Source organism: Arvicanthis niloticus, chromosome 4 (genome assembly GCF_011762505.2).
Source record: "Arvicanthis niloticus isolate mArvNil1 chromosome 4, mArvNil1.pat.X, whole genome shotgun sequence".
Classification (NCBI taxonomy): domain Eukaryota; kingdom Metazoa; phylum Chordata; class Mammalia; order Rodentia; family Muridae; genus Arvicanthis; species Arvicanthis niloticus.
Genome location: NC_047661.1, coordinates 71,829,940 through 71,901,735, shown reverse-complemented (window position 1 = coordinate 71,901,735; position 71,796 = coordinate 71,829,940). Strand labels below are relative to the sequence as shown.

The 71,796-nt window shown below is 42.6% G+C and overlaps 2 protein-coding genes and 1 pseudogene across 2 annotated transcripts; 1 reads left to right on the top strand and 2 right to left on the bottom strand.

Annotated features, from left to right (window-relative positions):
* Positions 1-28,604: 28,604 nt before the first annotated feature.
* S100a10 (S100 calcium binding protein A10) lies at positions 28,605-37,899 on the bottom strand. The gene is made up of 3 exons (XM_034500545.2): positions 37,747-37,899; positions 32,239-32,390; positions 28,605-29,006 (listed from the first exon to the last, which is right to left on the bottom strand). The coding sequence occupies exons 2-3, from the start codon at positions 32,368-32,370 to the stop codon at positions 28,845-28,847; spliced, it is 294 nt and encodes a 97-aa protein (XP_034356436.1). The 5' UTR covers positions 32,371-32,390; positions 37,747-37,899; the 3' UTR covers positions 28,605-28,844.
* An 18,726-nt stretch (positions 37,900-56,625) lies between these two features.
* LOC117707816 (cyclin-dependent kinases regulatory subunit 1 pseudogene) lies at positions 56,626-56,811 on the top strand (annotated as a pseudogene).
* A 4,678-nt stretch (positions 56,812-61,489) lies between these two features.
* Positions 61,490-66,775, bottom strand: S100a11 (S100 calcium binding protein A11). Its single transcript, XM_034500641.2, has 3 exons — positions 66,613-66,775; positions 62,981-63,126; positions 61,490-61,783 (listed from the first exon to the last, which is right to left on the bottom strand). The coding sequence occupies exons 2-3, from the start codon at positions 63,119-63,121 to the stop codon at positions 61,628-61,630; spliced, it is 297 nt and encodes a 98-aa protein (XP_034356532.1). The 5' UTR covers positions 63,122-63,126; positions 66,613-66,775; the 3' UTR covers positions 61,490-61,627.
* Between the last annotated feature and the right edge of the window lie 5,021 nt (positions 66,776-71,796).

Below are 71,796 nucleotides of genomic sequence, written 5' to 3'. Positions count from 1 at the left end.
AGGCAACACACAACTTCCCCTGTTGGAGAAGTAAAAGGTCTAAGCCTTGTACCCATGAATTTTGAATAGAAGAAATTATAACAATGAAATCCTTGAATTTGCATCAGCTTAGTAACAATTATACAAATTAAGACAGCCTAATATTAATCACCTCAGTCCCCAAGTCTAGGGAATTGGGGCGCTGACTCTTCATTAACTTCTTCAAGCTGAACATGGGCATTGAGATATTAGAAGAGGGATGAGGGGAAGGGTAAATTGATAAGCTCTGAAGTCTGTCTTAACTGCATCCAGCTGGAAGTCCAGGGCATTGGTGAACATGTAGGTGATAAGAAGATTCATTCACGAAAGCTGTGTATTCTATAATATACAAATATCAAAACAAATTTTGGTATCAAGATAATTATTTTGTTTCTCTGGAATCTAGTATTCTGGAGGTCTACTTCTGTCATGTCTGAGCTATATAATTCTGGAAGACATAACTACTACCTTAATGATCTCATCAGAAAACTCATAGAAAACCTTTTTTTCCCAAATCAGCCTTTCCTTAAGCCAGTAACCAGAAAAACCTTTACATTGACCTTTTATCCAGAGGAAAAATATAACTATATAACTCAGAACCACAGCCATTTCAAAAGTTACATCAATTAACATTATCATTCTGCTCAGCTCTCTGTCTAGAGCAACCTTCTATTTATTTATTTATCTATTTATCTGTTTGGCTCTCTTGACTCAGAGCAGCCTGCAATTTATTCCTTTTGTCTTTAAAGCCTTTTTCATCTGTTTTTACTCACTTATTTCTTGCCCCATTTTCGTTACTATGACCTTAATTTGCTCCTTGTATCTTTAAAACCTTTTTCATCTATTTCTGCTTACTTATTTCTTGCCCCATTTTTGTTACTATGACTTACTGGTCTCCCTACAATTACCTTTCTTTCACCTCTGAATTCAGCCAGCTCCGTCAGTTGACTGGTTCTCCAGTGCAGGAGCGAGGATGGCCGCTTCCAATTCCCGGTGTCCTTCACTGTATCCCGCTTACTGGAGTTCCATGTCAGGCGCCAAACTGTAACGGTCCACTCTGTTTCGCAGGTCCGGGTCTAGCGAGAGAGAGTGTGGGGCAGGCGACTCGAAGAATGGAGACAAGACAGAGGTTCTGATCAAGTCTCAAGTCTCATTTATTGTGTCTCTCTCATTGTCTCCTCCTCATTGTCTCCCATATTCTCTTATATTGAAGGGAAATCTGGGGTATTTATAGGCTTTTGCCACGTGCCTTGTAGGCTCGTGGATACCATGTGCCTTGCAGGTGTTGATATGACGTAAGCCTTATAGGAGTGTATATCGTGGATAGCACATGCACTGTGTGCCTTGCAGGCTTGGATACCATGTGCACCTTGTAGCTGGGGGCACTAAACAGCAAGACAAAATATGTGGGATATCAGAATGTGCTTCAGCTGTTGTAGGCTGTTGAAAAACAAGTCTCACGTTGGGGTATATGGCTGCAAAGCTGATAGCCGCTTTCTGCTAAAAGTTGGCTCCCAGCAACTCATTAATATGGAAATCTCTCGAGGCTGAAGCCTGTAGTCATGCCCTCTAGCTGTGGAGGGGCTGGTAGGAGCGTTGCCCTATGTGACTGAATGGCGCAGATCAAATGGAGGTCTTAGACTGTGTGTCAGGACCCTGGGTTCTGGGGGGCGTGGCCAAACACCTGCCGTTGCCCCATTGGGGTCCGTGTTTCAGGCCTATGCCACACCAAAGACCAAAACACCCTGCACGGCCCCACAGACAAGCAAATATATAAACACTGACAGCCCTTGCCTTCTGATTGTTTATGATCTAGGAGAAAGAGAAGATCAAAGGTTGTGGCAGTCAAAGAAGGTGGGACATGACAAGATCCTTATAGGATGAGGAGAAAAGAAAGAAGGGGCATCCTAGAAAAGACAAGACTGGGATGACAGTGCCATTCTAGCTCCAGAATCTGGTCCCATAATGACAGGGCAAAAGTCAGAAGCAGGGGAAGTCATGGTGTGGGGATGCTATTGGAAAATAGGACTCATTAGCAAGAGTGCAGTGCTCATAGAGCCAACTGGGAAGACTGCAGAATCTAAGCAGGAGCACCTGGGAGACCTGGGCACAGTGGCTCTTGTAGGGGAATAGAGTTTGAGGATAGATTGTGCTACACTGTGAATTCCAGGCTAATAAAAGTCTAGGAAAGATACAGGATCTTTCCTGTACCCAACGAAAGCTTGATGTATGACCCTGTCAAGCTAGGAAAAGATCAAAAGACTGTAGAATTCAGCCCTACTAGATCATTATTATAAAGTATAAAAGTCCCAGCATAATTCTGTAAATAATGAAAGATCTAATAAATTATAACATTATTAAAATGATTTGAGAGCCAAGTAGAAGAAAAAAATTTAAAAGGCAAAAAAAAAAATACACTGATGTTACAAAGCCATGTAAAAATTATAACAGAATAATTTATTTATGATGATACCTCTCAATAATCAAGAATAGTTGGTGGCTAATGACTAGAATGCAAACATTTATGCTTTAAATAACAAAGAAATTAATAATGGGATTTTAAGTCTTAATCCTCTCTCTCTCTTCCTCCCCCCACCCCACTTGAAACAGGGTTTCTATATGTGGCTCTGTTTGTACTAGAACTCAATTTGTAGATCAGGTTGGCCTTGAACTTGTAGCAATCCTCTTACCTCTGCCTCCTGAGTTTTGGAATTATAGTTGTGTGCTACCAGGCTGGAAAAATTGATCTTTTAAAAATTTGTGTACTGTGTATATCTGTATGCATGCATGTGAAGGAGCCAAGCAAACTGGCCAGTCCCAGCTTGGGCACTTCCCCAGCAGCCTAGCAGGCTGGTGCTCCCTGCAGCACTTCCCCCTTCCCCCTCAGCCCCCGCACACATAGAAGCCCCCCTTCCCCTCTACCTGACCCTCCCAAAAAGACACAGCTGGCTCCAAAGGCCACAAATCCTTACTCTAATAGCACCCACATCCTGGGAACGATGATATCAGTTTGAGAACAGATAAACAAATACAGCACAGCAGTCTCCATGCCACCTGAAGCTGGCACCCTCTCTGATGGATGGCCAAACTCTCCCCAACATAGGTGGCTTATGGCCTTGGGAAAAGCAAAAACCATACATCCTTAAAGAGAAATCTTGTCAATTAAGAGTTCCCAGGCAGCTGCAACTGATTTGTAAAAACATTAAAGCTTCCCTCTGCTATGTAACCTGCTTGTATATATTCCCTACACTCCTAGACACGAGGCCACAACTTTGCTTTGTGTAACTTGTGGTCCAAACCTGGGTTTGAAATAAAGGGTTCTTATGTATCTCTATAGTGGATGTGGCAATTCTTTGAGATCTCTTGGAGGTCTCGAGACCTGAGCATAACACATGTACCATGGAAGGTGGACAACGGTCAAGATAGTAACTGCACATATCCTTGCCTTCTGTGTTGTTTGATACAAGATCTCCTCTTGTTCTTCTAAGAGTGTTCTCCTGTCTCTGCCTCTTGTACAAGCTTGGGGATGACAGGCTTCTGCTCCTGCACCTGGTGTTCTGTGGATTCTGGAGATTAAGTCCTCCTGCTTGTGTGTCAAGTGCTTTGTCAATTAAGCTATATCCCAGACCACAAATTGCAACTTCTTAACGAATCAATTAAATTTGTTACAGTTTCAGAGGGACCTTAGGCTGTACTACCTAAAGCAGGTACTGTTACTGCTCTGGGCTTAAGGACAGTTGCTAGTGTCAACAGCTTTCAACTCTAGTGTTAGAAGCCTTGGCTTAGAACCTCTGTGGAACTTATCTAGCAGTTGGGACTGTAGTTAGAACTTCAGTTCTCTGTATTTCCACAGTATATCATCTCTGAAGCTTCTGCTCTCTGTCTCTTCTGACCCCAGCTTCTGTCCAGAAGTCTTCAGCTGCTTTCTTGCTTCTACCCCTGGAGCTGCTTCTGCTGTCTCCTCCTTTCTGTGTTAGCTCAGCCTGGACCTTAAGTTTGTAACACTAGGGGGCAGCATAGGAAGGTGTCTGAACCAACACTTGGCCAGCCAAACCACCTTGCTTACACTGCCAGGTGCCTAGTGAGAGCCACCAGAGGAAGTGGTTTCCCACTGGGTAAAATGACTCCTAGAGTTAACTGAAGCTTGTGATAGCAAACATCTACTCAAACTATTTAAAACAGCCATGTCTAGAAAGATGGAGCCAGAGTTGCCTTTTGGCAGCAGGTGTGGTTTACTCAAGATGCCCAGGACACTGGGCTGCCACAATGGCTGTTAGCTAGCTGCCAAAAGGCTTCTTGGTGACAGTCCTCTCTTCAAGGCAGCTGGGCACCAGAGAGAGGCTCAATAATTGTTATTTAGAGTCTAATCACACTACTGCCACCATCTTGGCTTATTTAAAGGAAGAACAAAACAAAAACTTTGAATGAGATGGTTAAGTTTGTATTTTATCAAACAATATTTAACAGTGCCTGGCTACTACTAAATACCCATGGAGAGAGAATTGCCCTGGGTTCATCTATCTCAGCAGAGCAGGTAAAGCAGATCAGAGCACAGCATGGAGGGGGCGACCAGATTCTGAATAGCGCAAAGGCAGCTCCGGCACACGGGGCATGGAACTGGGAGAACTGTTGTGAGATTTGGGGAAGGCACATCGGTCCCTTTAGACATTGAAAGGAAAGAAGAAACATTGGTCGTTTGGAATTAGGGGCGTTAGATAGCAGAAACTAAAGTTACAAAACATTCTGTCTCAGGAAGTAAGTCAATAAAAGGGAAATGATACTTAGGAAGAACCAGCGGAAAACCTACAAAATATTTCTCCTTTACTTTGTATCTAACGAAATCCATAGTTGCTTGGAATAAATTTGGTCTTAGTCTCTATGTTACATTGGGTGTTTATTATCATTAATCTGGACCTTTAAGGAGCATTCAGGGTGTGTTGAGGGTGGACCAAAATTCAGAATCACTGCATAAGGCACATTAGAACAGAAACAGGTTTTGTGTTTGTATTTTTAAAATATAGATAGGGACAAAACCCCACATCTGATTGTCTAGGCATCCCTTCAGGTGGTCCTACACCATGTCCAGAGCTGGACACCTCCAGGACAATGAAAACTAAGCCCTGAAAATAGAGGGGACATAGGTGAAGGAAGTAAAACAGTCCTGTGCTGGCAATAGTTGGCAATGGAAGTAGGGGCCACAATGTTATATTAGCAAAGGGCTGAATTCAACCAAAACTCAAAACGGACAAGGAAACATCTACCTTCTGAACCTGCAAAGCCACTGTGTCCTGTGGGCATCTGGAAGCCAAAAGACCAGACCAAGAGTACAAGCTCTGACCCGGCCTGCGCGTGATCTTGGGAAAGTCATTTGCATCTGACCATTCTTTACTATAAAACACAACTCAACTAGATGACCTCAGGGCCCCTAAGTAATGCCAGCATTCTGTGATTCAAAGGAAAGCTCTTTCTTTACTAGCTCAGACATGTCCTGTTCACAGCTCCACCCCACCGGCTCACTCATGTGTGAGTAATTTCACACAGAGAAGAAATTACTAGCAGTCGTTTTACATGGACGTCTATAGAGTGGTCAGGAAAACAATAGCAAGGCAGAACCAAGTCCCTGCCCTTCGATTGTCCTAAGTTGTTTGTAAAGTAACGTTGAGCAAAGAAGTACCTTCCACCTCAGGGATGCTTGTATCTTCATTCCTTTTCTTTTCTTTCTTTTTCTTTTTCCTTTTTTCTTGACAGGGTCTCCACCCCTTTGCTCTATTTTCAAAGCCAAGAGCTGCTGACCAGTTCTCAGCCCCCATCTTTCCTCCCCCTGGTCTTTCTAATGACGCTAGGCAGGCTCCCCTGCTTTTAGAAACTCCTGTGATTAAACTGGTGCTTCACAGACAAGGCCATGACCTCCCATCTCACTCTCCTTGGCCATTAAACACACCTACAACCTCTTGATCCATAAGATAACCTACTGGCAGATTCTGAGGACTCCGTGTCGGTATCTTTGTGAGACAGGAGTTTATTGTTCCTACCTTTCCTACTGACACCCCACTCCCTAGCCTCCAGGTAAAGATTCTTTTTTTAAAGTTAAGGAAACAAGCTGGGCGGTGGTGGCGCACACCTTTAGTCCCAGCACTTGGGAGGCAGAGGCAGGTGGATTTCTGAGTTCGAGGCCAGCCTGGTCTACAGAGTGAGTTCCAGTGCAGCCAGGGCTACACAGAGAAACCCTGTCTCGAAAAAACAAAACAAAACAAAAAGTTAAGGAAACAAATAGACTCAGTAGCACATGCTTGTTTTCCTGTTCTTGGAGACCAAGGGCAGAATATTCAGAATGTATCCTGAATATAACAATAGTGAGTTTGAGGAAAGCCTGACTGTATATGATGCTGTAAGAAGGAGGAGGAGGGGAAAAAGGAAGAGGTGGAGAAGGATGAAAAGGATGAGGAGGATGCAGAGGAAGAGAAGGAAGAAGAGGACAAGGAAGAGGAAGAGGAGGAGGAGAATCAACTGCAGCAGCAACAAAAGCAGCAGCCAGAACTGTGGGGAGGGAGCAATGGCTCTGCACTTAAGAGCATAAACTGCTCTTGCGAAGGACCAAAGTTTAGTTCCCACCACCCACACTGGGCAGTTCACAACTGCGGTAACTCCACAGCCCCGAAAAATCTAAAGTCTGGCTGCTGTGAGCACTCATGCACGTACCACATGTAGATATAATTTAAAACAATAAAGTAAACAAGAGTTACTTCTTATGGTACATGGTAGGCCATAGGTTGTCTTCTGAGTCACTAAATATTGATCTTAGGAAAATGAAAATATTATTGAGCATCAATATTTTTCATGGGCAATTAATGTTCTCCCTGGGATAAGTAAGACAGAGTCCCAGACACTGAAAAGTCTATTTTTTTTTCCTTTTTACCACAAGGGATATAAAAATAGCATGCTTAATTCTGTAGGTGTATAAATTCCTTGAAAGTGGGTCTCAGTGGCTGAATATACCCTGGAGCTTTTCCTTCCTGCCCCATAGAATTCTCTTAATTGTAGGAGTCTTTTAGAAAGAAAGTCTGGTCCTGCTTCAGAACCTAATTTGTTTCCACCTTCAGCCCTAGGACCATATGGGACTGGGATCTGTAGCACTAACAAGAGTGAATTCTTTAACACGAGACCATAAATAAAAAAATTTAAATTTGATTTTCAGGTCTTCCATTTATTGAGGCTGTAGACTCCACATTGGATGGTGTGATGTTATCATTTTCACCAGTGGGACACAAACTAGAGTCACCTGGAAAGAGGAATCTTAGTTGAGGAATTGCACTAGTCAGATTAGCCCACGGGCATGTCTGTGAGGTATGTTCTCCGTTGATGTGGGAGGGTCCAGTTCACTGTGGGCCATGCCAGTCCTGGGCAGGTGGTCCTAGGATGTTTAAGAAAGGAAGCTGAGCAAGCCCTGGTAAAGCAAGCCATTAAGCAGTGCCCCTTCATGGTCTCTACTTCAGTTCCTGCCTCCTTGTTACTGCTTCAGTTCCTGTCCTGGCTTCCCCCAGTGATGAATTATGATGTGGAATGTAAGACAAGTAAACTCTTTCCTCACTAAATTGGTTTGGGTCAAAATTTTATCATAGCAATACAAAGAAAACTAACACAGATGGCTTTTAACTCTCCTTGCCACCTCTATTTCTAAGAACTGAACCTAGGCCCTTACAGATGCTAGAGAAGTGCTCTACCACCGAGCTACATTCCCAATCCAACTTCCTATAGGAATGGTAGGAATATATGCATTTAGCATTTATTGGGTACCTGTCCAATAGAATGTAATCTTGAAGCAGCCCAGCTGGGTAAAGATGAGATAGACTTTCCCAATGGTTCTTATCTGCCAGCTCTGCACTCATGAGGACAGGTTGGTCCTCATGAACTAAAACTTGTATACTTCCCATGATTGTTCATTGATGAGACAGGAACTCAAGTTTCCTTAGGGCGATGTCCATTTTGGTTGATTAATTATTAAAAAGATTGTCCCATTTTCTAGCAGCAAGGAAAATAGACACCATCCTTTAACTTTTTTTTTAACATCTCCTTGAAACAACATTTTATCTTGCACTCTCTGGCCCAGAAAGGAAACAGATTATTTTGTGAACAGGATGGAAATGTTACATTCCAAAGCTTTCTACTCTGGCGTTTGATTCTGATAAGCAAAACTGGGGAACTGTTGTTGGGAAAAGGGTTTTCTTAGTCTTCTGTTAAAATGTACATAGCTTTTCTGAATATTAATGTGACAGATTCTTGACTTTGGCAGTTTTTCCCTCACAGAGAAAAATATTTCAATTCTGGTTGTGAGAAAACACTATGGAAAGAGGTCAGACAAAAGAAACAGAAGGCCTGGCTCAATCCTCCTACCCTAGCTGGAGTTATTTTTTTACTTAACCTCTTGAACACCTCAATTTCCACATCTAGGAAATGAGACAATAGCCACTTAAGGCAGGCAGGGTCCTTAGTTTACAACAACAGAAAACAGCTCCACAATTTATCACATACTGAGGTTGCTGGGTTGCTTTTGGACCCCGTAGAAAAAAAGATGACTAGGTCAAAGTAAGCCATGAGCTGCAAAGATACCCGAAGCATGTTACAAAGCCAGTCTGAAGGAGCTATGCAGCCTGAAACATGGAGGCTGGTTGACCCATCCTGCCTCTCTCTACTCAATAATATCAGTAGGATAGATTCTCTAGTCCCTTTGTTCTTGGTGCGCACACATCCAAGACCGCACATATCCAAGACCATAGCATGAGCAGGATACAGCTATTTGATGAACTTAGGTCATCCCTGGCAGTGAAGGAGTTTGGAAGACAAGTAGCCAGTGTTGCAGTTTCTATAGAAAAAGGTGGCTTTTTCTCTTCTTCCTGTCCACTAGAACCCTTAGAAAACTTCTAAGAACAGGAAGGAAGGAAAGAAGGAAGAAAAGAAGGAAAGAAAAGAAGACAGGAAGGATGACAGTAAGACATGAAGGAGAATAGGAAGGAAGGGAAGGAAGAAGGAAAGGAAAATAATGTTTTAAACAAAATCTCAAACATTTGCTTTCGCCAATAAAGACTCAGGAGCCAGGTGTTGAGGTGAGAGTCTGCTAGCTCAGAGAGGCATTGAAAGCACCCAGCTGACCTTCCTCCTTAGCTGTCATCCGAGAGGAACCTCTTTCTCCATGCAGTCTTAAAACCCCTCATATTCAGTGTCCATCCCTGCTATTCCCTGTGTGTCTCTCTATCTGTCCCCCTGACTTCTTACTCCATAGTTTTTTCCTATCTTCATTCCCTGTCAACTGGTTGCTGCTCTGCCTCTTGACCTATGGTTGAATTTAATTCTGTTTACAATAGACAGAAAGCTCTTGGATTAAAAAATGTGTGCTAGGGCTGAGCCACCCCACAACTTGAAACTGGCTTTTCTAGTAGAAAACACAATCTTGGGGATCACAGTGTGATCAAATATCCTGCAACAAAACAAGGCAAGAAGAAATGTAAGATAAGAAGGCATTAAAAAAGAAAGAGAGATTTTAAAAGGATGGAAAGTTGGCTCAGTGGTTAAGATCCAGGTTTGATCTCCAGCACCCACATGGCAACTTATAACTGTCTGTAACCAAAGTGTCAGGAGGATCCAAGGCCTTCTTCTTACATCTGAGGGCACCATGTGTACATAGTTCATACACACGCACACACATGTGAATGCATATGTGCAAAACACCCATACACACAAAAAAATAAAAAAAATAACAATCAGAAAGGACAGAGAGGAAAGAACGAAGGTCAACAGAAAAAGGAAGGTGAGGGGCTGGGAGTTGGCTAAGTTAGTAAGTACCTGAGTTTGCACCCTAGTACCTGAGTGAAAGCAGGTGTGTGGCACACCTGTAACACAGTGCTGGGGGATTTAGGAAATAGTATAATTCCTATAGCTTACCGTCCAACCAACCAGTGGGCTCCAAGCAGTCTGTGTCAAAAGAAAAAAAAAAAAAAGGAAAAAAGAAAGAAAAGAAAAAAAGATGGAGAACAAGGGAGGAAGAGAGCTGATATAGAAATTTGGCTCCCACGTGCACACAAACACATGCACACACACCTACAAAGCACATATATACTACATACCACCCTAGAATAAAGGCAGAGAGAGAGGGGCAGGTGTCCACTGTAATTCTCTTTGTGTGGCAGTAATCTCTCCTTTCCCCTATGTTTATACCAACAAAGGAAAAGGCTTCCTATGCAGCTCAGTGTTGATAGTGCCCACAGCCCTCTGCCTGGGGCCATATCAAGTCTCATGACTATGTTCATCTCTAAAGTCAGAGCCTCTGTGTTGTCTCCATTCCTTCACTGGTTCTGATATGATACACCTGACATTCTCTAGTATGGGAAACAAATTATAAAGTTAACTATCATTCAAATATCCCACATAAATGAAGAGCTGAAATCCATTTCATTATGTAAATACATCACACAGCAGGGGAGAAGATGTTGATAAAACTGCAGTTTATACTTCTATATCAAATCACAGGCAAAAATAGTTTTTTATTTACCACTTTCATCCTTTATGCCTTTACCTTCAGCCTTGACTGACTAATGCTCTTCCTATAGAAACATGACCTAAAATCCCACTCTGTCCTTGAAAATCCTAAGGTTCTCCTGGATCCGGCTATCTTCCTCCTTGCCTCAATATGTGGCAGCATCAATTGTTTCTTAATATTTGCAGTCAGTCAAAACAATGCTAACCAGATACTGTAGTCCACCTTTGTACCCAGCACTCAAGAGGCTGAGGCAGGGGGATGGAGTGTTCAAGGCCAGCCTGGGCTACATCACAAGGGCAAGGCTAGTTTGAGCTACATAATGAGACTTTGTCACAACAAATACACAAACCCATTAGAACAATCAAAGAGACACCAAAGCTAGCCAAGGCCTGTTTTCTCTGTGGCATCAGGAAATGATTGCCATGGTTTCCAGTTAAATTATCCTTTGGATACCAGTGCCTGTAACACAACAAACTCTTCCCTCCAAATGGAAATGGAGGTTTCATAACACTGACGGGGCAGGTCATATCTTGCCCTCCCTTTGCTAAGAGTCAGCATAAGCAATGTGTTTTCCTGAACTCAGAGATGCTCTAGCATTTTATGAGTCTAAATGTGGGCCAGAGGCAACCTGTGATCTCAGGAGGCATCTGAATTTGGGAGGAGGTTGGCATGTGTGTCAAGCCCTCACCCTTCAGGAGGACAATGTTCAAATTCAACTGAAGTAGAAGACACTCATGCTGCCTGCTGAAGAATAGATGGCTTGTTGATGGTAGGAAGAAATCCACACAGTCCAGTGACCAAAGATCACTAAACTGCATGTTGATTGGTAAGTGAGAACGGAGAGAAATAAAAAGACCAAACAGCAGAAACCCCAACTCCTTCGGTTTGTTCCTGTCTGCCTCCATTCCAGATGTAGCTCTCTCTGTACCTGAGCTCTCTCTATATTTTTCTTAAGACAGAATTTCCCCATATAGCTCAATCTGGCCTTGAACTCATAACAATCTTCCTGCCTCAACTTCTCAAGTACTGTGAGTACAGGCTTGAGTCGTCATACCTGGCTACTATGCTCTTTCAGAGGTCTTTCATCTCTTAGCTAAGTTCATGTTACTAGCCAGTTGTTTTTCATGTTATACTTTCCCTGTTCAAATGACCAGATGTTTTCTGTCTCCTGGCTGCACTCTGATTGGTACAATCACCAAGCACTAATTATCTTTCTTAGATGCTCAAGTACCTCAGAAAGATATAATAGCACGTTTTTTAAAGTCCACTAATGCATTGTGGGTTTTTTTTTTTTTTTTTGGTGTGTATAATAATAGAACTGTGGTTCTATTTAGAAAGAAGAAAATTTGTTCCTTAGAGATACATACTGAAATATTTACAGTGAGTGCTGTCTGATATTTGTTGCAAAAATAACCTGGGTTCAGATAGAGAAAACTAGGGAGTATAGATTAGATTCAAACAAATGAGCTATGGAGGCCATTCTCATTCAAACTACCACAGGCAACTTATACATATAAAATCCCAATCTTCTTGTCATTGTGAGGGTAAATTTTTCCTGAACATCATAGGAGATAATTTCTGGCCTTTCAGCTTCATTTAACATGACTACCGTTAGGCAATTTCTAGTCACCCAAGTGAGCCAGCAATTAAAACTCCTCACTATCCCATTTGCAAAGTGAGTCAGTGTAGTCTATATGTTCATATTCATTTTACCCCAGTATCAATCTGCAGAGTCTTAACAATGTCTAAGTGTGTACACCTGCCTTCCTTGGGTTTGACTTTACAATTGGCTCATGTACCAGTTTCTGATTCTAATGTGTCTACTGATAGGTGGGTTCTAGGCATTTTGTTAATCTCTTAGCTGTAAGGAATCTTGGGCAGTGAGTACCTGGCTTTCTAACCTCTATAGAGAAGTGAAGCCTACTGCCAACAAGACTCAGACAATGAGAGGAAGCTTGTAAGGGTAGTCAAGGTTCTGGGCAAATAAAAATCTTCCTGTGGTATCTTCTGGATGAGGTTTCTAGAGAGAGTAAACAAGCTGACACACATATAGCATCTAATAATAGCTAGCATTTATTATAGTCAATACACACTATTTTCCAGGGTACTTTTCATTGAAGTACAGGGCAGGAGCCTGAAGATTATATAGTTAAACTTAGGCTTTGAAATCAGGATGTTTGATTTAAGTCAATTTCTGATTTTAAGCCAGAGGTTAAAAAAAAAAGGGGGGGGGGGAATACTAAGTCATTGTTGTCCAGTGTTTAAAAATGTTTATTTTTGGTAAAAAGCATTGATATTTTCATTGAAGAGTATGAATATAAAAACTTTTACTTTGTACAAAGTCTTTTTTAAAAAATAAAACCAGCTGGCCTAGGTTTTAAAGCTTATTTCTTGTTATAAAAATGAATCAAGGCCGGGCAGTGGTGGCGCATACCTTTAATCCCAGCACTTGGGAGGCAGAGGCAGGCAGATTTCTGAGTTCGAGGCCAGCCTGATCTACAGAGTGAGTTCCAGGACAGCCAAAGCTATACAGAGAAACCCTGTCTCAAACCCTCCCCCCCACAAAAAAAAAGAATCAAAAGATAAACTAAGCAAAGTTTAAACCCCCTTTTATTTCTAGAAAAATTTCAGACTGGTCTGAAGTTGTATTGATTTCTCTTAGGACACTAATACCTACCTGCTGTTCTGTTTGTATGTTTGTCTTGAACTTGTGAACATAAGTAAAAAGTTCAGAGGAAATAAGAAATTATTACAGTCCTAAGTAAATTTAAGTGAAATTGCACTTTGAGTTTTCCAATCACAAGGTGTACTGAAATCAGATGCCCCAAAGGCATACATTTGACTCAGAAATATTATCTTCTGGCTTCCATGAGCAACAAAAGAATGTTACCACTCAGGGTTCACTTGGCTTTATTTGTGACTCCTTCCTACACGAACTTACTCATGAATTCAGTGCTCACATGTTTGCTGAGTTCCCAGTACATCTCAAATACCATGTGAGGCCATGGGAACACAGTGATGATCCCTTATTTAAGCTGCTCACAGAACACTAGGTAAGACAGTGTAGGTGGGCAACTGTAGCATAGCATGGCAACGGTGGTAATGGGTGTATATACAAGCAAAAGGAATGTCTTGAAGAAGAAGAAAAATAGTTAGCTATCACAGGAGTAAGGGCTAGCCTGATCGGGAAGTGAAGAGGGAGGGTTCCCTAGGAAAAAGTTTCCCCTGAGGGAGGCAAGGCATACACACTGTCAGGAAGACTCAGGGCATCCCTGTGCTTTGGGGAAGGTTGGAATAAAGCCTAAAGCTGTACTCACAAGGACCTAATCCTTATCAGATTACATATGTTTCTAGAAGTGAAATCATACTTAGGCAGCAATGGAACTGCTGACCTCCAAGGCTTTCCTTACACACTATAGAGCTATTGTGAAGCAGACACCCTGCAGAAATGCATTATTTTGTATCCTGGTGGGGCTCTGTTACCCATTCTCAGCAGAGGCAAGTACATGGAAGGAACAGGACAAAACTGAGTGAGGATAATATATGTATGTAGGGTTCTCATTCTTCTCACCCTCTCTCATGACCTCCCCCACCTGTCTGACTGGCAGTCAGCACTGGAAGGAGAGCTGTCAGACCCAAACTGCACTGTTGGACTCAGTGGTTGCCTTGCATAGAATCTGTTAGTAGACTTCGGGAACGCGTTGCTCAGTTCTCAAGCCTATCTGTAGATCAGTTCAAAATTATAAGTTACTTTGACAATGTCAACTCTTCAAAGACACCATGGCTTGTGTTCTTTTTGTTGAAAGCTGTTTTACAATTTCTCTAGTTGGAGGTCTGTGTTCACAGAGTGATTCATGTGGGGACTGGAAGGAAGTGGAGCCACAGCATCCCATGTCCCTCTGAACCATGTCTTTCTGTTCAGCTGCTATGCTATTTGTAACTTGTTTGAGCATGGGGATGGGTCTTTACATTCACATAAAACACTTCTGGGGCCTGAAATGTGTCAGGCCTTGTTTACAAAGCTTTACGCTATATCTGAAAACGTTGTAGGTTTCTCTAGTGCTGTGATGACCACCAGAGATAGTTGGAACTCTGAAATTTACACAGTACTGGTAGAAGCAGACAATCAAAAGCAGAAGCATTTCAGAAAGGAACAAGATTCTCTTAGATCAGATAAATAGAGCCAGAACGGGAACCAGGGCTTCAGAATGTCTTCTTTCATCAGTACTGAGGGTAGAACCCAGAGCTGTGTACACACTCTTTGCCTTCACTTCCTGGTACTACTGTACTGCTGAGTTAGGCACCCAGTCCAGGGATGATATTTAAGCAGGAGATTGAGATTTGAATCAGTCAGATGATGGCTAGTGGGTAGTGTTCTAGGAAACTGTGTGCAACGACCTCAAAAAAGGAGAACATGAAGAAGCTGAAAGAAGTTCTGTGGACCATGGGCTAGACTGCAAATTGGCAAACACAGGGATGATGTTGAAAAAAGGCTTTGAAACCTGATGGTAAAACAACTTTTAAACTATATCCAGGAACTGCCTCAGGGTGGAGGATCCCAAAAGGAAAAACTGAGCCAAGGCTTTCAATTATTTGCTTATTAACTAATTTGCTTATTTATATGTATATTTTTATTTTAAACAAGGTCTGAATATGTTTCGTAGTCCATCCTTAAATTCCTGGATCAACCGATCCTTTTGCTTCAGCCTCAAAAGTAGCAGAAACAACAAGACTGTGTCATTGCATGGCTTTGGTGGTTTATTTGAAAAGCAATTCTTGAAAAATGCAATAATGAAGAGTCAGAGAAATGAGACAGGAAAAGAAGACCTATAAACCCTGTGTTAACAGATTGCCTCTCGAGTACCTGCAGGGCAGTCACTGGGTGGCTGTGTAGAACAGGCCTCTAAGCAGTGGAGCTGAGCTGAGGAGTGGGGGTGTTGGTTTCACACACTCCTCCCTTACTGTTTACAGTTGTTCCTGGTGCCTTCACTCCCTGCCACTGTTAGCCTTCCTTGAGCTCCTGAGAGAATGCCTTAGGCAGAGCACCACAGAAAGCCACTATGTGAGGGAACAGTGGGCAGGTGAGAGCTTGTTGCAGACAAGGGGGCAGAGCACTGGCAGCTTCTTCTGATAGACTGGCTTTGTCCTGAGGACGCGGGGGATCTGTTGCAACATGTTCAAGAATGTATTTCAGAGTCTTTAGCTTGGACCAATGAACAAGATAGATTTGGGATAGGAAGAAACAAAGTAGGCATGTGAATTAAGAGTTGTTAGGTTATAATTTCCTTTCTGCTTAAGCCTACATGAATTTTCCTGAACCCTGAGGTCAACTTTCCCACCTGTCTAGAGAGGTGGGGTGTGAAAGTGAGGAATGTCTATGATGGGTGTGAGAGGCCTATCCAAGAAGGCTGTCATTATGCTAATGTTGAGATGGGTGGCCCTGGTCCATTCAGGAACAGGTTCAAAGGAGAAAAGAGGGCCTATGTATTGTCATTGAGAAAGATAACATAGAAGGAAGAAAAGGAGGCGGTAACAAGGAGACTGGGAACAAAACCAATAGATAGGAGGGAAAGCAGAAGCTTAAGATGTCAAGGGACCCAGAAAGAGTGTTTTAAAACGGGGAACAACTAACAAGAATGAACTTTGTGGGGGCCTGGGGTAGCAGATTAGTTAAAGACAAAAACAAAATTAAAAAACACCCGCTGAGGGATGCTTTGTGGAAGTCTGAGTGTGATCGAAAGCTGAAAGCTCTTTCACTGCGCTGGAGTGGGCACAATAGCAGATCAGAAGGAAGTGAGAAAGAGGAGGTGAGGAAAACAGAGACAGAAAATGAAGTCAGTTCCTTCCAGAAGTGAGTGGGCTCTGAATTTGAAGGACTGCCTTTCCCTTTAACGAGAGAGAAGCTTACAAATAAGCGTGGGCGGAATGAGCTGAGTGACCTGGTGAAGGGATTGGTAGAGAGATCTGGAAAGAGTAGATGGGCAATGTCTCAGAAGGCCAACAGGAGGTGAGAGCCAGCACACAGAGGAAGACTACCCTTAGACAGGTTATGAGGTGCTTGGCTGTTTTATGAGGAGAAGAGCAGACAGGGAAGCCTGTGGGTTCTGTGTCATGCCATTGAATTCTTACAGAACTCTGGGGTGGATATTGTTTACCTATACTTGCATGTCATAAAGTGAGGCCCAGAAATGTTGAGTATCTTACCCAGAGTCACACAGAAGAACCTGGGCCTGACCCCAAATCAACACATACTTGCCTATAGTGTTCTCAAAGCTCAAGTTCTCTGCACCAAGTGCTGCCCTGAAATTGACGGTAAAGTTCTTGGGTCCCTGTTTTATGACTTGATAATCTGATATGAAAAGAGTTTCTACCATTTGGTGGATATCTAGCCGAAAACCTGCCCTTCTTTAATGTTTGACCAGCTCTGTACCAAAGGTCTGACTAGAACGAACAGCCTTGCTCTTCCTCCATGTGTGGCACATCTTACAGAATCACTTTGTCCTCCTGCCAATAACCCTGCCACGTGGATGCTATTGTCTGCCTTACAAATGAGAAAATGGAAGCTCAAAGGGGTCAAGAATCTTGCCAGAGGCCACAGAGAAAGTGGTGAAGCAAGAATTTGAAACTAAGTCTTTCTGACTCCAAAGCCTTTGCTTTCCCAAAACAGCATTGTTGTACCACTTAGGGACAGGAAGGGACCTGCTGGTTGGAGCAGGGATTATTATTATTATTATTATTATTATTATTATTATTATTATTATTATGCTTTGTAATAGTTCCTGGCAACTAACTTGCTTCCCAGGATTTTGTCTTTCTTCCTTCAACCTTTTGAACCTAAACTTAGAAAGAGTTTCGGGCAAACCATAGCAAATATTTATATAGTGCCAACAATTGTTCCGGGTGCTAGAGGAATAATAACATAATCCTAGATCAACCTTCTAAAGTAAGTTCTAATATCTCCATTTACAGATGAAAGACAAGAGGCACAGAGAGGACAAGTACCTTGCTCCAGGTTATGTAGCCTTGAAGTATCAAAGCTACCCAGAAACCCTGGCTCTTAAGTCTGGGATTCTAAGTGATTATCATGCTGTTATGTCTCAGGCAGGATTAGATAGATATTCTCTAATATACAGAATGAACAGACTTTCCTGGTTTGCTGTATTTCCTGACTTCCTAGTCTACCCAATAGTTATTTGGCTAAAGGCATAGGTCAGATCTGGATATAGATCATAATTCTACCACTCAAAAACTTGTGTAGTCTTGGTCAGAGTGAGTTCATAACTTGGAGCTCAGTTTCTTCTTTAGAGATGTGGTGATAATGAAAATAGTCAGATCTTCCTCTGTGGAGATTAAATGAGGAGTGTGCCCAAAGCTAAAAAGTAGATTTGGCCTGGCCTGTTTGTGTGTGTGTGTGTGCGTGTGAGAGAGAGAGAGAAACAGAGAGAGAGAGAGAGAGAGAGAGAGAGAGAGAGAGAGAGAGAGAGAGAGAGGTGTACGCGTAAGTGCTCATGTATGGAGGCCAGAGAAGACTTTGGGTGTTGTCCTCTATTGCTTTATACTTAACTAGTTTAAGCCAGTTCTCTCACTGAGCCTGGAACCCATCATTTTGGTTTTGTTTTGGCTAGGGGGACAGCCAGCCTCAGTAATCATCTCTTTCTGTATCCCACCTCACCTCTCCCTGAGCACTGACTGCAGGAGCTCACACCAACACTTGACTTTTTATGTGAGTGCTAAGGAATTGAACTCAGATTCTCTGCTTGCAAAGCAACTACTCTTACCTACTGAGCCATCTCCTCAGCTCCTGGTGTTTCCTATTTTCAAAAGCATGGCCGTTTAGTATCCATATATCCAGCTACTAGGATTCTCAGCTAGGGTCATCCTCATAGGCTACTGGGTCTCTGGTTCTTCCTGGAGATGCACCACCCACCATCACCACCAATTTCCTTTTTCTTTCTCTCAGCCCTCTCCCATCCCCACCAGATTTCATCCCCTGTTCTTCTCCTCACCCCCTCTTCCACCCAGTTTCCTCACTCCATCTATGTCTGATGTCTATTATTTCCCCTTCTGAGTGAGATTCAAGCATCCTCCATCGAGCACTCCTTTGCTTAGTTTCTTTGGGTCTGTGGATTGTAGCATGGTTATCCTGTATTTTGTGGTCAATATCTAATTATAAGTGAGTACATACTATGTTTGTCTTTCTGGATCTGGGCTACCTCACTCAGGATGATCTTGTCAAGTTCCGTTCATTTTCCTGTAAATTTCACGATGTCCTTGTCTTTAATAGATGAGTAGTAGTCCATTATGTAAATAAATCACATTTTCTTTATCCACTTTTCAGTCAAGGGACATTTATGTTGTTTCCAGTCTCTGACTATTACAAATAAAGCTGCTGTGAGCATAGTTAAGCAAGTGTCCCTGTGGTATAGTGGAGTGTCTTTGAATATACACAGGAATGGTATAGCTGGATCTTGAGGTAGAACTATTTCCAATTTTTGGAGAAACCACCAAATTGATTTCTATAGTGGTTGTACAAGTTTGCACGCCCACCAGCAATGAAGGAGTATTCCCCTTGCTCCACATCCTCACCAGCATGTACTGTTACTTGAGTTTTTATCTTAGCCATTCTAATGGGTGTACAATGGAGTCTCAGAGTCATTTTGATTTGCGCTTCCCTGATGACTAAGGGCATTAAACATTTCTTTAAGTGCTTCTTGGCTATTACAGATTTCTCTGTTAAGAATTCTCTGTTTAGCTCTGTACTCCATTTTTTGGTTAGTTGGCATTTAAATTCTTGAGTTCTTCGTATATTTTGGATATCAGTCATCTGTCACATATAGGGTTGGTAAAGATCTTTCTCCAATCTGTAGGCTGCTGTTTCATCTTATTAATAGTGTCCTTTTCCTTGCAGAAGCTTTTCAGTTTCGTAAGGTCCCATTTATTAATTATTGACGTGTCTTCCTCCTGTAGCCAGATGGAACTTCCAGTGAGGACAGAAACACCAATCCACCCACAAAACCTTTGCCCAAAATTTGTCCTGCCTGCAAGATGCACAGGGATAAAGATGGAAAAGAGATTGAGGGGATGGCCAAGCAATAACTGGCCCAACTTGAGACCTTTCCCATGGGAGAGAGTCAACTCCTGACACTATTAATGATACTCTGCTATGCTTGCAGACGGAAGACTAGCATCACTGTATCCTGAGCGGTTTCATTCAGCAGCTGATGGAAACTGATGCAGAGACCCACAACCAAACACTGCGTGGAGCTTGGGGAGTCTCTTGGAAGAGTAGAGAATAGGATTCATCAAGTTGGAGGGGGCAAGCACCCCACAAGAAGACCTACAGAGTCAACTAACCGGAACCCATGGGGGCTCACAGAAACTGAACCAACAACTAAAGAGCACTCGGGGCTCTACCTAGGCCCCCGGGAAATTTGTAGCAGATGTGCATCATGATCTTCATCTGGGCCCCATAACAGGGGGTTAGGAACAGGGGAACAGGAGTTGTCTCTAACTCTGTTGCCCGTCTTTGGATCTCTTTCCCCTAGCTGCACTGCCTTGTCAGGCCTCAGTAGGAGAGGATGCTCTTAGTTCTGCGGCAACTTGATGTGACAGAGGAGGTTGGTACCCATTGGGGCCTTCCCTTTCTCTTCAGAGAGGGTAATGGGGGAGGAGCTTTGAGGGTGGGATTGGGAGGGGAGGAGAGAGGGGCTATAATCTAAATGTAAAGTGGATAAACAAATTAATGAAGAAAAAATAATAAAAGCATGTCCCAAAGACTATCACAGACAAGAATGGCACAGGTCTGCTTGGCTTCAGAATAAGAGAGTAAATGCTGAGCCCTAAGGAGGGCAGAAGAATAGAAAGCTGAAGAATAGGGAGGGGCTGTGAAACACTGCCTTCTGGACCCAACACAGCTACTGTACTCACAAACTCACAGTAGTACGACTACCTGTAGATGACCCTGACAAGATCAGCCAGTCCAAATTCTCAGATAGATGAGGGAGATACTCTCCAGTCCTGATCCCTTACCAAGAAACTGTTGGCAAGTAAATAGCTGCATCGGGAGAGAGAACCATCCTTTGTTGATGAGTGTGGCTGCTGTTGGGTCCCACGCTCTAGTAGATGGCATTATACCCATGCACATTTGGTCTGCACTAATTGGAGTTCGGAGTTCTGGGGTGTTGTTGTTGTTTTGTTTTGTTTTTCTGTTTTTATTTTTATTTATTATTATTATTTTTTTAATTTCAGGAGTTGGTTTGGTTTGGTTTTTTTGAGACAGGGTTTCTTTATGTAGCCCTGGCTGTCCCAGAAACTCACTTTTGAACATCAGGGTGGCCTCAAACCACCCTTAGGGATCCTTAGGGTTCTGCCTGCCTCTACTTCCTGAGTGCTAGGGTTAAAGGTGTGTGCAATCATCACCTTGATGTATGTGGTTTTTTGTTTTCTTTTTGTTTGTTTGTTTTTTTATTTTTTTAAGGAGGACATGAAGTTGGAAGAGAAAAGTGTTGGGAGGGATATGAATGAGAGTTGAAGGGGGAATAGGAGGTGAAATAATCATATTTTATTGTATACATGTATTACATTTTCAAACTAATCAATTATACTTAATGTATAAATATTTAAAAGCTCTGAATTATTTATTAAATTGTAATTTTATTAATTTTTAAATACATGGATTCAAATTCTAATGGTACAATAGAACACATGAAAGCTCTCTCCTCCTGTTCCCCTCACCCTAGCTTCACTGCTTCTTTTGGGGAACATTGAATTCTCCCAGTTTCATCTATAGTCCTCTAAAGATTTTTTTTGCATGTCAAAGTAATTATTCATGTATATCCCCCATTATCATTTTCCTCAATTGGTGGTTTAATAGACAGACACAAATATACCAATTGTTCTTTCCTTCAAATTTGTTTTGAAAACCATTCTGAATCAGAACATGTATCTCTACCATGAACTTGGTCTCTCCCATGTCAGCTCAACTCTGGGTGTCCCTCCCTTGCCCACACATCTTAGATACAACTCAAGCCTGTGTCCACCACTTATCTAATAGTGCTCAGTCCTGATGGGGACCAGCACTGGCTCCTCCATTTTTTGCCCCTCCCTCACATTAGCCTGCCCAAAGTGCATCTTCCTCTTTTTTCTGTTCCACAAAAATCCTTTCTTCATCATATCCCAACCCTCAGAGCTAACACCAGCATTTACTACACCCCGTGGTGTTTCTGTGTGTCACATACTATTGAGTATTGCTACTTTGAAACACATGCCTCTTGTTTCACCAGACTGTAAACTTGTAAGACAGAGGCCACATCATCTGTGTTCTGTGCTGCTTCATACCCATTGTTGAGTGGAAATGTTAATTCTGGAAGTTTCTCAGAAGTCCAAGGCTGAATCACACTGGCATAATAGTGGCACATTACAGAGCAGAGTGTAAAAGCTGAATCATCTGTCATTTCTAGAACACTAGGCTGGAGGCTAAGTGCTCTGCTGCTCACTGGATGTGATGGGCAAGTTTAAAAGAGGCGAAAGGGCGGAGCCACAGTGTTTGTAAAGCAGCAGGCATGAAAGGACTGCTCATCCCCCTTGGAGAGATTCTACACTGATCTCTCCAAGTTTTGTGGCCAGAGATATAATGGAGATCATTTTCTACCTCACAGACAGGGTGATGCTACAGCATTTGAGAAAACCCATTGCTAATGTGACCACTCTCACTTTTATGCAGACTCTTTCAGATTTTGTTCACACTCACACATTAAAGATACTATTCGGTAGCTACAGTTCAAGTAGACAGGCTACTTTGCACGACAATCTGCAGGTCCTGATAGGAAACCAGATGAATGAATCGTTCTCACACAAACCCCATGGGTCTATCTTCTTGAGTTTTTCCTTCCTAATTTTGTCATGGGATTATCTAGATTAGTTTATCCTCCTCTTCCTCCTCCTTTCTTCTTCTTCTTCTTCTTCTTCTTCTTCTTCTTCTTCTTCTTCTTCTTCTTCTTCTTCTTCTCCTTCTCCTTCTCCTTCTCCTTCTCCTTCTCCTTCTCCTTCTCCTTCTCCTTCTCCTTCTTCTTCTTCTTCTTCTTCTTCTTCTTCTTCTGTTCCTACACCTCAGAAAAATAAATATGAATCTCCATGCTGCTTTATCATTTGTAGCTGAAATGGAATTAGAATGGGAACATGGGTGGGAGGAACTCTGAGGAACACAAAGAGAGAGTATCTATGGTCTGAAAGCCCCTTTTGAGCACAAGTCATCTCTTTCTCCCGAAGGAATGGTAATACTCAAACTTTGGATCTGTAGTATTTTCAATGGAGGGACCCAATACCACAGCACACATAGCTATTTTACTATTCATTGTTCCTTCAGCATTCTTGGCCTTCCCAGCCTAGCTCTGCTCACTTTCCATGTTGAGCACACTCCTCCTCTTCAGCCAGCCACACTTTGCCCTCTTAGGTACTGTAACCTAGGGATTCCTTTGTTCCCTCCTATTCTGTCTGGATGCCAAAGAAAAGGAAAGAACTAAAATTTTAGGCAGTCTGAAGAATTGGGCAGTCTAACTGTTCCATCACTAGTCACCTCCACCCTTGATCACCTGAAAAGCAAGTACAGCATAGCAGCTCCCGCCTGGAGAGAGTAAGCAAGTTCACAGTTGTGAAACAGACAGCATAGAATGAACAGATAGAAGAGAATGAACACAGTGACTGCTGGCTGATACCCAGATTTCTAACCTCCAAGAAATAAAGAACTTCTCTGCTGACTCTCCTCTGCTTAGTCTCATCCACTCACTGATCGGTTACTTGTTTGAAACAACTCCTATTGGTTTACTGAAATCACACTTTGAGACAGCTGCAGAATAAATGAAACAATATCTAGTTTCAAATGTTGACACTGTTAAGTGGGTAATGGGTCTTGTCTTAGTTTTTCAATCTCTGAAATTAGCGTTATGATGTCTTGGCAGGGTTATGGTGAGGATTAAGTAAGATGATACTTAAGAAGCAGTTCAGGCAGACTCTGATTCATAGTAGTTTGTTAATAAATACACATACTCTTGCAGGATGTCATGTATGAGACTTTCATAAAGGTAAGGTTGGCCTGGGTAACCTGGGTATATTTTAGGTCAGAATGACTTTGAACTCCTGATCCTCTGTCTCCCCAAGGGCTGAAATTATAGGCGTGTCCCAGTCACATAAGCTCCAGTTCTTGTTCATTCACTCATTCATTCATTCATTTTTTGGAGACAAGGCCTCACTATGTACTCAGGCTGACTTTGAACTCATGGTCATCCTCTTGTCTTAGCCTCGCAGATTGTTGAAATTATAGGAATATTAAATTATGCCTATAGTACATAATGTTCAAAATGTTTCTTGAAGAATTTGCTTCCCAGATTGTAAAAGTAGAATTATGGCAGAAAAATTAGATGACATAGCAGTACATAGAGAGAAAATTAAAATAATAACAACCATATTTATAGATACAACAATCCTCTCCCACAGCAACTTCCATCCTGGAAGCAAAACTGAGATAGAGTGCTTCCTATAATCTTTGCTGTCCATGTGTGCATATGCACCAATAAGCACACAGTTTTTAAATGAAAGGAATACTATTATATTCATATATATATATATATGAATATATATATATATATATATATATATATATATATATGCAGTCTACTTTATTTGGTATAAACATGCCTCCATTTCATTTAATATTTTCAAAGTCATGGCCTTCAGTGTTCTATGTACAACTATATAAATTGGTTTTTACCATAAATCATGCTATACCTATTTTAAGTCATGCTGGATCAAATATTTTTGTCTATGAATTTTGTGTATTTTCTTTCTTTATTAAGATAAAGTCCCCAAATTAGAAATACTGGATCAAAGAAAGCACATCAAAGGTCCACAATGTTAAAGGATCTCATTTTGCTAACTTTTGCATTTTCAAAGATTGTATAAATTATATTCCTGTCAACAGTGACCCAGGGTGCCCATCACAAGTCATCTTTGCCAGTTTCTGTTGAGTGTTATTAAACTTTCATTGCTTTATCTATTATTTTGCAACCAAGGTTGCAATCTTGATCAGCAGCTGTGGCCATCTGCCTCTCTGTCTCTGCCACAGAACTTTGCCTAGTGTCACTCACATAGTGCCAAGTGAGTGAAATTCTGTTCTGTGCTCTCTGGGGTTAAGAGCCGGATAAAGTACTTAGTCAGTTTGAGAGAGAAGGTTTTACAGTCTTGTTCCCAGCCTTCCAGGCTAGGGAGAAAAAGACCAAATCACCGATTGTTGGCTAGTGTTGGGGTCCAGTACACAAGGGAACAAATCTGAGAGAGAAAATGAGCTGACTAGATCAGCCCTGCAACGTGTTTGGAATGAACTTTCTGTTCCATACTGTCGTCTGATCTTCCTTCTGGGTGTGGAGAGGGCGGAATCCAATCTACAACTCAGTCATGCAGCAGGATGAGTGGAATTTTCCAACTGTTTCCTTTTCTTGGTGCTTGGCAGAGTTACAGCATTGCCTTCTGGGAACTATTAGGCTACAAACCCCAAAGCTTAGCTGGCTGTTTCAGCAGGTCAGATTGTGGAAACTCTGTTTTGGTTGGCACAGACAGCCACATAGGATTTCGCACCATAAATACTGCGTGAGCTTGCTTTCCTTGTGTTAGCTTCCCCGTAAACATGTTGATGGAGCTAAAGTGAAGATGATTTCACAGCCCTCCCCACCTCAACACACACACACACACACACACACACACACAAACACAAACACACACACACACACACACACACACACACACACAGAGGCACACCCATCCTGAGCGCAGATTTTCTGGCAACAGAATCCTCTCTGATTGCCAGAGTCTAGAGGAATCTGCTAAGAACACACTGCTGTGACTTTCCCCAAGGCTTCACACCCACTGTGACGAGCCGTTGTTAGGGCTCCTTTCTTCACCCTGACAGACTGCTTTCTACTTCTAGAATAATTCTTGTTCTGTTGTCAGCAAACAAAACAAAAACATAAAACAACAAACAAACAAATAAAAATCCTGTGCCTTCACTGGCAGGAGTATCCAACCATTGGCTACATGCAGCCCAGGAAGACCGTGAGTATAGCCCAACACAATCCTATAACCTCATTGTAAACATTGTGACGGTTTGTGTGTGTGTGGCTTTTTAAAAACTTGATAGTACTGCTCTTGAGAATGAACTCTGTAGATGACAACAGTGTTATGTTGCAACGTCGAAGGTTGGATACACCTGGCAGTGTGATGTTCTCATGGATTGGGGCATCTGGGCACATGCTCACCATCTTGTGTTAGTTTTATCTGTCCACTTGTGGACTGACCACTAACCACTCACAAAAGGAAATTCCCCCAAATGGTACACATTCTTGTGAGAGAGAGATTCTTTCCCCGCTATGGTGGGCCAGTCGATTTCTCTAATCTGCGGCTTTCAATGACCATACTTTTTAGGGTCTCCTCTCCTCTAAGCCATAGTCTCTCTCTCTTTTTTTTTTTTTTTCCTTTGGTTTTTCGAGACAGGGTTTCTCTGTATAGCCCTGGCTGTCCTGGAACTCACTCTGTAGACCAGGCTGTCCTTGAACTCAGAAATCTGCCTGCCTCTGCCTCCCAAGTGCTGGGATTAAAGCCATAGTCTCTTTAATCTCCACATTGGAAGCTCTCTTCATTAAGTATTGTCTGGGCTGGAGAGATGGCTCAGCGATTAAGAGTGTTTGATGTTCTTCTAGAGGACCCCCGTTTAATTCCCATCACCCACATATCAGATCACAGTTCTCTGTAACTCTAGTTCCAGGAGATCTGATACCTTCTTCTGGCCTCCAGGGGCACACACACAGTGTACAGAAATATATGCAGGCAGAAGAGTCATATACACAGAATAAAAGTTTTTTAAAAATCTGGGTTTTTTTTTTAATTCTCACTATTTTGAGGAATGAAGGCCTTCCCCACAACACATGCACACCTGGTGATGAGCACTGGAGACTTGGAGTAGCAAAGTGAAGCCATTTATTTTATGACCTTGCAAAGTCTTGTGCTTTCAACAGAGATAAAACAGGTGGGATATTCCGAAGGAGTGCAAAGAACAGCTCTTAAAGCCCCGAACACAGGCCACTCCCCCATGTTTCTCATAGTCTGAGCAACAGGAATTGCAATTTTATCATTGTCTGCTCCACGCATTTTTCTATTTCTCAACAAAGCCAGTGCTGGGTTTATCTCTATGCTTTGCATCCTATTTATTTTAAAGTTTGTTAGATACATGAACTTGTCATGTCGTACATGTTGTTAGGCAAAACTTGTTTGTTAACAATTTTTTACTCTAAATTCCTAATTTAGGCAGGGGAATCCAAATTAACAAACATTAGCCGGGGCCCAGTGCTAGACCTAAGTAGACCCAAGGCACTTTTGAAAATCAACCATTACTTTAGGTTTTATTTCTTACAAGGTGACAGATAGGATGGATCTTCACGGCAATGAAGGTGTACAGGGTCAAACTCTGACACCCTTGGTAGAACTTTGTTGATTGAACCTTGGATGTGAAACCAAGTCATATATGGAAGGAAACAGGGCAAAGGGCATCTGTTGTGTGGGCTGAGCCACGAAGTGTAAGATTCTGGAGTTGCTAGATGTTGCAACAGCTTCTTAGTTCAGCAGGCAGCTTCCTGACCCAGTGGCAACCTTGGTGGTCCAGCTCTAAAACACGGATTATAGGAGTCATTTCTGGGTCAATCTCAACTCTTGTCAGCTGTTTCTACTCCTCCCTTTCGTCAATGCTTTGGTAAGCCTGCTAATATAATCCTATGGCTGCAAAGCTCTGATTTTTTTCATACCTTGTTCATCTAGTGATGGAGACAAAATAGGATTTTCCTCTTGTCTTTACGGTAGATTTTTCTCTAATGCTAGCTTTGAACTATTCTGTTCCCTTTTATCAACTTCTCCACACACTGGTGAATAGCTTTGTACTGAACTTTCTCCTATAGTTACATTGGAAGTTTCCCTTGTTTGATATTGATATGTCCAATCTTAAAAGACACTGATTGTGGTGTTGTGTGCCTGTAATCCAGCACTTAGGAGGTAGAGACAAAAGGATCAGGAGTTCAAGGTCATTGTCAGCTACATAACTTTCCAAATACCACATTTGAGGCCAGCCTGGAAGTGTGAGACCTGTCTCAAAATTTTTAACTGTTTCCAGTGTTGTTGACCTAGTTAACTGGAACAGTTCAATGCATTAATTCATGGAACGTATATATTGCCTCTCAATTAATAAGCATATAACATACTACATACACATATATGCTGAAGCTTACAACAGGCATACAAAAGTCTGGAGAAACATTGTGTCATTTATTAGCATCAGACCTGTGCCATGAAGTTGATCTAAAAGCCATGCAATGTATATATGTCACATCTAGCATATTTCTTGACATCTGGGAGTTAACTAAATCAATGTTGTTGGAGGATTTTATCCCTAAAGTGTCCTGTTATACCTCTTCCTCCTTTGGCTCAATTTCTTTTTCTTTGTTGTTATTTGTTTTTTCAAGACAGGGTTTCTCTGTATAGCAATGGCTGTCCTGAAACTCCCTCTGTAGACCAGGCTGGCCTCAAACCCAGAGATCTGTCTGCCCCTGCTTCCTGAGATTAGAGTCATATGCCACCACCACCAGCTTTGGCTCATTTTCTGTTGGGCTTATTTTGGCTCTAGATTTTGTTGTAGTTTTTTGCAGTGAGAAAATGGGTTTATACATCATAAGCATCCAATGTGCTGGCTACCACGGCATTCATTTAACTTGGTAAGAATGTGCTGAGGAGTTACAGAATTAGCATATGTTCTTGAAGAGTTCTCTTGGAACACGTTGAGGTTTGGTCCTTTACTTAGACATAGTTGAAGAGCAAATAGAAAAGTCAGATCCAAGCCTGAGCAGAGAGTGCTTTCTCATTTCATTGGTTCTATGGTGACAACTCTGTGGACATGCTGACTCTTCTGACTCAAAGAAGTGAGGAGAAAGCATTTCAGAAGGAGCAAGAAACACACGACCTCAAATTCAGGACTTAAAAAAAGGACTTTCTTTATTGAAGGCAATGAGATGAAAACAATATAAAACTCAAAAGCTTCTCTGTCATTGGATTAACTTCTCTCTCTCTGCTTGTCGAATTGGAGTTGGCTGCCATTTGCACATTTCCTAAGGGTCCTGATCTGCTCACAGGGAGCAGTGGGGCAGATTCCGCAAGTGACCCGGTGGAGAACACGCATCAGGGTGGGGGTACCAGTGCCCCAGTTGGTCTACTTCTTCCCCTTCTGCTTCATGTGTACTACAAAATAGTCATTGCATGCAATGGTGAGCCCCGCCACTAGAGACAGGAAGCTCTGGAAGCCCACTTTGCCATCTCGGCACTGGTCCAGGTCCTTCATTATTTTGTCCACAGCCAAAGGGTCCTTTTGATTCTTAAAAAAAAAAAAAAAAAATTAATAAGAACAAAGGCAAACAATGTCAGTTAATGACATTTGACATAGGCAACTATTATCTTATTTGATCCAAACTGCTGACAGCTATGTGCATAATCATAATCTCTCAAGTCCTTTGGCCCTAGTCTTAGGTCCTAAGTGACCTTTGTTACGTCATCAGCACCTTTTTTTTTTTTAAATTTTCCCTTTAGAATGCCTTTTCAGTAACTTCATATTTAGATTGTGCCTTAGAACTATACACACCATTTTCTACTTCAAACTTAGATTTTTTTTTTTAAGGGCAAATTTTTATTTCTGACACCGTGGTCATGTCCTTAAAAGGGATCTCTTTACGAAGAGAGAGCTTCAGGTTACTCAGTGATAAATTTTGGGTCGAGTCACTGTTGTATTAGTTCTAAGCAGGTGCTAATGAGGACACTGGATTTTGGTTTTAGAGAAAACTCAGAGAACTCTCTTTTTCTCCTTTGCACAGCTGGGACGAGCAAGTGTGCTGTTGTCTCTGTCATATCAACTATGTCGCCTGAGTCCATCACACAGTTTAGTTTGTCTTCACATATCCACTATAACTATGAATACAGGAGTGAGTGTGCTCTCTAGGAGGCCTTCTACTCTTGAGCTGAAATGCTAGTCACATGGTCTGCCTCTTTGCAGTCTTTGAGTTGGTAAACCTAGGCTGTCTTATTCTCATCATTGGATGGCATACGTTGGACAACTTTCAAAACAAGCATGTGTGGCTGGAAGGGTGACTCAGTTGGTAAGGTGCCAGCATGAGAACCTGAGTTTGCATCCACAGCACCCACATAAAAGCTGGTGCATCAGTGCATTCCTAGAATTCCAGCAACAGGGAGACAGAAACAGGAAGATTCTGGAGGCTCACTAGTCAGCCACTCTAGCCAAATTGGCCAGCTCAAGTTTCAGTCAGAGACTTTATTTCGAATGTGATAGACCTGTGAGATAGCTCAGTGGGTAAGGCTGCTTACTGCTAAATCTGATGGCCTAAACTAAATCCCTGTAGCCCACATGAGGGAAGAAGATCATCTACTTCCCCAAGTTGTTTCTCTGACCTCCTCATGCACGCTATAGTATGCACACAAAATAAATAAATAAATAAATGTAAAAATAATTGTTTTTAGGCAGAGAATGATTGAGGGATGATACTTAACATCAGACTTGGGCCTTTACACACACACACACACACGCAGAGAGATGCACGTGCACACACACATACACACATGCACACACATACAAATACACTCAAATAAATATGTATGATATAATCATCAAACTCCTTAATGCATAGCATGAGTGTGTGGGACAGAAATAGACAGACAGATGCCCCAACTTGCATCTTGTTTCTATGGTGATTAGCTTGATTATGCCTTTTTCTGCTATGCTGGTTAGAAGTGCAAAATTGTGGTTACTCCTATAGGTCCAGGCTATCTCAGAGAGAGAAATAACCTCTAATGCAGTAGAGGCTGTTAAAAGGCACAAAGTAGTTACAAATTCCAATGACTCAATGATTAGTGGGAGAACTGACTGACATGCAATATTTAAGTGTGCTGGATGCTGACACATTGCACTCAGAGACCTCTTATGGTAGAGTCATATTGTCTACCGGAGACTGCAAACCCCTACCCTAAGCTTTCAACTGAAACCTGCTATAGGTAGCTAATTCTGGCCTCACCCCCAGCTTCCTGGCTGTGGTCAGAATGAGTGAAGTTTGGATGACATAAGCCATCCATTTTAGAAACAAAATGCTCTATTAATGTGAGTACATGTCTAGAGTCATGGCCCTGTCTGTGCCTGGAATAAGCTACTCTGCCATGGTTAGCACACCCTCTTGCATATGTCTTTTATACTTTTCATGTCACAGAGCCTTAAATATGGAAGGACCTGTGTCTTAGGTCACAAATGACGAGTGTTTTAATATTGAGAATGCCTCTGCAGATGTGACAGGCTGTCTTACAAAGAGCACATTTTGTTCTTGCATTTCATGTTTATCTAGAAGAGTCATAAGTTAAAAGTGGGCATGTGAAGAATTATGTCCAAACGTCTCATTTTAGAGAGGAGGGAACCAGGACTAGAGAGTGAAAGCCACTGGCCACTGTTAGTCCACAGCTAGATCTTCTGTATGTTTGTCTGGGACTTTATCACAAGGCCTATGGCAGCAGAGGAACTAGCTCACTGAGACAGCACTAGGGTGGTTACAGCTTAGTGGGAGGAGCCAGGCCACTTAACTGATGTTGATGATGTGTAAAAACAGCCTTCTGCAAAGCCCTGTGTTTATTAGAGTAAGAGCCAGGGCCTTAGATACTATGCTATTTATCAGAAAGGTGACAAGAGGTGGGATCCAGCCATCTACCCTCATTTCCCCTTACCCTGCAGGGACTAATGCACCCAGTATAAGAACCAGCCTTTCTTCCCAGGAAAAGATGGGACTGTACCACAATCTGCTACTGGGTCAATCAATATTTTGTCTTAGATGAATATTAAATTCAGCAAGTGTTTCTTGAGGGCCTATAAAGTCAAAGAACAACTATGCCTAGTGACTTAATGTCTTGACTAGCATATATGAGAAGTCCTGTTCAATCTTCTGAAAGTGAGGTATAAACTAGGCTGTGCTTCTAGGCTCCTAAGATGACACTGACTTTGTAAAAAGCTATTATTTCTGGAGTGACACTTTGTTCTTATTCAGCCAGCAATTATTAACATGATCCCTTTATGGGTTAGTGCTGGAAAAAGAAAAAAGAAGAAAATTCTTTTTGTCCAAAGGGATTTGAGAAGATTTGGGTAGCTCTCCAAGAGAGCACCTGCTTTGCCTGAACAAGGCCCTAGACTCAACCTGCACCTCACAGCCATACACAGGGCAGATTCAAGTCTTTCCAAGTGGCATATGACCAGAATGTGGAACTTCTGTCATGAGGGTTATAGACCTAGGGTGCAGCATCCCTTGGTCCATTACACACTCTCGAAAAGTCTTTCCCCCTTATAATGTGTGTGTGGATATTTTCACCTGCAGATTGAGAGTTCTTTGAGGGTGGGGTGGAATCTTTTCCACTTTGCTTCCCCTGTGATATATTAGCGCACAATAGATTCTGTCTACTAAGCAAATGGATGAAACACTTCCAAGTCGTGACCCTACAGGGAAGGGATGGAAGAAAAGGAGGGCACTTGGATTTTTATGTCTGCTTCTGAGACTTTCAGCACTTACTTCCAAAAACCCAGGGAATTCCCGTTCCATGAGCACTCTCAGGTCCTCCTTTGTCAAGTGGTCTTTGTCCCCCGCAAACCTATGAAATGTAAGCATCATGGTTTCCATGGCGTGCTCCATTTGGGATGGCATTTTGAAGAATCTGTCAAAACCTGTTAAAGGACATAAAGAGAGTTTGCACTAACTTTTAAATCAGATGTATGAAAACCTGTAGACGATAATGGGAAAGGATAAAGCAGAAGGTCTAATCACCTCTCCCATAAAATTCAATCAATCTAAGGCCCTGTTTGGGGGCTTTTGTTGGTAGCAACAGACACTTCAGGTATTGTATCTTAGAATGTGGGATTTATCCAGATGTCAGCTGCTCTACATGTTCCTAATCAAGAAAAAGAGGATCTAACTTTCTGGAAAAGCAAGACAAGAGCTGCTCTTTCCAACTAGAAAGCACCAAATAAAAGAGATGTTTCCTTATTTCTCTTGGCGCTGAAATGTAATTCTTTGAAATGGCTGATCACCAGCAAGCCACAAGTCCAACTTGGTTACTATCAAAGCTTCCGCCCTCCAGGATGACTCAAGGACCTGGACCAATCTGACTCTAGAGATTAGAAACTTACTTATATTATGGATGTGTTTGTCTGCTGGTTGTGTATACTCTACTAACGCTCTGAACTCATGCTCTAGCAGTAAAATGCAGCTGCTCTGTCTGTACATACTCCATAAAGTTCATTGTCAAGTTCAGCAGAGAAGGAAGAAGTAAGACTATAGAAAATGTATCTGGCTCCTTTGGGAGCCAGATACATTTTTGGTATGACTACGCAGAAGTGTTTTCCTCACAAGCTGGGGTGCAGTGAGAGACCAAGGTCTTTTCAGCATGAAGAGTTTAAAGAGAGGAAAGGAAATGTTAGGTCACTGTGTTTGGTAATGAACTGGGACAAATATTTTGGCCAGACCTAGAGAGAGACTTAGAGGGCTTAGAGAGAGTCTACCATGCCTGGATTGATTTGGAAGCACAGAGTCCAGAAGAGAACTGAATTTCAGTCACCAAAGAAGGACATGGGATGGCCACCCCTGTCCTTAAATCATTCAGGAAAGGAGCCATATGCCAATGAAGTGACCTCCTCTCAGAGCAAAGATTCCAGATTCCAGACAGCCCAGCTGTTAGAACCAGGTGGACACCCACTGTACCTTTCTCACAGACATCAGGAGAGTGTACTGCAGAGCTAAAGAGAGATTCCCCCAAATAGAAAAACAGGTCAATTTAGGACTCCCAGGAAAATCGAGCTATAAGCAGAGGAAATCCTGGTCTCACTTGAACATCCTCGTCACTCTTCACGAGGGTGAAGCCACACTACCTTGCCAAGAGCTAGGGTCTGAGGTTAGTTTACTCCTTGCTGCCTTACCCAGAGGGCCATAAAATGACAATGTTCTTCCTTGAAGCTCCATCTCTGCCTTAGGTCCTCCCTCCCCAGTTCCTCTATTTTATTCCACACACCAGTGAACACAGCAGCCCACTGACTCCCTGCTTGTTCAAAGCGCTGGCAATAATAATACAGAAACAGGGATGGCCAGAAAGTGAAGACAGAGTTGAAATTCACAGTATATGCCCTTGATCCCGGAGGGCACTGACCAGGGCTAAAAGCAAGGAATTATTCTGGAGAAAGTTCTACAGTAAGGGAAAGGACCCAGGTGTGGTAGGGGCAGTCCTAAGAACTACGAACTTATCACTCAGGGGAGATGGGGCTGAGACAGGAGAGATGGGGTTATCAGCCAGCCTGGGTTGTATAGACCCCGTCTCAAGAATGAAAACAACAAACAAACAAACATGTAACAGAAGTGTGAGCATGCTGTTCTCTTGGATGAAGGAAGGCATCCTGTTGTCCTTCTCTGACAGCGTGGTCCTACTCGACCCTCCATCGTTTGGATGGGGCTTGCGTTACAGGACTCACTACACGCTAGAATCCATTACTAGAATGAAAGCTTTTCAGGAACTTTAATCTGGCATCTCCACTCCACCTAACGCTCCACAAACTCACTCCAGATAGGGTGGGCCTTCCCCTTCTGATTGGGTAACACAGTTGTCATGAGGGCCTTGGGCATTGGTCTGAGAATTCATTGTCCCTGACACCCCACTCCATACCTGGTATATTCAATCAGATACACCTGTTCACCTGCCTGCCTTGGCTCCAAAGCTGTCTTGGTCAAGAACCACATGTTGTTTTGCATTAATTGAGAGATCACTAGAGGACACTTGTTAAATGAATGACTCAACGTAGACAAGATACAGATGAAATTGTCTTTTGGCAGTTGACAACACTGTAGCTCAGAGTACAGCAGCTGAAGACTTGAGTTGTGAGAAAGGCAGGGGGACGGGGGTAAGGGGGGAGGAGGGGCCTCAGCAGGGTTCACCTATGAATGGAATGGCAGAGTACAGAGTACATTCCAGACACAAAGGGATAAACTATGTGTCCTGCTAAGCAGGTCTGGTCAGATGCACAGGCTTCTCACTCCTGCAGTTTCTCTTGGTTTTATTCTTCACCAGCTAGCTCTGCAGGAAGGACCCAGGCCTGATCCACTCACCTTTTACTAAACTGTTTTATTCTCTTTTTTTTCTTTTGTTTTGTTTTGTTTTGTTTTGTTTTGTTTTGTTTTGTTTTTCGAGACAGGGTTTCTCTGTATAACCCTGGCTGTCCTGGAACTCACTCTGTAGACCAGGCTGGCCTCAAACTAAGAAATCCCCCTGCCTCTGCCTCCCAAGTGCTGGGATTAAAGGCGTGCGCCACCACCGCCCGGTGAACAGTTTTATTCTGATGTCCACTTATGCCCTTCACATTAGCCTGAGCAACCTGTCTTAACACTCTCTTTTTCTGAAGAAAACAATTCCTGTTTTTGTTTCCTTTTCATCAAACACCTACTTTGCACACATCACCTATGATGTTAAGTACCAACAATGTTCTCATTTCCTCTGTTGGTCTTTATGGGAGGGGCACAGGGCGGGAGCCCCTCTTCTTGAGCAATCCCAAATGTCTGTTGTGGACCTATGCCCAGGTCTAGGCTGTAAATCTCAGAAGCTAGAGGCCTGATTTACTTTGTTCGTCTGTATTTTGTCCATATCTTACTTTCCTTGAGGCCACCCAGGATTAACTAGGGTGTCAGTGAACATAAACATCCATTATTTAAAAATGTTCATAGAGTTTCTGTTCTTTTGTTTAGGAGAATTTCAAGAACAATCCTTTTTTTTTTTTTTTTTTTTTTTTTTTTAAATTGAATCCAGACTCTTAAAGTATATTTGGGGTAGGAATGAGATTAAGACAATGAATTTTGGCTCAGACTTCCTCACCAAATAAAACTTGCTTACTACAGACATGGTCTGCTAAAGAAAATTCCAGATGCAATTCAATAGGAAGAAAAAACCTCTAACTCAACTAAGAACACTCATTTTTCCATGAGGAGCTATTATGATTCAGAAACCCAACCAACACTAGCTACACCAGCAAGTGGGAATTATTTAGTTGAAGTGTTGAAAGTTGCCTTTAAAAGTCAATCAGCCCCTCCCCGCCTCCCTCAGGGGTGTGGTCCTGAAGAACTAGACCCTCACACATGCCAAGCATATTCCTCCCTTTGCTTTGGAGGTGTGATTCCTAAGTTGTGCTCCTGAAAGCCCATATTTTAGTCCAGCTTTTCCCAGCCCTGTGAGCACTAATTTATTTCATAATTCTGAAAGAATCTCATTGTTCCCGTAGCTAGGCTTAAATGGATGGAGTGTGTCCAAGGCATATCAAATACTTATGTATTTGCTTGGGAGGCAGGGACACATGACTCTTCTTTTTTTTTTTTTTTAACTGTCAGTGGAAAGCAGGGAGGCATCCAGCCCCGGCCCCACCCAGCCCAGGGGCTGACCACATTGAGGTGACGGCTCAGAGGCTGGCCAGAAGCCAGACATAGGAAGACAACGGCCCATCTGATGTTGTATTTAGGAAAAGCCAGGGAATAGCATCACTCAGAAATTAGGGTGAACCCAAATAACTGTTCTATGCAGACAAAAAAAAAAAAAAAAAAAAGAAAGAAAAAAGAAAACAACTACTCTTAGACTGTCAGTGACCATTAAATAGACAGACATTGCATAGGCATGAGGGCAGGGGAGACTAAGGTAAGTGAAACTTCAGTGAATTACATGAATTCCTTTCTGCTCCCACTCCTGGCATTAGTTGCAATTTGCTGAAACACACAGAAGGCTCTCTGATAGGGTCTTTCCACCTAACTTGAAGTACAACATGCAAAAATCCACTCTTGGAAGCTGAAACTCAAGCTTCAGTGGGGAAAGAGAAAGACAGACTTGGCATGATTCTGCCAATCTAATTACTGCCCTCCCAGACAGCTCAGTCAAGAAACCCCTCCTGCAGGTTGGTGGCCAGTTAGTTGTGACTCATTTCCTCTTGGAAAATGCCCTGGAAGATGGCACAGTTCCTCTTTTCCTTCAGGGAGTGATCTGTTCAAACCATCCACAGAGAATCAGCAACCAGCTAGGCCACACCCAAGGTCTCACAGCTGAGTCACAGGCCGCAGATCACTAGGAGAATCCGGGAACCCTTTGTGCTAGCCCCACCCTGCAGAATGTGTCTAGCTTTCCTGGGGTGGAGGTGGGGGGTAGGAGAATGAAGGGAGGTGGGTTCTGCGGATTTCAGAATGTGGCTCCCGGGCTCTTTACTGGTCTGTTACATTTCTGTTTTCCTTGCCACCCACTCAGCAATTTCTCTAGAGTTCTCCCAGGCAGGGCTAGGAAAGAGGTCAGTCATTCCTGTGGTCAAGCTCAGGCCGTGAAGCAGGTACCACTGCACCACATCAAATTAATCCCAGACTGAATGAAGATTCTTCACCAAGCCTGCTCTCGCTCCACCTCTCTCTGGTCCCCTTCATTTAATCCAAGTAGCAAGAGAAACACTGATAGAAAGAAATTCAACCCAGCACCTCTTCATAAAGACAACAAATAGATAGAAAATCCTGCTTTAAAGATCTATCAGAAGCAACCTGGAATTTGCACTGGGGCTAAGGCAACAAGCAGAACAGAGTCCTTTAGAAAGGGAATCCTCCAGCTGCCAAGCCGCCAGCACTCCCTGGCCAAAGCAGCTCAGACAGCCTTGATGGAAAGGAGGCTATGAACATCTGGACTGAGGTCTGCCTGTAGCCTAAAGCTGCAAGCAACTGCCAGCGGGACAGAGCGCAAGCAGGTTCTGTTATACTCCAGTTAACTCTTAAGACTAGTTGCAAAGTAGAAAAGATGAGAATGAAGAACCTCACGCCGGAAAGGAGATCAGAGGAACGCCAGGGTGGGGTAGCTACAGACAAGAGTGGCCTCCGCCCCAGCGGGTCTGGGGGCGTCGGAAGCAGTATGCAAGCTGGAGGGTGGCCCCACCCAGACCCGCGGGGCGCGGCACCTAACGAAGAGGGGCTGGAAGCCGAAGCAAGCGGGTGTGGGGTTCCCGGAGGGCAGACCTTAGGTGCGGGACTCACCTGGGCCCCGAGGCGCAGCAGTTCTTGGAAGAGCTGGGCACACCACGATGAGGCTGACGCCGAAGACCGGGCGTCTTTGTACACGGGGCGGGTATAGAAGGCGGAGGCGCCCCGGAGCGGGAGGAGCCTGGAGGGCAGGCAGCCGGCCTCCCCACCCATCCCTCCCTTCCTGCCCACCCCCCACCCCGCCCGCCCGCCGGGGCGCTCTCTCTCTCTCTCTCTCTCTCTCTCTCTCTCTCTCTCTCTCTCTCTCTCTCTCTCTCTCTCTCTCTCTGTCTTTTCTCCCCACTTTCTCTCTCCAAACACAACGCAACACACGCACACACACACACACACACACACACACACACACCACACCCTTCCCACTCACTCTGCCAACAGACTAACTTCGCTCTTCCCCAGGGACAGCCCTATTGTAAACGTCCCGGCAGAGGAATGCTCTTAGTCTCAGATATTTCAGGGCTTTCTCATCCAGGGCCGTGCCCTTCTCTCGGGTTTGGTTTTAGAAAGTGAGAAAGTTCCGGAGCACACCAGCCCAGAACTAGAGCCAAGCGCCTCTGCAGGAACCTACAGGGTTTCAGCTTACACCTAGTTTGCTGTAGGATCTGGTCCTGGGGTCTCCTGTGTTGAGTGCACAAGCTAGGCCTGGGCTCGGGCCTAGCCTTGCCAACACTGGTGAGGAGCAGGGCATGTGCTACTTGCTTGTCAGCTTCAGGGGCATCTTTGTAACAGGGTTCACCTTTCCTGGTTACAGCGTGTGGTTTTGCTTGGTCTATAGTTTCAGTTGTGGCCAATATTGCTAAAATCTGTTTCGGAGCCTCCTTCATGACTCAGCTCTAAAAAGCTCTTTGAAAGAAATTTCTGGAAGATATTTAGAACAGACTGAAGTGTCTACTAACTGACAATCACACCCTTCCGGGATACTTATTTTATTTGTGGTTTGGGGTTAAATGCATACAACTATCAGCTATTGGTAACACAGCCCAGTCCCTAGCACTGGGGTTTCCCCTGTTCCCAGGGAAAGTCCTGGAAAGGATGAGAGATTCCAAAGGGATAAACAGAATTAGGGAATTCTCCACGCGCCACCACGTGACAATCTTGGCAGAGGTCAGGAAAACCCAACTTGGACCGACTCTCTTTTCTCCAGGGTCTCTGAAACCTCAGTTCTGGCTCTTAAAATGCAGTTCTTCCAAATCTTCCTACAGGCCTCCCCCAGGTCATCGCAGCTGTGGAGGAAATCTCAGGGAAAATGCCATTGAATTTAGAGTATTCCTACTCACTGGCTTTCTTCATCTGCGGCACGAGCCTTAGAATGTTTGGTATGGGCTAGAGCCTGGGGATTCGGAGATGGGAAATCCGTTTCTTCTTTCAAAGAGCTCCAAGATTTCTGAGAATATTGAAAACAATTCCCTGTGGTTGCTGAGCAGTACAAGAATGTTGGACAGGGGCTTCTAAGGCCGGTAGTGGGGCAGCAATCTGATACACGGAGGAAACAACATTTGATAAGAACTCAACAAATAATCACTGTAATTATTTAATCTACAAAACTATTATAACCTTTAGGCAGGTATATAAGTGTTCATTGTATCTGAGTGCTTTAAAAAAAATTATTATGTGTCTGTGAACGTGCATGTGCCTCCATGTGCATGTGTGCCAGACCACATATGTGGCACTGTGAGAACAGTTTTCAGGAGTCAGTTCCTTCGGGTGGGATTTGGAGATTGAACCCTCGGAACCCCTATTGACCCAAACATCATATTCCCTTTGAATAACAGCAACTAAAACAATAAATAATTAGTTATAAATGCATGGGCCAAAGAACAAACATTTTCATGTATTTCTTTCTAATCCTATACCTATGATCATATTGATTTTTAAAATTGGCAGTATTCATTTTTGTTCCACAATATTCTTTCTCTCCCTGCCCCTCACTGTTTTGGGGTGTCAGGATTAACCAGGAATGAACTTGGGGCTTCTCACATGCTAGGTAAGCCCTCTACATCTCAGTTACATCTGTGGCCCACTTCCGCTTTCTCTCTGTCACTGTTTATCAAGAGCATCATGTTCACTCGCTCATTTTTCCCCTTTTCATTCATTTAGTAACTGTTTTCTTCAACCTGCTAGCAGAACTGTAGGATTCTGGAGCCCCAGTGGGCACAGCCCCACAAAGATGCTGAGGGCACATGATGAACAGAGCCAGCAGGATAGATACTGTAGCAAGTGCTCTCTCACCAACTCCCCACCAAGCTTCTTAGCTGCTCTGTGAACTGATGGGTCCATGAACCTTCCAGTGCTGAAGCTGTGTGTGGTGAGGCATGCTTGTAACTCTAGCACTTGGGAGGCAAAGACATTGTGCATTTGAGGCCAGCCTGGGCTATATAGTGAGGCTGTCAAAAAACAAATCAAAACCAAAACCTTCCCCTCCAGGAAAAATGACCCCAGCCAAGATCTTTCTGCAGGAAATGGCTATGCCTTGTTAATCACACCGACAAAGTGAAACCAACCCTACTTTCTTACTAACAGTTGACTAGAGCAGAGACCAGCTCTATAGGCTGTATAGGTTTCTGCATGGCACAGGGCACGGAGGGTACTACACGCAAGAAAACAGTGTAGTCCCAGGACCTATGAACACTTCACTCCATCAGTATCTAGGATAGATTGGTCCTAGATAGAGAGAGCAGGCACTGGAGGAAAAGGGTCTGGATGCAGTGTGGTCTCTGGAATAAAGAGGAAGTAACTTACATGTTGTCCACCAGGCACCTTCCAGTGTGCAGAATGCTACCAACAGGAGAGTTGCTCTACTGACAGTGCAACACTGGAGATTCTTCCTCCTTCTCCAAGAAGCAGAGCAATAAAATCCAATAAAATCCCATTACCAGTGCTTCTCGATTTCTCCTCCACAGGGTAGAACTGTTTCTGGGAAGTAGCCACTCAGCCAGGGATTATGTTTCTAGCACCTCTTGCATCTGACTGGGACTACGTGCCTAGTTATCTATGGAATGAAATTGCAAGTCAGGTGAGTCATTTCCAGACTCAGGCAGCAAAGGTGACTTCTTTATGCCTACCAGGACTCCAAGGCTCTTGGATGAAAGAGCCACAGCTGGAAAGAGCCTTGGTCCCCAAATCAATATAAGGAAGAAAATTACTTGTTGACCAAGAACCCATCACCAGGCAAGTGGAGGGGTGGGGGTAAAAAAGACTCAAGAATTAGGAGGTTTATTTGCTAGAACATAACCTGAGTGAGTAGAGTGACATTCTTTTGAGTGCTAGTATTTTGGGCAGCACAAGGTCATTGACCAATCTGTCCTAGATACTGATGGGGGAAGTGTTCATAGGTCCTGGAAGTGACACTGTTTCTTTGTGTGTAGTACCCTTCGTGCCCTGTACCATGAAGAAACCTGTACAGCCTAATCTAACGTACTGTCTACCCAGATACTAGGTAAGAACACATCATCACTGAAGAAACTTTATTGGTCAATTTCAAGTCTCTCAGGGCTCTTCAAGTTATGCTGATCTGGTCAAGACTTTTATTTTATTTATATATTTGTTTGTTTGTTTATTTATTTATTTATTTTGTTGGCACTACAAAAAGAAAAAGAAGAGAAACTGATTTAAATAAATGTGACTATACCAGTCTACCCAAAATAGTGAGAGCTGAATATTTAAGTTGTTTCAATTATACTATCATAAGTAATAAATCACATAACATATAAAAGGGCCAATTTTGAACAAACATCTTTGCTCACATGCTTGTTTTATATGGATTCCTACAAGGAAATGCATCTTTTTTGTGAATTTGCTTATGTGGATCTTAAAGGATCAGTAGCAAACAGGCACTTGGGGGGGGGGGGGGGATAGGAGGAAAAGGTGTTGGTATGGACTCAGGAGTGTCCCTGTTGGTATGGGGAAAATGCAAAGTCGGTAAAGCTCAGAGTCCTGACACTGGTGCCTTTGTTGACACCTGTTTAGGAAGTGGGAGCTTGTGTCTAACATAGTAAGAAGCTGAAGAATGTAAACAGGAAGTGAGCAGCTCTCCTTCTTAGCCTTAAGGCTCTATCTAGGCACATCCCCACAGCCAGTCAACCACTTCATTGTGGGTAAAATGGGGGTGGATTTATTCATCTTCTCCTGTGCAGGAAAACACTGAGCCGTAACGATCATGAAGTTGTCCTGCTCAGGTTCAGCAGGCCCCACATCTTCTGTGTGATCTACCTTGCATGAGAAGTAGCTTTAGAAAAACCAGGTTGGGCTGTTGGCCACTACTGACAGTGAGTGGCGGCTGCATAACTTATCTCTGTCTTAAAGTGGCAGCATCCGAAAGACTAGTGTTTTATTGTTTTTGTTTTTCCTACAGAATTTTCCCCCTTTAAAAAATATTTATTTTTAATGTGTATGTATATGTACCATTATGAGTGTATGCCATTTGTGTGCAGGTCTCTGCCAGGCCAGAAGAGGATGTTGGATCCCCTGGAACTGAAGTTACTTGAGGTACTTGCTGAGAAGTGAACTGCTGTTCTCTGTAAAAGCATCAATTTCAATTAACCCCTGAGCTCTATTGCCAGCCCTCCAGAAGTTCTCTTAGTTCAAGATTGGAAATCACCGCTTCCATCTGTAAAAAAGATGCAAATTCAAATGATTATACTCTATCAAATATTCATTGAGTGATTTATCAATTCCCACAGTGATTTGGCTACTGGAAATATGCCAATGACCGAGACAGAAAATCTCTGATGCAGAGCTGTGTTAGATAATTTTGTGTCAACTTGACATAAACCAGTGTCTTCTGAGAGGAGGGGATCTCACCTAAGACAATGTCTCCATAAAAATCAGGCTGTAGGCAAGCCTATAGGGGATTTTCTTAATTAGTGATTGCTGGGGGATGGCTAATGTGGATGGTGCCCTCCCCGGGCTGATGGTCCTTGGTGCTATAAGAAAGTAGGCTGAGCAAGCCAGAGGGAGCAGGCCAGTAAGCAGCACTCCTCCATAGCCTGCATCAGCTCCTGACTCCAGGTTCCTGCCCTAATGTCCTTCAGTGATAAGTGATGGTGTAGATGCATAAGTCAAATAAACTCTGTCCTCCCCATACTGCTTTTGGTCTCAGTGTTTTATCACAGTGTTACCAACTCCCAACTAAGACACAAGCCTTTCCTAGTGAAAAAGAAAAATGAAATGAAAATTAAGATGAAAACTTAAATTTTTGAGTTGCATTGAGTTCCATAATAGAAAAAAAAATTAGATTCTATGAGGAGAATAGATGGGACCTGTTTTAGATAGAAGGTCAGAGAAGGCTGCCCTGAGTTAGGGATATTAAAATCCAGATTTAAAGGAGAAAGAGGAACCAGGGTTGTGGGCAGGGGGGAGGGAGGGACTTGAGGTGGGGTGAATGTTAGCTTGAGAGCAGAACTGAAAACCACCACTGTGTCTGAAGCACACTGAATAAGGGGAGGTGACTTGAGAGGAGCCTAGAAAAGCAGCGCTTACAAGGAGCTGTTAAAATATTTTGCTGGCAATGGAAAAACAAAAGAAACAGAATAACCAGCTACCAACTAGGGCAGGCTCTACCGATTAAGACAAACTTAGGGAGTGAATCATATTTTCTCTGCTGTTTATTATCTATGAGATCTTGAATATATTACCCAGCCTCCCAAGACCCAGTTTTCTCATCTTGAAAGAGGCTTCATAGCAGGCACCCTCCTCATAGGGATTTTATGACTATAAATAAGAAAACATATGTATCTACTTAGCAGAGTTCCCAGCACTTAATAAATACTCTGCTCAAGTTAAATATGCGGCTTACTAACAGGTTGAGCATAGGAGATGGCCAGGCAGACTCATGTTGTACCAACCTCTGTGGCATGGTGGCATTGTGCCACGGGTGAGTCTCTGCTGCATCTTTATCTTCACCTGTGATTTGAATTTCAAATTCCTACGCTGGAGGAGTTTGGTGATGGTGTGGATTATGAAGGGGTCATGATGGGGATCAGATGATTCGTGTGCAGCCATCCTGAAGGAGGAGTCAGCGTTTTAAGTCTTTTGGGAAATCTTTTAAAATATTTTGGCTGTTTAAAAAATGTTTTCTTGAGTATTATTATTCTCTTTAAAAACTTTTTAAAAAAACTTATCTATGCAGGTGTTTGGGTGCATGTATACCTCTGCACCCCATGCCACATGCGTGTAGTACCCACAGAGGGCTTTGGATCCCCAGGATTGGCGTTAAAGAGGAGTGTGACCCACCCTGTGGCAGGTCCTCTGGAAGAATAACCAGTTATCTTAACAACTGAGCCATTTTTTCAGCCCCACTTTCCAGTTTTGTCCAAATCCCAGTGCTGGCACTCGGAGAAGAATGTTGAAACACAGCATGGCTGTCAACTGCACTGCTGGAAGAAACGGGGCGGGGCGATGGTAGACCCTACATCGGAGAGAATCTCTTTGTTAATTAGTGAAATTGTAAGTGCATACTCTCCCACTGAGGCCCGACCCAGGGAGGTCCGGCCAGGCAGTCCAGCTAGGGAAAGGGGATCTAATGGCAAGAAACAGAGTCAGAGAATTGGACCCCAGCCCAAACCTCTTGTAAAAGGTAAGCTGACTCCTCAAAAGAAGGACCCTCGATGCCTCAAAAGAAGGACCCTCGATGGTGTTTCCAGTCCCTCCTATTGGCTGGAAACTGAGTGTTGTAGGAAGATCACAGGCTCATACTGGGGAAAATGGATGTACTTGCCTTCTAGTTAATGCTGTGGGGCCCTCTGGCGGCCACAAAGTGAATAGGTCTTTGGTAGAGTGAGTAATCTTGATTGGCTCAAGCAGAGAAGTGTTTGTTTTCTGAAGACCCAATACGCAGCTGGGGAAATGGCCTACTTGACTGAACACAGACTGATACTGAAGTAGGCCTGCACCTTGCCTGAGTTATGTAAAATTTCTCAGAGCAGTGGGAGAAACGAATGGTGTATTCTCCAGGTGCTATTTTTAAAAGGTGAACATAGATTGAATTGTAATTGGTTTCAGGTATGTCAGTCTTGCCATAGAATTCAACCAGTTTTATTGATGGACTTTAAATTCCTTCTCACTCCTTTGAGCATAGACTCTCTGACAATCAAGAACCTAGCTATCAAAGGCTGTAGTGGTTGGTAGTCAGTGGGGCACTGCTGAGGGGCATCTTGGTCATGTTATACAAGAAACAAAAAGTAATTAATTCTATGTCTCTCCTGCTAAAAGTTCACAGAATGCTTTTAGGTCTTGTTTTGTTTGGTTTTTTTTTTGTTTGTTTGTTTGTTTGTTTGTTTGAGACCCTGAATGATTTTATAGTTCATAATCGAATGTTTGTTTTATAGAGTTATCTCAAGACATGTTTTAGGGACTGATTCAGCAGTAGAACTCATGCTTAGGACCCTGGATTCAATCCCAGCATAAGAAAAAAATATCTTTCAGGTTGATTAGTGTTGTAACTATAGTAAAAACCTGATGTATCTTACATGTCTTTATTTTAAATATATTTGAGAATTTTATATATGCATACAGTGTACCTGGATCATAACACCCCCAACCTTCTCTCTAACTCCTCCCAGATTCATCCCTAAACCCTCTTCTTCATGTCTTCTTTTAAAAGTTTTTTTCTTTAAAAAAAAAAAAAAACACTGAGTTCAGTTTGTTTTTATATTGAAGAAAATTTTTTCATACAATATATTCTGATCACACTTTTCCTCCCCAACACCTCCCAGATCTTCCTATCTTCTTACCCAACTTCATGCACTTTCTCTAGAAACCAAGCAAAAAACATCCCCCCAAAAACAGACACAAAGTACCCCAGCAAAACCACAAAACTTTGAACCAAAATATCTTGCAAAAGATCCATAAGACCATAAGAAAAAAAAAAATCCCAAGCAAAGCAATATGAGACAAAAAGCCTACAAAACTATCATTGAGGTTTTTTTGTGCTGGTCAGTTACTCCTGGGCATAGGGCCTACCCTGAAATTTGTTTAATATACCCAGTGAGACTCCATTGGAAAAAAATAATTTTCCCTTTGCATATGGTATCATTTATAAATAGCTTCCTGGTTTATTTCCCCCTCTCAGTCCTGGGACTCCTGCTTGAACCTGTGAAGGCCCTAGGCATACAGCCACAGTTCTCTGTGAGCTCATATATGCACCAGCCCTATTGTGTGTGGAGAGGCCTGTTTCCCTGAAGTCATCCCCTCTAGCTCTTACAATCTTTCCTTCTGCTCTCTAAAACTTGCTGAGCCCTGAGGAGAGGGGTTCGATGAAGACATTTCATTTAGGACTAAGTGCTCCAGAATGTCTCAGTCTCTGCACACTGTCTTTATGGGTCTCTGTGTTAGTCCCCATCTACTGCAGGAAGGAGCTTCTCGGATGATGGCTGAGGGAGGCACTGCTCTACCCCAAGTATAACAGTACTGTTAGGAGTCATCTTACTGCCATGTTCCTTTAGCAGAACAATAGTATCTGGGTTTCCTCAAGATCAGTAGTTCTTAATTTGTCCCCTTTGGGGGAGTCACATATCAGATACCTTGCATATCAGATATTTAATTATGATTCATAACAGCAGCAAAATTACAGTTATGAAGCAATTCTATGGTTGTGGGTCACCACAACATGAGGAACTGCATTAAAGAATCACATCATTCTGACAGTTGAGAACCCCTGGTCTAGACTCATGGCCTATCCAGTCTCAGGTTCTTGATCACTTTAGAAGTGTCAGGCCTGGGTTCTATCTCATGGAGTGGGCCTTAAGTTCAATCAGAGCGGTGTCACTTCATAAAGAACCCCTTCCTGGGGAAAACTCTGGCTCCTGGCATACATTTCCTGGCTTGAGATTGGACAGAATGACTGACAGGCTCAGCCATCTATTTATTGACATGGCTATGACAGGATCAGCCATCTATTAACATGGCTGGGAGTTGAGTACAGATCCTGAGCTAGGAGCTTGAGGGAACTCACAGACAAGGTGATGCATTCCTTGCATTAAAGGAAGGTGGTGAGTGGAGCCCAAGGCTGACATACCAACTGAGGACTGATATAGGAGTGGATAGTCGTAGGATGCTGGCCAGAGGCATTTATGTTCCCCTGAAGTACCACAGAATTCCCTAGGCTCTTCAGTTCTTGCCCCTTGTCCCCACCTGTGCACAACTTCATTCCCTCAGTGCTGAGAGTTTTCTTTTGGAGTGGTAGAAAGTGGAAATTAGGGGACTAAAGAGGTGGTGGAGGAGAGTAGTCTTGGCTCACAGTCCAATAGGTGCATCTGAGGAGAGCAAGCCTGGATTATGGATTCTTCCTTATAGACTATATTCTGTCTCAATCTGAGTGCTATCTGTCTCTGTACTGGCTGATTTTGTGTGTCAATCTGACACACGCTAGAGTTATCACAAAGAAAGGGGCCTCCCTGGAGGAAATGCCTTCATGAAATCCAGCTGTAAGGCATTTTCTCAATTAGTGATCAAGTGGGGGAGGACCCATTGTGGGTGGTACCATCCCTGCACTGGTAACCTTGGGTTCTATAAGAAAGCAAACTGAGCAAGCCAGGGAAGCAAGCCAGTAAGTAACATCCCTCCATGGCCTCTGCATCAGCTCCTGCTTCCTGACCTGCTTGAGTTTCACTCCTGACCTCCTTTGGTGATGAACAGCAATGTGGAAGTGTAAGATGAATAAACCCTTTCCTCCCCAACTTGTTTCTTGGTCATGATGTTTGTGCAGGAATAGAAATCCTGACTAAGACAGTCTCCTTTCCTCCCTCTTTCCCTTCCTCTGTCCCTCCACCTCTCTCTCTTTCCCCATTTCCCTTTCTCTCCTTAAAAATATGTGATATATTCTAGAAAGTAAGTAAGCTAACGCCTGCCACATTTTAAAAGTTGTTCACATTTCTTGGCTTCATCAGTTTCTAAAGTCAGCCATGGCTGCACTAGCCTGAGCTAGGACAAAGTGGCTTCTCATTGTGAGACATCTGTCCATCACCTTGACCCGACACACAACAAAGTATTTTATTCTCACTAGTACTCAGTGGGGCAGCTACGGTAAAATAGAAAATCAAAACTCTGGGATTTGAGTTCAGGGACTCCTAGTCATTAGCTTTATAACTTAGAAAAATCACTTAGCTTCCATTTCTGTATCTTCTAAATAGGGATAACTGTTATGAAATATAATGTGGTAAGGAGGTACCTGGTGCGTCCATGCCAAGGTATGCCCCTGAGAAATTATGCCACGAAACATATCTGCTATAAAGGGGGGTTATTTCGGGAAGGGAGAGGGGTGAGGACCTGGGAAAGGGTAGAGGCAGATGAGTGAGCCATGAGAACAGGGGGGGGGGGGGAGTTAGGGCCTTTAGAAGGGGTAAAGGCAGATGAATGGATAGCAGTTAGCCAGACAGATGCAGAGCTATGAGGGCAAAGAAGAGGAGGGGGCACAGAGAAGGAGAGGGGGCCCTGGCAGTCAATTCTTTTACTTGAAGCTCACACCTGGTGCTCCAGGCTGGCTGATAATGACATAAATCCTGGGAGGAACCTAGTGGAATTGCTTGTAAGCTAACAATAATAACCAATAAAGTTAACACTCTATATCCATGAGTTTTGCAGGTACAGATTCAACCAACTATAGATGGAAAATATGCAAGAAAAAATTAAAACCTTGTATCCGAGTTGAGCATGTATAGGTTGCTATTCTCTAAATAACATGGTGAAACTATGGTTTCCATAATCTTTATATTGTAGTATGTATTACGAGTAATTTATAGCCAATCTAAAAACTATAAAGGGACGTGCAGAGGTAATATGTAAACACTGCACTGTGCCATTTTTGAATATCCTTGGGATTTTTGTCACTAGGGGGTTTTGGAACCAATTGCCTTGTGTACATTTCAAAACAGATCTATTTGAGAACCTCAGGTTTGGGAGGTTACGTTTATTCACATGCTAACTGGGTGCCAGCTATATGTCTAGAACTATAGAAACATATGGATACAAAATAAAGATACAATGTTTGTTTTACAGAAGGCAATCTAGGAGGGAAGACAGACCAAAAAACAAACATACAAACAAATAACAGCAACAAAACCAAGATTTATAATGTGAAACATGTGGCCAAGGGACTGTGGTTACTGCTAGAGTACAAACCTGAATGCAGAGGTGAGGAATTGCCAAGAGTTATAAGTCTTCCTGGAGACCAAAAAATATGTTAGGCAGGCAAGAAGGTGGGGAAATGAAGATGGAAGGGAGAGGCAGCTAGTTAGGAGGTATGACTGTTATCTTGACTGTCAACCCCATAGGGTACTCTATGAGGGTGTTCCTAGATTTGGTTAATCGAGGTGGAGAGGCTTACCCTGACTGTGGGTGGCACCATTCCCTAGGCTGTCTATGAATGCTGTATGACCAACTGCCTTGTACTTCCTCCACCATACTTACCTCACTACAATGGACAGTAGCTTTAAACTTTGAGCCAAAACAAACCCATTGAATTACTTTTGCCTTGTATTTTGTCACAGCAACAAGAAAAGTAACTTATATAAGAAATTCAGTGATTATGTACTGGGTGTTTGGAGCTCAAAGATCATGACACAGAAACTATGAAGGGCCACACCACAGAGATTCTAAGTTGTTGAGTGGGGAGACATCACAGACATTGAAAGTTTGACTATAAGAATAAGGAAGGGCTCCTAAGACAGCCTAGTGATTAAAGTGCTTTCTGTGCCTGGATCCTCAGTACCCATCTAAAAAGCTGGGCCTGGGAGCCTGACCTTCAATACAACACCGGGAAGTAGAGACAGGATTCTGGCAGCTAGTAGTTTGCTGGCCTATCCAATTAGAGAGCCCCAGTTTCAGTGAGTGACTCTGTCTCAAAAGTAAAGTGAAAAACAATAAAGGAAGAGGCCCAACACTGAACTCTGGCATGTGCATGATGTATGGCATGTCTCTCCAATACAGAGAGAGAGAGAGAGAGAGAGAGAGAGAGAGAGAGAGAGAGAGATTGAGAGAGAGAGAAGATGGAGACAGAGAGAGAGACAGGGACAGCAAAAGATTGAGAAGAGTAACAAGCTTTTATTAAGGAAAAATTGTAAGGTACGGAAACATCAAGAGGAAAAAGGGGTCTTCAGAGATAATTATCTGTATTTTTAAAAAATACACTTGGTAAAAGTATACTTGTCTATCTACTAGTGTAATACTCAAAATTAACTTGTAAGCCCCACCGGCCCAAGAACCAGGTAACTTCCTGGAATGCTGGGAGTTGTAGTTCTTGGAAAATAACAAAACCTCATGGGAAAGTATGATGGCCTATAGGTTTGTCCTTATATACCCTAGTAATACATGGCTCAGGTCTATTCTGAGCTGGGAAATTCCTGGGAACAGTCCTGACCAAAGTCCATCTCTTGGTCAGTATTTAATATTTAATATAACTTACTTTAAATTTGGCCCAAAATGGTAGACTTGGTTTTTCTCCAGTGAATCTCAGGATTACCACTAGATCTGGCTTCTCCAAATGGAGTTCATAGACAGGCAGCAGAGCATTCACAGCTGCATCACAGCTGACAGAAATGCAGTATCTCAGGCCTCACCTAGACTTAAGAGATCTGAAAGGACCAAAACAGTGTGTCTGTGAGCTCTGACGTGTTCCTCAAGCTGTCATGCTGAAAGAATTTAGAGCAGAGGCATTGCTGTCTGATGGGTTAGGGGAAGGGCTCTTACAGGAAACAAAGAAAAAGACAAAAGATGAAATCAACGCAACACAGTAGAAAATGTGGGCTCACCGCAAACAGAGATCAAGAAAAAAGAGATTATTGGTTAAGGTCAGGGTAACCTGAATCACATTAACTTGACCCTGTACCTTATTTTACTGCGAGACCTAGGGAAAGTCCTAAATTCTGGTGCCTCTGCTTCCCCATTTGAAAGCAGGTATTAGTGGTGGAGATTTTAGGATTTTTAAGAGGAGTAGCAGAAAATGTACAGAGAGTTCTTCAGTGGCGCTATGAATGATCAGCAAGTTATTAGCTATGACCACTATCACCATTAATATCAGCAGGCAACATGCAACAGGGTCCTGTGAGCCAGATTGCACTTTCAAATTTTTGTAGAAATCTTTGATTAAAATAAAAGGGAACAGGAGATTTAAAAATAACCAGTCAGGGCACCGGGGAGATGCCCTCTTCCAGAGCACTGTGTTTAATTCTCAGAACCCACATGATGGCTTACAGATGGCTAGAACCATCTGTAATGCCAATTCTAGGGGATTGGATGGCCTCTTCCAACGTGTATAGGTGCTAGTTACATGCACACAATGTGCAGCCATACATGTATATAATATATATACATGTATGTAGGCAAAATACCAATATAAATAAAGATAAAAATAATAAAAATTTAAAAAATAAAAACTTGTCAATAAATTATGTCTATTTCGTCTCTGTTTTCCAGTTAAGGAAGGAAGAGGGGACTCAGAACTTGTCCACTTACTCTTTGTTTTTTTTTTTTTCTTAATAATCCTATGTTCACTCCTTGTCAACTGGTTGCTTGCTCTTCCTCTTGACCTGTGCTTGACTTTATTTAATCCTATTTACAACAACCAAGTGGATTAAAGGTGTGTGCTAAGGTCGAGCCACACCACAACTAAAAGCATTTTTTTCCCAGTAAATAACACAATCTTGAAGTTTACAGTGTGATCAAATCTCCTGCAAGAGCAGCATGTTAATGAGAAGGGGTGAGAGGCGGAGCTAGAACTGACCACCTTACAAACTCCTACAGTTCACACTGGGACTCTTCCTCAGCTGAGCATTAATCTGTTCATGGACTTGCAACATTCCTTTCTGTTTGTTTTTCTACATTCCTACTAGAAACCATGGTGACTTCTAGGTGATGTGTCATGACAGCACTGACGCTAAGCTGCTGGGTGATTGGCAGTGACTCTGAAACAGAGACATTGCTCATCTTTGGTTTCATTCCCAACTGAGGAGGAGGTACAGGCTTCTTTCTTCCCCAGCTGGCCATGTTCCCAGGGCACTGAGGTCATTCAGATAGCCATTCCCAGCTAGTGCAGACTTGCCTTTCCCTCCCAACATTCCTTTTTGACTGTGGCCATCTAGGAATGCCCTTAGTTGTTATAGGAAGAGGCTTATAAGATTAAGAAGAGTCAGAATCAAAGTATGCGTTATCATAGTTAGTACTCGGGTGTGGTCTGCACACCATCTCTCTCACCAAGTTACTAGACAGTAAGATAAGGTCTTTGTGAGTTGGGCAGGTATAATAAATCACACAGGTCTTCCCAGGCTCACTGGGGAGGTAAAAGTCTTTTCCTTATCACTGGTACTGAGCCATGAACTGGTGGTGAAACACTCAGGAGCCTGTATCTATTTGCCTAATGATTTAATTTATAACATCCTTATTTAGTTCCTTTTTTTATTTCATATGTTTGTGTTTTTATATTCTATACATTTGGGGTTTTGTTGCTTTACTGATTTGAGCTTATTTGAGCTTTTGATCATATATATGCTAAAGACCTTTCGGATTGGTCTCTTGTTCTGGTGATCGTATCCTATTTGGTAGTTGGCAAGGAAGTACTGAAGTTTTTAGAGTTCACTACTGTGTACAACTGCTGCCCTTTCTCCTTCAAGCACCTACCTAACATAATGGGGCATTCTTTATCTTCCCAACTTTATTCTAGATAGAAGTCCCACCATCACCATCTACATGTTAACCATGACTATATATCTTTGCTTGAACTTGGTGTGATTGTTTCTTGGATGTGACATCAAAAGAATAAAATAAAAATATTAAATCTATTAGACTCCTTCAGTAGTAAACACTTTTGTGCATCAAAAACACTATTTGGCTAGGTATGAGGCAGATGGACCACAAATTCAAGACCCACCTAATCTACACTATTTCAAAACAATAACAACAACAACAACAACAAATTCTCTTGCTGTTGTAAGAGTTGAGTACTAGGAGTCTAGGCACAGAGCAAGACTTCATAGATCCTTTTTTAAAAAAATTGCAGACAAGCATGGGGAAAATTGTCAGTTTCAATTAGGTCAAGTTGAAGAGGAAAGAGGTATAGGAGACAATTCTGCCAACCACAGATATGACTGAGCAAGCAAAGTGGAAAAAAATATCCTAAAATCCTAGACTAATCCTAGACTAGAGATTCTCCACCCCATCATCTCCAATGAACTTAAACCTTAAACTTCATTGTGAACATAGTAAAACATACCCTGTGGCCAAAAGAGAAGAGAAGAGGAGGAGGAGGAAGAGGAGGAAGAGGAAGAGGAGGAGGAGGAGAAAGAAGAGGAAGAGGAAGAGGAGGAAGAAGAGGAGAAGAAGTGAAAAGGCAACCCAATAAAATTGGGGAAAATACTTGCAAATCATGTATTTTAAAACTCTAATATCCTAGTATGCAAATTAACACATAAAACTCTTTTTTGATGCTGAAAAGGACTTTGGGTGTATATTTCTCAATTACAACAAAAACTTAATTTAAAAACGGAATAAAATAGATATTGAAGTCATAGCTCAGTGGTAAATCCCTTTCCTAGCATATGTGAGGACCTAAGTTCATCCTTTGAACCCAAAGAAAAGAAAGGACTCAAAAAGACATTTTCCAAAGAAGGCATGCAAACAAACAATAAGCATGTGAAGATGCTCACATCTTAAACACCAGGGAATCGCAGACTAAAATCACAATGAAGTAATGTTTATTATTTGAAAACAAAAAGCAGCACAGAAGTTGGTGAGGATATGGAAAATTGTAACACTGTCCATTGTTGGTTGTAGTGTCAAACAGTGTAGACACAAAGAAAGATGGTATGTATGCCAGTTGCTTTTTGTTGCTATGATAAAATACCATGAATAAAAGCAACTTATGGACAAAAGCATTGATTTTGGCTTATGGCTCCAGAAAGTAAGAGTCCATCATAGCTGGGAGGCAGGGCAGCAGGAGCAGAAAGCTGAGACATTACATCTCCCCAGTGAAAGACTTCCTCCAGCAAGATTGCATGTTCTCAGTTCTATGACCTCCCAAACATTGCCACCAACAGAGAACCAAATACAATACAGGACTATGAAGTATATTTTTCATTCAAATTACCATATACTAATCCATGATCTTAATAGGATGATGCCCTTATCATAATGAAAATTGTGTTTGGATCAAATTTCCAAGTCTCCATATTTAGTAATTATAACTAATTTTTTGGTTAAAACAATCTCTTTTGAAATTTAAGGTAACTTCTTAACTGTGACCTCCTGTAAAATCAAAAATCAAATTGTATACTTCCAACATATAATGGCACATAATATATTTTCCTAGTCAGAAAGGGAGGGAAAAAGGCATAGTGGGGGAATTTAGCAAGACTAAAACTCAGTAGAGCAAGCACCAAATTCTGTAGCTCTTTGTATAACGTCTGGGACTTTAGTTTCAAAGGGCTTAGATTGCTGCACCCTGCAGCTTTGCTGCCTGCATTCTCTCTTGACCTTATTCTACCCTCTGCATATCTCTCCTTGTTGGATGTCTTACAGCTCTGACATCTCTAACATCTTGGTATCTTCACTTCAATCAAGGCTTCACTTTTACAACCTCACCACAACGGCCTTTAATGGCCTCACGTGGGCTCCAACCCTGCCACACACTGCTGGCCTCAGTGGTTCTCTGAAACAGTGGAAGAGGGATCCATGACCTCTTCACTCTTATATCTTTCATGTCTCCAAAGCCAGCGTCAAATGGATGAGCAAGTATGGCTGCCAACTTAGCATGGACCCTCACTTCCTCTGACTACATTAAATGCACCAGCTTTTATGTTTTGAAGCAGTTGCTTTCTAGGAGCAAGCAACCCCCTTTGAAAATCTCAGCTGAGTGAAGTCTTACCCCGAGGGCACACTCTTCCCAATGTTCCAAGAAAAACTAGTGGCCTCTCCGTAATAATTACAGCCTCTCTTTCAGCACATACCTTGGCTATGTTCAACTTCTTAGCATTCCTTTTCTCTCCAAACTGTATTTTATCTTTCTTTTTGTCCCACCTGCTCTTTTTCATTATATAACTATATGAGTTATCAATAATAACTATGCCTCAAACTCAATGTTTTGCTGTCTTGAAGTTTTCTCTGCCAAACAAATTCATTTATTACTTTAAAGTTTAGCCCCAGGCTAGTTAGTTCTTAGGATCCAGACAGAAGGCAGTAAGATTCTTTGCCAAAATACTACATGAACTAATTCATAATACAGTCTCTGCTTTCTCTGAAATCTCTTGAGCTGGGTCTCTACAGTCCTCATTTCTCTCAGCAGCACTGTCTTCTAGACTTTTACTAGAATGGCATGTTCAATTCTGCTTATAGCATTTAATGGGTCTTCCGGTCTGAAGTTCAAATTTTTCCACATTCCTCAAAACAAGATAAGTCAAAACAACAAACATGGTCAGATTTCTTACAAGCAACACCCCATTTTTGTTTGTGAGCTTAACCTTTAACAGCTAAGCCATCTCTCTAGCCCACAATACCCCACTTGTGACACCAACTTTTTGCATCAGTTACTTTTCTACTGCTGTGATAAACTATCACAACCAGAAGCAACTTAAGAAAAAGGTTTCATGTTGGCATACAATTCCAGAAGATCAGAATCTATAATGGTGGAGATAGCATGCCAGCAGGCAACTGAAGCAAAAAGCTCTGTTATTGCACTGTATCAGCATACCAGGAACTAGAGAGATCAAACTGAAACTAAAGTGGCTTAATAAATTCTCAAAGCCTGACCCTGGGTTTATACTTTCCTCAGCAAGACTCCTCATCCTAAAAGTTCCTCAACCTTTCTAAACAGCACCATGAATTGAGGATCACATGTCTAAATACATAGATTTAGAATATATATACACATATATGTATATATATATAATATATGTGATATAATATATATATATATATATATATATATATATATATATATATATATATATTCTCATTTAAACCATCACAAGGGGTATCCTCCTTGTCTTTTGGCATAAAGTGGCATGCAAGACCTCAGGAATATGTTAGCAAGAAAACCATTATTGTATGTTGGCCACCAAGGCCTTGGACTGGAACTGTGATCCCAAATAAACCTGTTCTTTACGACTCACTTGGCCTGTGAGATGGGTTATTGACAACATGAAAGGATCAGTACTGGTAGAGAAGCTGTCCTGATGAGAGCAGAAAGTGAGGCTGGAGAAGTGGGTATCAAAAGCTCTTGAGTGTTCCAAACAGGACAGACTTCATTCTAAGAGGAATCAAGTCCTGGTCAACAATGGGGTTGGCATCCATAGTTTGCCTTTAAATGTCCTCTTCAGTCAAGTGTGACAAGGAGAGCCAGAGGTCGAAGGGGTAAAGGGAGCTGATAAGTTAAACACTTGTACATTTACTAGCATTTGCTGTATTAGCTTTCTGACATGTCACACTTACAATGATTTTCCATTACATTCATTTGTTTATTTAATAAGCAGACAATATGTACCCAGTACTCTTTCTCTCTATTTGGAATACAACCTAAGTGAATGATTCAGGTTTTTTGGTTTTTTATTTTAAGATAAGTTTTTTTTTTTTTTTCCTTATGGGTCCCTGACTAGCCTGGAATTTGGTAGGTAGATTAGGATGGCCTTGAACTCACAGAACTCTGCCTCTGTATTCTTAGTGCTAGAATGAATGCGGTATGCCACCACACCCAACTCCATTGTTATGTTTTCTCCAGTTGTTTCAACTACACCTTCATTAACCACAAGAATTTTCAGTGGATCTACGTCATCAGGTCTTTGAAAAGAATTCATTTTGGCTTTAACAAAGGCAACAAAGAGCATCCTGCTGGGAGGTGTCTGGAGTCCAGCTGTGCACCCTCAGGCAGAGCAGTCATGTTGCACAAACAAATACACTATGCAGACAAATACGGTGGGGAGTTTGTATCAGCATATAATGTTGCTCAGGGACAGAGCCAATCTCATCCCTAAAACTCCTTTAACATCTGAATATGAATTAAGAAATCTTGATATTCCACAGAGTCAGGAATGGGTTCATTATATGATCTGTGATCCAGAACCTCACATCTTACTGTTCTGGTAGCCATTACCTAAGAAGCCAAAGAAATGAAGCCGGTGAACCACCTTTTGGACTTTAGCTTTACACAGCTGTCTTTACTTCCTACCATCTTTCTGATAGTGTGACCATGTTGCTTTCTTATTTCTCAGTTTGATATGTAAAGGATACACTGTTTGAATGTGCTGGTACCTGCTCTTCTTCTGGAGTTGAGCCACTAATGCCACAGCCCTGTCAGATGAGTGTGGCCTTGAAGTCCTCATGGGCTCGGTATCCAGCAGGCCATTTTTGCTATTTGTCAGAAGCATGTGTGTCAGGGACCGCTCTGCCAAATGTTGGAACCCGCACTGCCAAAAGCTTGGGGGCCAAAATTGTTAGAGCCCACACTGCCCCAAGCTTTGGGGGCTAAATTGTCCCAGCTTGTACTGCTGCTCTGGTCCACAAGTCAGGGTTCAGCAAGAGAGAGAGTGAGGGTGGTCTCGAGGAATGGAGACCAGACAGAATGTGATTCAGTCCTGTTTATTCTCAAGTCTCTCTTCTTCTCTCTTTCCAAGTCCCTTGTTCCTAGTCCAAGTCCCAAGTCTCGAGTTCCTAGTCCCTAGTTCCTAGTCCCTGGTGCCTCCAAGTTCCAAGTTTCCAGTCCCCTTCTTCTGTCTGTCTCTCGCCTTTTATAAGTCTGACTTCTCAAGTCATGCCTTTAAGTCACGCCTTTAAGTCACACCTTTAAGTCTCACACACCCAAGGGAAAATCCTGGGTATATAAAACAAGATGTTATCAGAGTGTGCTCAGCTGTTGTAGGCTGTTGCAAACAAGTCTTTTGTCAGGGTATATGGCTCAAGATGGCTGCAAGGATGATAACCGCCGTCTGCTGGCTCCCCACACATGTGAAATCAGATCATGGCTGTTACAGGGATGGTGTGAATTTGTCGTGGTCATTTTTACTATTAAGTATTATATTTATGGTGACTTATCGAATTATGTTTAAATGTATTGTATTGGGAATTTTCCATTTTATTGGATAGACCTCTTCTATTACAAACCTTGATTATTGAAAGTTTTTATAATCTAAAATAGGTTAAAAATAATAAATAAATAAATAAAGCTAGTCATGGTGGAGAGGCAAAATAACTGTAAACTAAAGACCAGCCTGGCCTACACAGAAAACAAAACAAAACACCAAAAACTATTTTTTATATTTATTTTATTTGAGTATATATATGAATGCAAATGTAAGTGTCCATAGATTCCAGAAGAGTGGTACTTCCTGGGAGTTGTACTTATATGCAGTTATAAGACACCATGTGGGTTCTGAGAAATCAAACTCAGTTCCTCTCAGGATGCCTACTCTTAACCACTGACCCATCTCTCCAGCCCCTAGAAATTGTTTTTTATGGATCAGGGAATATTGAATTAAATTGCACGTAACAAGAGCAAGTACAAAGGACTTTAAAAGATTGAGATCAATAACAAATACACTTTTAAAAGAAAATTTTAACTGTGTGTACATGTACCCATTTCAACTGAATTGGTGTGGGGGTCAGAGGTCAACTTGCAGGAGTCAAATCTCTTCTACTATGTGGGTCTAAAGGTTCAGGTGACTAAGCTTGACATGTCCGCATTTTTAGACGAAGGGAGCAGAGAGATGGTTATGTGTATCAGGGAAGAATCAGACATAAAGTAATGAAGGTGTAGAGAAGAAATAAGTTTGCATGTGGGAAGAAAATGACCACTTAGGCTGGGGCATAAGGTTTAATAATGGGGTTGGATAACAGAGCTCAGACATGACAAGGAAAGGCCAGTACTTGGAGAGAACTCTTTAAGTTCAATGTATTGAAACTGAGTGGGCTGGGAGCAGGAAATAGGAGGCAAGAAAATCAAGAAGAGGTAGTAAACCAAGAGGAGTGGACAGTACACAGCACTGCATGCCCAAAGCACTGAGGAGCCTCCTAAGGCCTTCAGCTGGCCAGCACCTGGATCAAATGCTGCAGGAAGGGCAAAGGCAGTGCAGGGACCAGCTGAGAAGCTACTGTCCTTTCAGACAAGAGGTGATGATGGTCTGGGTCCGGAGTGGAATCAAGAGGTAATCTGGGAGAACTTAATGATCTTGGGGATCTGATGGGGAATCAAGGCATGAAGAAAAAGAGATTGAAGCAGATTTCAATCCCTTGGGTGGGGCCACTATGTGTCATTGGCTGAAATGAGGCCAGTGTAGAGGACGAGCTGAAGGTGGGTACAACAGTAAATTCAACCTGAAATATGATGAACTTGAGAGTGCAAGGTTCTTCAGAGCAAGAATCTTCTATTCCTTTTTCACTACTCCATGTGTGTTGGGGGTTGGTTTTGTATACTATATTCAGACACTAATTTTTAGACCCAGGCATCTGGTTACTGTATGGATGATGATCGTCAAGCATCTCCAGTCTCAATGTTATGTACAAACTGTTTTTCATCATCTCTGGTTAGCTAATAAAAAGCTGATAAGCCTACAACTGGGCAGAAGAGAACAGTAGAGGCAGGACATCAGATCCCAGTGAGGGGGTTCTTAGGCAGAGAGAGAGGGGCACAAAGAGAAGGTGTAGAGAGACCATGTAGAGACACCAGGAGAATTCACCATAAAGTCATGATGAGAGAGCAGCTATAGAATCTCTTATAAGCATTACCTGTCAATAAAAAAGCTGAAGGCCAATGAGCTGAGGCAGGAAATAGGAAGTAGAACACTGGCAGGGAGATAGAGGATTCTGGGAAATGGTAAGAGAATAAAAGAAGACATTAGAAAGAAAAGTGGGAGAAAGCCATGAGGAGACAGATGTAAACCAGCAAGTAGATGAACTTGGGGAGACGCTGTGGAGATGCAATGAAACAAGCAGGCTGGGATCAAGGGAAGGTAACTAACTAAGTGGTAGACAGAATAGTTTAAACGGGTTAAGTAAGTTATGAGCTAGCCAGGGAATGAGCCAAAGCTTATGGTTAAGGCATTTGATAATAAATAATTAGTCCCAGAGTCATCCAGCAGGACTGGAAAAGAAAAACTGATTTAAACATTATTTTAATAAGCAGCCAAGAGGGCACACATAGACCAGAGTGAGGCAAGGTAAGACTGAGATGTCAGTAATGGGGCATTTATCTGGGTATTAATAGCCTTAGAGGGTTAGAATAGCTTAGAACCTGACCAGCGTAGAGTGCTAGCAGCTTGTTAATAAAAATACCAGGTCTCTGTGTCTTTTATTGGAAGCTATATGAGCTAAGTGGGTGTAGAAAGGCCCTGTAATTATTTGGGAGCAAAAGGGGGTAAGAAACACCTTCTGAAAAATACTCCTATACATGTGAGGTACTATGAACAGTGTCCTACTGTTCGAGTTAATATTTGCTTAATTCATGAATACATAAAACAGAAGCTCCGTGTATTGTTTTGTATAAAGGGGGTCTAGGAGGCAGTTTTGAAGCACAGGTAGCAGAACCAGGTCAGGAGATGTAAGTGGTCACTGGTACCTAACCCAATGGCACACGCCGCATAGCACATTCCTGAACTCATCAGCTCCGTCAAAACAACCCCTCTCCCTGGCATCTCTCTACCACTCTCTTCGCAGATAGCAGGCACTCCAAAGAGGTTGATTGTTGGAATCTTCAAGCAGGTTGATACCAATTGGTCTTAGTTCTTATCAGAACGTGATGTCACTGGGCAAGTAAAGATCTCCCGTTTAGTTTCCTTGAGTCCCGAGGACTTAAAGGAAGTCACGGATTTCTTGTAGACTAGCCAACAGACAGCATCACCTTAATATGCTTGGTACTTTTCCATCTCTTCACTGGAGTAATGTTAGGGTTTTGTGTTAATGTAAAAAAAAAAAAAAAAAAAAAAAAACAACACCAGAGTGGATCTGACCTGCAAAAGGAAGATGGAGACCTTTACAGGTTTCAGACTCCCTCCCCCATTCACATGCTGCTAGCCAATTAAGGAGGTCCTTCAGAGGAAGCTATACGTATACACCTAAAAACATGGTACTTGTTAGCCTGAAGCACTGACTTTCATTTTGGACCTTTACCCACCAAAACAACCTCACAAACAGTCTGGTCCGATTTTTGCTTAACTTCTTGGGAAGGACAATGTTCTTCTACAACCTGCTTCTCTCTCCTCATTTTTCTCTAATGTGTTATCTTCTGGCTCCTCACCATCCAGGCCTTCTCTATACTGCTTTGTCAGGGGGCTTAGAAACTGAAGACTTCCTATCAGCTAAAGCCAGTCACAGGTGAGGACGTCCATACCAAACATGAAACACTGACATCTCTTCCCCTTCCCAGCTCCCTCTCCTGAACTGTCCTCTTCATCCGTGAAATACTTGCTCCTCTGTCTTTCATACATCAGCAGCACACTATTCAGCCACAGTGACATCTTCCTTCCTTCCTGGGACATCTGTCCTCATGGGGAAGAATCCTGTGTTCTAGTTCTCTTCCTCACTAGAAATCAAAGGCAGGACCTTGGCTTTCTGACTGTATCCTCAATTGGGCCTATGATATAGACATTTAACCAGTGAATTGTGACAAAACGGCCTCTGGGCAGTAACCTGAGAAATCTGAGCTGATTCTGGTTTCTCATTCATTGGTCATGACTTTGTGCACACCCAAGTGGCATCTTCACTGTTTACTAGGCAGCTTCTGCTACCAGCTTCCTGTTCACAGTCTCTTACACAAATCTACTGACTCTCAGTGTACACTTAAAAAAATGACATTGTTTTATTTCCTCTAGCAGACATGCGCTGCATGTTGTGGTAGGTGTGCTGGGCTCAGTGCAGGTATGGATGGGGGGTGGGTGGTGATGACTTGGTGCCTGGAAGGGAATAGAAAGGGTTAGATACGATTCTGGGGAGCCTGGAGAAAGGAATCATGGCACGCTATAGCTAAGCCACCAATAAGGTTGAGAAACTCTTGGAAATCTAGCTGCCCATCAGAGTTGAGGTCCAGCTTCTTCATCATTCGGTCAAGGACACCCGGGTCCTTCTGGTTCTGCAAAGACAATGATATCTTTATATTTCACTTTCTTGTGTGTTTCTGAATATGCTGCCACATTTTATTCTCAATGGAGCATAAAGTTCAGGAAAGGGATTATTGATAGTGACCTGGTTTAGCAGCAGACATGGACACAAACCCAGACTTTGTTCCTTGTCCTATGTTCTTTCTGTGACATTAAGGGTTATTCAACTTTGGAAAAGTGTTGCATGCAACTCCCATATGTAAACTACATGGAAGTAAGTGGTTTCAGGTAGAAAATTACAGGTCCTGCCTAAGAAGCTTCATCCTCCACTATCTCCAACACACACACACACACACACACACACACACACACACACACCTAATAATAATTTTTATTTGCCGGATGTAAATTGTTATCTTGAAGGCTTAGTGCTTCAGCTTGCTAACTTAGGCCTTTTCCTGGAAGCTTCTAGGCTTCATACAACTTATCTAGACCTAGAATGTTTTCAGCCTCTGAGACCTTCTGCTCAATAAGCTCACCCTTTCTAGCTCTTTCTGAGCTCTACCTGGCTGGTCAACTCAGCTGCCCTGGCTCAAACTTCTCTCCCAGTTGACTTATTCAACTTAGCTTTTCTCTCTGCCTCTGAATTGCTCTGCTTGGCCTCAAAATAAATCTAGAAATCTTTTATAATTTTCTGGCTCCTTCTCGTTCTCTTGTTCTGTCTTTACCTGTGTCCAGCTTGTTCTCTCTTGCAACTTGTTTCTGTACAACTATACCAGTAAAACTACCTCCTCCTCCCTCTGTGCTACTCTACTCTCCTTCTCAACTCTACTGTACTGCTCTCTACAAACTCTACTGTATTCCTGCACTGTACTCTCTTCTTGTACTGCTTGTCTCTCCCTTAAATAGCTTCCCTTTCCCCTCTCTTCTCAAGGGATTAAAGGTGTGTGCTAAGGGCCGAGCCACACCCTAACTAGAAACAGGTTCAAACATCCTATAATACACACACACAGCCACTGTCTACATTTACATTTAGATTAATTTAGAAAGTCATTAGCCATATTTCAAGTGAGTAGGATGTTGGTACAAGCATGTGACTGGTGGCATTAATAATGAGAATATAGAACTTTATCCCATGGCCTGGAGTAAGGATCTTTCATACAAGGCCATCCTGCCAGGCTCCTGTTTAGTGCAATAAGCAGTCTGGGTATGAGGGCTGGGACACGTACCTTCGAAAAGGCAGCCAGCTCCGTGTTCATGAAGGAGAGGAACTCAGTTTTGGAGAGGCTACTTCTGTTTCCATCCTTCCCACTGTACTTTTGGAAAACAGCAATCAGGGATTCGATGCATCTCTCAGTCTCTGTAGGCATTTTTGCTTTTGAAGAATAAAAAAAAAAAAAAAAAATACAGGGCTCAGGTTAAAAATATTTTGAGAATTACTTTACCTAATAAGCAGAGTTCACCCAGTTTTCTTGGGTTGAGTGTTAACAACATATGCCTTTTCGTCCTATTTTCTTGATTTAAATATACATGTATGTTTATATTTAAAATGTTTTCTAGTGTATAGAGTCATGTAGTAGTTAGTTTTGAGCCATTTACATGTAATGTAAATATTGGTCTAATCACTGTATACTATTTTTCTATATTTTTCTTTGCTCTTATTGCATTCTTTTCTTATTTTGAATTATAATTCAAGTATTATTTTCTTTATTCTAATATAATTTTTTGAGAATTAAGAAGGCTAGAGAATAGAGTGTGCCAGAGGATCACAGTGCCTCACTTTTGGTTGAAGCAGTTTCTTAAAGTCTTGTTCATTTATCGGGGGCCAGAGGGGCAAATAGAGAATGACATTCTGTGAGCTTCTTTTTCACAGCTCCAGTGCCTGCAGTAAGGTATTCCACACAAACCCCGAGTGCTTAAAATACTAGATGACTCAGGCAAGGGAGAGCTCTTCTGATATTCTTACACAGTGTGAGAAACTATATGAACAACATGTATATATGAATATAGGAATCTGCACACACATATTCTGAACATTGGAGGGAGATTACAGTGATCTATTCCCCAAGAGCATGGAGAGGCTGCTGCAATAAATGAGATGCCATTAAAATAATACTCGTGAATTTATCTGAAGATAATGAACAGCACATCTGCAATCGTGCACCAGGAGTGAGGGAGGACATTTTAGATGTCCGAAAGTATATTCAGCAAGGCGTGGGTGTGCATATACCCTTGGAGGATCAAGGGTCTGGGTTAACCTGGGCTACCAAGTGAAACTATAGATGTACTGTGTGTGTGTAAAGCAGACAGCTAGACGCCATTAATTTTACTTATGCAGAACTAAGGTATGAGAAGGCAACTAGCAGGGTATTGTCACCTCTAGGCTCTCGGCTACCAGGTTCCTTTCTCCAGACTTCTGCCTTTGTTTCATCCAAGTGCCACTCATTTCCAAAGGAATGGTGGCTGGAATTTCTTAATACAGAGTTAAACCAAAGCTGTGGTTGTACCAGGAAGAGCATTATTCAGAGTCTGTGCCAGACTCTGCTTTTCTCACAGCAGAATTTCTAAAGGAAATGGCTTCTGAGTTGAGTCATTCCAGTTGAGATCTGAGCCCAAAGCCAGACTTGAGCTATAGTGCTCCCCCTGGTGGGTAAAAGTGCAACTGCAGGATTTCCTAGACCCTGCCAACCACACCCTGAAACTTTCTCGCTTGATGTTAACTATGATTTGTATGTATGTTAACAAATGGAACTTAGTATTTAGTTTTTGATTGCTCTCTAGGACAGACTTCCTGGATAGGGAAGTTGGAAGCTTTCAGGCTGTGCAATAGCACATGCTAAAGATGACAAAAGGGGTGGCCCCTGCTCTCTCTTCCTAACACCTAACTTTAGGCAGCTTATTATCAAAATTGCACTGCTGTGGCTCATTGCACCTAGGACTGTCCAGAGTACCTGAACCTTCTTCTGGAGATAAATTCTTTCTAAAGAGTCACAATGTTGGAGATTTAGTCTCCCTGAAAGGTAGCATTTACTGAAGGAGAAAAAAGTGTTGTTAAGTTCAGAGCAAAAAAACCCCAAACACCACAGCCTAGAAACAAGTGTTTACACAACATGACCCTCCCCTATCAGAACTAGAATCTCTAATAGTCTGCCTTATTATTAGTGTGTCACATGATGGCAGGAGAGTTGGCGTGGAGGGTACACTAGACTGGGGAGAAGGTTCCAGGCTGAGAAGCCCATCTTTGTGACTGTTTTCCATACCTACAGATGCTTCCTTCCTTTCTCTTTCCCTTAGAACAGAGTGCTGGGATGGGAAGGTTTTGCCCTTGTGGGGCAGTGGCTAAAAGAGAGGGCACTGCCCATGCCACCGCCCTTTTGCATGATGGGAACAGTCATAGCAAGGGAAAAAAAATCCCTGTGAAAAGACACAGGGAAATCCTTTTTCAAACACACCCTAAACATCCAACGTTCCAGGGAAGCCTCCCTTGACAGAAATACGTGAAAAGGAGGGAACCACACCAACTATCTCTTTCTCAACCAGCACCAAAGCTCTTCCTCAAAGCATTCGGGATCTCAACCATCTCCCTCCACCTCACAACCGTTAGTGCTAGGCCCTAGATACCTTGTGTGATGAAAAGCGGAAGAAGGAAAGAATAAGTAGGAAGTGATGAAAGACTGACACGCCAAAGCAGGGGTCCACCAGCTTTTTGTTGCTATCGTTTGTAATAAAGGGACAGCTGTGGATATTTTTAGCTCTTTATGCTCTAAAGGATCGTGTCACTCTTTTGTCTGCCATAGCCAGACAACAAGGGTGCCGATATTTAAAGCAAAAGGGTGTGGCGGTGCCTGTAAACTTTATACATTTGATTTTCATGTCATTTTCATGGGATCATTTTCCTTTTGACTGTCTTCCAACCATTTAAAAACATAAAATCTATGATTAGTTTGGGACTAGGGCAGAAACCCATTTGGGCCTCTCTCCAAAGTTTGCTGATCCGCTATGAAGAGACAAAGGAAGGGGTAGACTTAGAGAGGTGAATTAGTAGAAATGTCATAAAAAGAAAGAAAGAAAGAGAGAGAGAGAGAGAGAGAGAGAGAGAGAGAGAGAGAGAGAGAGAGAGAGAGAGAGAGAGAGAGAAAGAAAGAAAGAAAGAAAGAAAGAAAGAAAGAAAGAAAGAAAACCGAGGGGAGACAGAAGCAGCAGGTAGGAGACAGGCAGGTAATGTGGAAAGTGGCTTAAAAAGATGGCAGGGATGGAGTAAGGGGGAGAGGAAAGCTGGCTGGGAGGGACTGGCCTCCTCCCACATTCCTGTCTGTGGTTCCAATGACTGCAACAGGCCCCGGTTTCTCTGTCTCTCTGTGTCTTGGGTGTTTGCCTGCAGCTCCGCAGAATTCAGGAAGGCTACGTCCTGAACTGCTTCCTTTCTGGTCTTCACGAACGCCTAGCCTAGCGACGCTGCCCCAAGTTCTCACTGAGTCTGCAGCTCTCTGGCGGGTTCCAGCCCTTCTCTGAGTTGGTGGCTTCCTGCCCGGGTCCACGGCCCGGGGACTCTAGCGGCCGCACCCAGCCCCAGCCCCAGCCCCGGCCAGTCAGGCAGCCGCACCCAGCCCTAGACCTTATCTTCCCTAGAAGAACAAAAGATTCCCGTTTCTTCCCCCAGGCTGTCATTAGGGTGTAATTTTAGGGCTTCGTCGTGCCCTCCACTCTTCTCTAATTGCCTCCCACACTGTTTCATCTTCCCGATTCATTTTCTGCCACGTCCACACGTTAGTCCAAGATATGCCAGCCAAGAGCATGTGTAGCCCTATGTTGTTTTCATTAAAAAAGAAAAAAATCTAAGAAGTTCAAAAGTTATGCTTACCAAGTTGAAGAGCGAAGTCCAGCTGCGACTGGGGCTGACGGCGGCTGGGACAGGAGTGGCTCCCGGGGTCCGGGTCCCGCCCCTCAGCCTGACTCACGCCGCGCCCGCCCCCGCCCCTCCGCAGGCCTCGGCCTGTCCCCAAGTCAGAGCTCTAGACTCACCCTTTGTAGTCCCTGGGACTCAACAGGTCTCTCTGTCTCTCTCTCCTGGGAATCTCAACATTTTTGGCTTTGGGGGAAGTCAGTCCATGCCCCTAGCTCTTTTCCGTGCATGTGTCCATTTGCAGTTCAGGTCAGATAAGCAGAAAGGTCCCTTTGAAAAGAATGTGGGTCATGCTCATCAAGAAGGTTCCTAGGAGCCGGGACTGTCCTGCTACACTGAAGATACTTAATAAACAGTGGTGATTTTTAAAGTTTTCTGTCACATGGTATTCCCACGTAGCTGAAGCTAACTTTGACTCTCTATGTAGCACAGGCTAGTCTCAAACTTAGGACTCTCCTACCCCGGCATCACAAGTACTGGATTATAGGTGTGCACTATCTGGCCTACCTAAAAGCAGTGATTATTGCCAACAAAATATTGATTATTGTCTAGGGATAATTTTCACCCTGCTCTCAAATTTTAAAATGACAGTTAAGAAAACTATTGCAGCTAAACATCGCCCGGTGCAAGTGAGGCATTTTCCTCGCTGTGTTTCAATAAAGTTGGGAATTGTATGAAGCACTTCACTTACAAATTCTAGTCCTAGGTCCATAACATCACTGCAGTACTTTTGGAAAGACCCCCTGGCCCTGAGCCTCCATTTCCTCATCTATAAACAAGCCACACTACCTTTACTATTTAGTAAAGGCACATAGACGCCCCGTAAGAGACCCCCAAAACTGCAGAGTGGATGTGAATAAGGCATTGTATGGGCTTCCTGGTTTCTGCTCACAGCTTTTGCTATTGACTCCTGGGTATATAAGACCAAATCCTCACCTCCAATTTCAACATTACTTCAGATTCACTTGATTAGGAGCCCTTGAAGTCAGACTTGGTGGCCCTTGCCTGTAATCTCAGCATGCCTCAGGCTGAGGCAGGAAGACAAGTCTGAGGCCAGCCTGTGGGCTACAGACTGAATTCCAGACCGACTTGGGTTACAGAGTAGAATCTTGTCTCATAAGAAAACTAAAATCCAAACCAAAACAAACACACCTGGGTTTCCAACAATAATTCAAGAAATAGTTAGATCCACCCCCATTTCTATTTCTGCAGACAATGTGACCATTACTCCATTTTTCTCTTTTGAAAACATTAGCATCATGTTTTTAATTTTTTAAAAAAAAGTCTTTCCTACATGAATTTTTTTAAAATCAAGGCCCCTGGAATTTCAGCTTTACTGTATTTGAACCTGCCTGTCCTTCTTCCTCCACATCTCCCACAGATCTAGTTTGCATCTCCACTCCCTTTTTCAATTGATTTCATAACTGGACCTTTGCCCTCCAATAAAAACACCTTTAATCAATAAAAACACATTTTTCTGATGTGCAGTTCTGATTAACTGCTTACTTCAGAACAAAACATCACACAATAAAAGAAACAAAGTGACTTACCAATACTTTTGTACCAAACCAAAGTGCTGGGGACAGAGAGGTGGCTCAGGGGGTAAGGTTGCATCCTCCAAGCCCAATAACCTGAACTTGGTCCCTGGAACCCAAATAGTGAAAAACAAGAACCAATTTCTACATGTTGGCCTTTGACCTCCACTTAATTATGAGTGCCCCCCCATAATTAATAACAAAATAAATAATTTTTAAAAATCCAAACTCCCTAGGCTCTTTGTTTTCCTGAATAACCTGTTCAGACTTAATGAATAAACTAAAATGTCAACTTATTCCTTTGATTCCATCTGAGAACCTACTATGTGCCAAGCATTGTTCTGGGATCTGCAAATACAAGCACAAGTGTGAGTACAGCCTACCCTCAGGAGCTCCGTGAATAGACTTCACACAGATATGGGTGGGGCACTGTAGATAGGGATAGGATTATTTAAGATCTTAAAGTTATGGGTGAAGTTTTCTGCACAAGAGATTGCTTTCCCTAGAAGAAGAGCTATACTTTTCACCATATTCTCAAAAAAAAAAATCTATAATACAAATTATTAAGGAGCCATTAATCTAAGTTACTTTATGCCCTAATCATGGACATGTCCACATCATTTTAAAGGGGAAATACCTCACTTACAGCCTCTGCTGAAGGGGAAGACTCGGTGAGCAAGGTTTGCATGATTTGACCTTGTGCCCATTGTCATAACTGATTGGACTCAAGGCCTGCCAGTGCATAGGATGGCAATAGTAAAGGCTTCAGGATAAGATGAGCTGGGACACATCGGGCCTCATTCTTGGAAGCTGGAATTAGAAACATACAGAATTCATCAGTTAGAAGAATCGAGGCATAGAGAGAACTAGAAAGTCAGAACAAATTGGAAATATGAACAAGACACCAAGAGTAGATGGAAGCTTTGAGATTTAAGAAAAAAAAAAAAAAAGCATGTGACAGAGAGAACAAGTCAGCTGGGAACTGAAAATAGAGAAGGCTCCTGTGGTGCTGAATGATCCCAGAGCTCTGAACCAAGTAAAGGTGGAGTGTCCCAGGCTAGTAGGGTGGTTAACCTCATCTAGGGTTGCCTGAGTAGTCACTTTCCAGAGCTGGCTGATGGGGCCCAGTGCTAGGTTCAGACCAAGTTTTTTGGAAAAAGGAAGTTTGGCAAGGTTGGCAAACAATGAGTCAATCAAAAGGGCTAAGGTAGGGGTGTGTGTGTGTGTGTGTGTGCAGATAAATCAGTAACAAGAAACAAGAATGAGGTAACGGTGAATGACAGAACAGATCAGGAAATAAATGTGGGAATTTCCACAGCCCAGGGTAATTTTCATATATATGCAACCTGATCACTGTGTAGACTGAGTGCGTCCCTAAGTGTGCATACAAGAGTGTGTTAAATGTACTGACAGGATTATGACCAGCTACCACAGCATTGCTGGGAAAGAAGTGAGTAATCAGCTCTGGGCAAGGAAGGGGAGTATCATAGACATTCAAAAATGGGTTGATGGATACCATGGTGAAGTAAGGTGAGGTCGGGTCTCACAGGAAATTTTAGAGCTACAGACTATGATCCTTAGACTAGGATTCAATTCTCTGTGTTTGTGATATATTAGCTACACTGACTGATTGGCCCGCTCTCATCTATACAAACAGTGGCAGAAGAGTTACTCATGTATAATGTTTAAAAATTTAATCAATGCATTTAGAGGAAGTTGCTTGTGTTTTGTTTTTCATTTGTCTGTTTGTTTTGTTTTTGCTGAGACAGGGTTTCTCTGTGTAGCTTTGGCTGTCCCGGGACTCACTTCATAGACCAGGCTGCCCTTGAACTTGGAGATCTGCCTGCCTCTGCCTCCTGAGTGCTGGGATTAAAGGCGTGTGCCACCACTGCCTGGCCACATCCAGAGGAAGTTTTAATGACTGGGTAGAGGAGTGGGAAATGCTGTGGTACCCGTGGGTGTTGATGGTTCAGTAGTACTGTGGACGGTAGACATCCCGGGATGAGGTGACGGTGAACATAAAACAGAAGCAGGTCACTAAATGCTGTGCCTGGACATTTGGATTTTAACCAAAAAAGGCTTCTAAGCAGGCTAGTGAGATAATCTTTTTTTTTACTCTTGTAAGTGTAGAAAATATACTAGAGAAGAGAGACTAGAGGCTAAAACCATTGTAGGACATTGTAATAACCATAGGGAGATGGCTGTGATGATGGAACAGGGAATCACCAAACACTGACAAGGCAGTTCAACTGTGCTCGGTATGCTAGCTAGGTTTTGTTTGGTTTGGTTTGGTTTGGTTTGGTTTTCAACTTGACACACAATGGAATCATCTGAAAAGAAAACTTCAGGCGAGAAAATGCACCCATCAAACTGGTCGATAGGCAAGCCTGCAGGGTAATTTTCTTGATGTGGAAGGACCCAGCCTACCATGGCTGTTTTCATCACCGGGAAGGTGATGTTTTACCACCCATAGGTGTATAAGAGCATAGACTGAGCAAGCCAGGAGAAACAGACCAGTAAATAGAATTCCTTCATGGGCTCTGCTTCAGTTTCTGCCTTCGGTTCCTGCCCTGAGTCCCCTTTGTAATGGACTGTAAGCTAAAACGAATGCTTTCCTCGAAGTTGCTATTGGTCATGTTTACCACAGTGATGGAAACCAAACTAGGATACTTGGCTGTTGTTTGGATGTGTGTCAGACAGAGGGATGAATCGAGGGTTCTGCTGGGTATTCAGCTTGGTAACTGGGCATAGCAGTGGGACATTACAAAGTGTTTAACATTTGAAGATAGCTAGGATAAGATCACAGTCCCATACTGCTACTCAGCTTCTATTTGAAGCTGAGACCAGCAGGATAACTCAGTGTTGACAGACTCAGGCATGTCCCCATCCAGCTCATTCTCCCATGACTCCTGGCATCATCATTCTTGCTATATTTTATTGTCATCTTCTAGTCATGTAACTGTCTGCCTCTCTGGAGGAAGGATGTAGATGCTGCCCTGATGACCAGAGTGTTTCCAACATTCAGCAGTTCTGAAAGGAAGGTCTCTGTGTGTGGAGAGCTGTCTAAGCACTGGGGTGATGGTGATTAGCAAGGCCAGAACACACTCTGTTCTAAAGGTGTGCCTCCTAGCTTACTACAGGTGAATGAATAAACAGCAGCTAAGGAGCAAGTGGGGAAAGGTGTTCTGGCATAGAGGTAAAAAGAGAAATGATTGGGGAATAGAAGGGAACCTTGCTGGTGTCATCAAAGGCACCGGAAGGGGGTTACAAGGTGAAAGAGTACACAGAGCTAGAGAGATGATGTTTATCCACTGGATCTGGCAATTACACCGTTAGAGGTCTTTGATGGAGCAGATGTGGTATAGTGTAAGATAGGCAGATGGCAGAGGACTGAGGAAAGATTGGCAAATGAAGAGTGAGGGTGAAAGTATGGAGTGTTCATGTGCTCACTGAAGGCGAGAGGAGGGAGGAAGAAACAGATAGAGAGAATGAAGGACAACATGTAGATTTAAAAACTTAATAGGAAGATGGCTCACTGGTTAAAAGTGATCACTGAGCTGTGCAGTGGTGGCACATGCCTTAAATCCTAGCACTTTAATCCCAGAGG

What these genes read in the sequence shown, in the direction of transcription:
- S100a11 (XM_034500641.2), bottom strand. Translation starts at nt 63,121, where the DNA reads ATGCCTACAGAGACTGAGAGATGCATCGAATCCCTGATTGCTGTTTTC. An exon ending in AGCTGGCTGCCTTTTCGAAG is followed by an intron (nt 61,784 to 62,980) that starts GTACGTGTCCCA and finishes TTGTCTTTGCAG; the next exon opens with AACCAGAAGGACCCGGGTGT.
- S100a10 (XM_034500545.2), bottom strand. Translation starts at nt 32,370, where the DNA reads ATGCCATCCCAAATGGAGCACGCCATGGAAACCATGATGCTTACATTT. An exon ending in AATTCCCTGGGTTTTTGGAA is followed by an intron (nt 29,007 to 32,238) that starts GTAAGTGCTGAA and finishes TTTTTTTTTAAG; the next exon opens with AATCAAAAGGACCCTTTGGC.